At 43.5% G+C, this 71,589-nt stretch overlaps 2 protein-coding genes across 11 annotated transcripts; both read left to right on the plus strand.

Moving 5' to 3' along the window:
• Window positions 1–16,794: 16,794 nt before the first annotated feature.
• On the plus strand, window positions 16,795–19,425 carry LOC147865042 (peroxidase 21-like). The gene is made up of 4 exons (XM_087317756.1): window positions 16,795–17,093; window positions 17,727–17,918; window positions 18,586–18,751; window positions 18,900–19,425. The coding sequence occupies exons 1-4, from the start codon at window positions 16,857–16,859 to the stop codon at window positions 19,298–19,300; spliced, it is 996 nt and encodes a 331-aa protein (XP_087173882.1). The 5' UTR covers window positions 16,795–16,856; the 3' UTR covers window positions 19,301–19,425.
• A 1,245-nt stretch (window positions 19,426–20,670) lies between these two features.
• Window positions 20,671–29,868, plus strand: LOC147865043 (uncharacterized). 10 transcript variants are annotated; one of them, XM_087317757.1, is made up of 20 exons: window positions 20,671–21,873; window positions 22,433–22,641; window positions 22,712–22,757; window positions 23,089–23,151; window positions 23,232–23,346; window positions 23,423–23,487; window positions 23,576–23,644; window positions 24,711–24,776; window positions 25,510–25,658; window positions 25,745–25,805; window positions 25,894–26,033; window positions 26,115–26,231; window positions 27,610–27,676; window positions 27,762–27,961; window positions 28,030–28,168; window positions 28,273–28,442; window positions 28,702–28,747; window positions 28,838–28,908; window positions 29,183–29,327; window positions 29,438–29,868. In XM_087317757.1, exons 1-20 carry the CDS (start codon window positions 20,686–20,688, stop codon window positions 29,606–29,608), a joined length of 3,297 nt encoding a protein of 1,098 aa, XP_087173883.1. In that variant the 5' UTR covers window positions 20,671–20,685; the 3' UTR covers window positions 29,609–29,868. The 10 variants fall into 10 exon arrangements, with proteins under 10 accessions (XP_087173883.1, XP_087173884.1, XP_087173886.1 ...); XM_087317758.1 differs by having other exon boundaries at window positions 28,033–28,168; XM_087317760.1 differs by having other exon boundaries at window positions 25,519–25,658.
• Window positions 29,869–71,589: the final 41,721 nt, after the last annotated feature.

Genomic DNA, 71,589 nt, shown 5'->3' on the forward strand with positions numbered 1-71,589 from the left:
CAACATTTGTTCCAAAATAATGCAAATAATCCCTAAGAACAATAATACTAAAGCACTTTGAGTCTAGAATGTAAATCAACTCAAATGCGTTGAATCCGGTGGATCTCCAAGGAGTGTTGGGTCACCGAACCAGGTCGAGATGCGTGGTTGTAGTTGAGGCAAGTGTGGAATCGTGGTGGCACCAATCGATCGTATCCCTTTACGACAACGTTCCCACTCCGATTATGATCTACTGTGACAACATCAATAGCATGAAGTTGGCCAAGAACCTCGTATTCCATGCTCACATGAAGCACATAGAAGTGCATTACCACGTCCTGGGCGGTGAAGTCGAACTCCGGTATGTTCGAACCGATCAGTAGGTTTCCGAGATATTCACCAAGGCGCTTGGACTGGACAAGTTGCAACACCTTTCGGAGATGCTTGGGCTACATCATCTCGACGTGCCACACTTGAGGGGGAGAATAAGTGGGACAGCTAGAACATGTGGGACAACCGGACAGGAGAACAAAGGTAACGAGCCCGAGAAAGAGACAAACGAAGACAAGAGGAGAGTCGAAGAAGAAGCCGAATCGACTAAAGAAATTGAAACTTCTAGAAGTGCCCAAGGAGGCAGAAGAGGTGGCAGAGTAACGAAGGGCAGAGCCGACCAAAAGAAGAAGGCCAGGATCAAGACATGGGCAGTTGTGGTCAAAGGCCAGAAGGAAGGTGAATTGGAGACAGCCGATTCAGTCAAGAAGTTTGATTTGGAAGATCCGAGTCATATGAAGGCCAAGCGGAGGAGAGGGTAGCCAAAGCCGACATTGAAACTGAGCAGACGAGTGAAGGGGCACCAATGCCATAACAATGAGGGAGTTGATAAGGGCCTGACGAGAAAACAAACCAACCATAGGGGTCCAGATGCGCAGAATTGGACGAGTCAAGGAGCGTCGTATCGAAGGAGTTGTGGGATGCGGGACCAGATCGGATGTGGAGCACGAGCTAGGTGAGAAGACGCCAAGAGGAGTCGGTTGCAAGAACTGGCTGACAGGACGAACCGACCTCAAGTTGAGCCTGAGGGGGAGTGTTGAGGGAACAAGCTCAACATGGGCCGGACCGGCTGAATAAGTCGGTAGGTCAGACCGGAATCGATCCGGTTGGTTAGGCCCACTTTCTAGACCGGATGCCAGATGAATACCGGATCTGGATGACCAAGTCGGATGTCAGATCCGGATGACGGAACTTTGCACGTGCTGATGTGTCCTATTGTAAAGAATCAAGAGATGGATTTTGTGCAGCGGAATATGATTCTATGGCTCATACTAAATGCTAGAATACAAAGTGGTGACATAATGGTGACTCTTGACAGTTGGCGTGTCTATTCACTCTCAAGATGAGTTCACACACTAGACCAAGTTCAGCTTGATTCTCAACACGCCCCCTCAAGCTCAAGTCGGGTCGGTTTCAAACGGTATTCGAAATCTGCTTCAACTCACGTTGACTCGCATTTACGCAGAGTTGCAGAATCCGTGCTCCAGCTTGCGTTGTGCGTAGTTGCGAAGTCTATGTTTCGGCTTGTGTCTTTCTTTGCGGATTTGCGCGGTAGATTGGCTCTTCGCGGCTTCGTTGCGCAGTTGCAGAATCCACACGTTATTGCGTAACATCTTCAGTACTCCCCCTCAAGCTTGGCAGGTCAGGGATCATCAATCTGAGATCGGTCATGAATTGTCATAGCTTGTCGGCTCCTAAGGCTTTAGTGAGGATGTCGGTCGTTTGAAGATTGGTACTAATGTGTTGTAGGTCGACATCGCCAGCTAGAACGCGCTCTCGGATGAAGTGATAGTGCACTATGATGTGCTTTGTCCGCGCCCGGAACATTGGGTTCCAAGCCAGATATATACTGCTCATGTTGTCGCAATAAAGGGAAGTCGGATCCTGGATAGGTACGCCCAAATCCTTGAGGATCCTTTTGAGCCATACGGCTTCACATGCGGCCACTACCGCACCCCTGTATTCTGCCTCTATGCTCAAAAGAGCGACAGTTGGTTGCTTTTTGATGCTCTAGGATATTGCTCCACTGCTGAGGGAAAAAATTAAATACGGAGGTTGATCTTCTATCGGCTTTGTAGCCAGCCCAATCAGCGTTTGTGTACCCCTCGAGTCGTATTGGCATCGCGGTCTTGTAGAGGATGCCACAATCCATTTTGTCGCTCACGTATCGTAGAACTCGCTTAGTGCAATCCAAGTAAGTATCACGCAGTGTTTGCATGAATTGGCTAAGGAGACCGACCAGATAACTGAGATCGGGCCGTGTGATCGTGAGGTAGATGAGACTCTCGATGAGTTGCCGATACTGAGTCGGCTCACACGCTTTGGTTGCCGTTGAGAGATCATGATTCCGGCCGGAGTCCGAATTACCTCGATGTCGAGGAAGTAGTGGAGCTCCTTCATGTCTGTCATCTCGAACTTGTCAGAAAGGAGGGATTTGACCTTATTGATTTCGATGAGATGCTTACCTCCAATGACTAGGTCATCCACATATAAGATGATGATGATCAGACTTGCAGAATCGCTTCGTATGTAGAGGGAGTTGTCCGATTTTGACATACAGAAGCCGATTTGATGAAGATATTGCATTATCTTTGAATGCCAAGCACGCGGTGCTTGCTTGAGGCCGTAGAGTGGCTTCATGAGTCGGCATACAGCTTTTGGATGGGTGCTCAAGTTGAAGCCGGGTGGTTGTATCATGTGCACCTCCTCTTCTAATTCGCCTTGTAGAAAGGCGTTCTTGACGTCCATTTCATGGAGGTGCCACCCTTTCGCCGCGGCAAGAACAATTACGATCCGTACCGTCGTCATCTTTGCCACCGAGGCAAAGGTCTCTTCGTAGTCAACGCAGTGCATTTTTGCGTAGCCTTTCGCTACAAGTCGCGCTTTGTAGCGGTTGACAGAACCGCCAACGTTGTACTTCACCTTGTAAATCCATCTGCATCCATTGATCACGGATCGGAGATCAATTTGATGTCCAAGGATTTCTACCAGAAGGGGAAGTGGCCTATAAATACTAACCATGGATAGAAGATCTAAACAGCCACTAAAGCAACGGAAGATCTATTTGCAGCTTGTCCGGATGTGACGGTGAAGATCGGGGATGTCGAGATTGACCAAAATTTCTTCGTACAAGATGAGGTCCCACATTCCGTGATCCCGTCACGGATTTTGATAGCGGTGGAGACAAAGGTGCTCGATAGCGGTGCGGCTTTCGCACGAATTCGGAGCCAAAGCGGAGGGAAATCCGTCCAATTCCTAACTATGCCAGCAAATCATGAAAGGAACAAGAGAGAGCTCTTGTCCCAAACAAGGATGGATTTTTAGAGCGGACTGTTGCGGAGTGGGGAAGTGATAGTCCGAGAAGCCCTGATACCCCACACAAGAAGAAAACTCTCGGAGCAAAACAAGTACTAATCGGTCCGGATGGGGCATCTATGTACACGGCCGTAACCGGAGGAAAGAAGAAAGAATACCGAAAACTAGAGGACAAGTTGCGGTTGGCATCAATAATAAAAGACGACGAAGAAAGCGTGGGGGTAGTCAAAGAAGTGTTCTATGGGAGCACGCTACAACATCTTGAAGAGCTTGTGGAGGATAAAAGCCAAGGAGACCGGGTAGTCCCGGTGGAATCGGTCGAGATGTACGAGATCATTGCGAAAATGAGGCCGGATGCGCTCCGCAAAGAAGAAGCAATGGTAAGTACGAAATACAAGACCGTGGAGAAGAAAGTGAAACCGGTCGCGGGACCGTTACCCACCGATAACGAGCAAAAGAGGAAAGAAGTCTCGAGAGATCCGACACTTCGGAAGTCTGTGGATATTGGACATGCCTTCACATATGAGTCCCGGAAGAAACTTCGGATCGGTGGAGGTGGTTTCCTTTTACAAAATGAAGAAGAACGATTCCATGGGATGTTGGAACAACATGGGAAAGCATTTGCATTCACATCAAAGGAGATAGGGTGTGTTGATCCGAAGATAGTGGAGCCGATGGTAATCTTCACGATTGACCATGTGTTGTGGAACCTGAAACCGATTCCGGTGCCGCGGGCACATATTCCGAAAGTCATCGACTTGCTCGAGGAGAAGGTGGCGATGGGGATTCTAGAGCCATCAAACGCTCCGTACTCAAATCGATGGTTTACGGTTCCGAAGAAGAATGGGTCACTCCGATTTATCCAAGACTTGCAACCGGTGAACAAAGTCACGATCCGGAACTCTGGAGTTGGTCCGATAGTGGACGAATTTGCGGAAACATTTGCCGGTCGTGCGATATACTCCATCGGAGACCTATACTCGGGGTATGACCAATTCCAACTAGCCGTGGAGAGCCGAAACATCACTACCATGCAGACACCGATAGGATTAGTCCGAATGTGCACACTACCACAAGGAGCGACAAACTCGGTTGCACATATGATGAACACGATGAACAAGGTGCTTCGAGACTGCATTCCGGAGATAACGATGTCGTTCCTAGATTACATTCCGATGAAAGGATGCACAGTGGAAGAAAAAGATGAGATTATGGATGATCGGGGATGCCGACAGTTCGTAGTCGACCATATTCGCAATTGCAAGAAAGTGTTACGAAAGTTAGAAGATGTGCACCTAACACTTTCCGGTGAGAAATTGGCATTTGGACAAGAAGAAATATTGGTAGTCGGACATCTATGTGGGCTCTACGGCCGAATACCATCACCAACCAAGATCGATGCGATTCAAGCTATGAAAGAAGTATGTGAGTCACAATCCGAAGTCTGAAGGTTTCTTGGAGCTTGTGCATTTTATCACATATGGATTCCGCACTATGCACATATTGCGGACCCACTCTATCACTTGTTGCGGAAGGGTAAGAAGTTTGAATGGAGACCAGAACATACTAAAGCCATGAAGAAGCTTAAGAAAACACTATGGAGGGCGGAATCACTTAAGAACCCGAGCTATGACCGACCGATCATAGTAACGGTTGACACGAGTCAAACCGGAATCGGATGGGTCATCAATCAAGCCGACTCGGATGGTTCGCGATATCCGAGCCGATTCGGAGCAAAGGTTCTCAACGAAAGGCAACACGGGTATGCACAAGTCAAAAGAGAGTTATGGGGAGTCGTGTCGGCAATCAAATTGGATTGAGATTATTTGATCGGAGCCGAAGTAGTGATCGAAACGGATTGTCTTCCGATACTCGGGATGATGCGGTGTTGCACGATACCGGATGTGGCTATGCTAAGATGGATTGCATATGTTAAGTCGCTTAACCCGGACGTACGACACATCTCAGGAAAAGACAACGCGGTAGCGGATATGCTATCAAGGGCTCGGTTCGGAGACGACATAGCCGAATCCGATAATGAAGAAGTTTCTGAAGACTACTTTGCTTCGGAGCACATATGCCGAGTAAACATAATCCGAGAATTCCGAGAAGAAGAGTACGAGGGAGAAAACTTGATGATCGGGAAGGTGCTACAAGAGATTGAGGAATCACCGGACGATAAAGAGAAGAGAGCCAAGATCCGAAGGAAGAAGAGGCAAGTCCAAAAGTTCTTCTTGAAAAATGGATTAATATGGAGGGAGCCAAAAAGACCAGATGGCATACCACTTCGGGTAGTCGGGATGAAAGAGCAACGAAACCGGATAATGTCCGAGTTTCACGAATACGATTGGGCTGGACATCGAGGAACATGGGCAACTTTTGTGAAAATCAAACAAAAATATTGGTGGAAGAATATGTACAAAGATATAGCAGAGTTCACGGAAAGCTGCGAGAAGTGTCAAATCTACTCCGGAGTTCGACACCGAGATGAGTTACATCCGACATTCTCACCGACAATGAACTTCAAATGGATGATCGACATTGTAGCCATGCCAACCGGGATCGGACAAAAGAAGTACTTGGTGTTAGCTCGGGAAGATCTCACAAACCAAGTAGAAGGTCGAGCGCTACGGAGGAAAACATGTTCTGGGGTATGCCAATTCCTTTTGGAAGAAGTGTTTTGCAGGTACAGGTGCGTAGGACAAGTGATTGCGGATCAGGGAGAACTCAACTCTGATAAAGCTAGGGAATTCTTCACCAAACATGGAGTTCTGTTAACACTAACAACGGCATACAATCCAGAGGCCAACGGAAAAATCGAACGAGGACATAGTCCGATTGTCAAAGCACTTGCCAAAGCATGCGACGGAAGGGTGAAGGATTGGCCGCAGATGCTCCCGTGTGCACTATGGGCGGATCGGACGACGCATAGCTCCGTAACCAGTTATATGCCGACTGAACTTATGACCAGACAAGCACCGGTAATGCCGACGGAAACCGCGATCGCAACATGGACAATGCTACCGTGGAAGGAAGAGATGAGCCGGGAAGAACTACTAGCGGTCCAGATACGACAACTAGAGGGAAGACCGGAAGACATAGCGGAAGCAACACGCCGACAACAAGAAGCACGATTCAGGAACAAAAGCCGATTCGACACAAAACATCGACTACGACCATGGAAGATTGAAGAAGGAGATTGGGTGATTGTCTATGACAATAGTCTGGATCCTCAACATACAACGATACGGAAGTTCGCGAAAAGGATGTTTGGGCCATACGAGGTTTAGAAAGTTTTCGACAACGGAACTTACCGACTATGCGAGTTGGATGGGATGATACTATGAGTGCCTATAGCGGGGAAACGGGTAAAAATCTTCAAGAAGTGGACTGACGACGAACCCTATGTAACCCTAGACAAGACCGACAACGAGGAGCAACCAAACAAAGATCGTGGTGATGCGGAAAGCGAAGAAAGTAGTCTACAATTGATGGTTGATATAAGGGAGGAATTAGGTAGTGCTACGGATGAAGACGAACAATAGGCATCGGGAACTTCGGCACATACCGGAGGATGTGCGGGTTTGGAGGGGGCGAGTGTCGTAGTGTAATTCGCACACTACGTGAAAATTGCATTTTTGTCCCTCCGGATGGAATCGGTAAGGAGGAACCGGTGAGAACCGGATGAAGGATGGAATCGGTAAGGAGGAACCGGTGAGAACCGGATGAAGGATGGAATCGGCAAGGAGGAATCGGTAAGGAGACCCGGTAAGAACCGGATCAAGCAGAACCGGCAAGAGCCGGATAAAGAAGGCCGGTGAGAGTCTCTCACCGGATGAAGACACAAATTTGTAAATAAAAGAAAAGATTGTTACATGCATAGGGCAAGATTCGAACCTTGTACCTCCCTGTTAACGATTTTTAAGCCTTACCACTATACTAGCATATTATGAAGTTTAAAGTTATGCTAAATTTTATCCCATGTAAATATTCTAGATATGCATGCTACAAAAAGTTATTCATGCATACACACTCAAGTTAAAAGAAAAGATGGGATAGAAAGCTAATCATGCACATGCAGTGTGCATGAAAACTAAAGTTAGGAAAAACATGATCCTTGCATGTGATAAACTTAGACTCTTCCAACACTATATAAGGAAGAGAGAAAGATGTATAGGGGTTGTTGATTTTTATAAGGTTTGAATAATATAAAATAATCGTGGGATTCACGATTTTACCATCTATTTCTCTCTTACAATCTAAGTATCAATTAATACACTATACTCGTGGGATTCACGAGTTTCATGTCTTCTTCTTGCAATCTCTTCCTAACTAACATTATCTCATATTCTTCTTTCTCCTAGTCCAAAACCCCAGCGGTTCCCACCCGACTCACGCAAACGATCTGGCGCCGAAAGGCACGACATCGCGATGATTCGGCCCTCTTTTTCGATGAGGCGCCCATCTTGGTCGAATCGTACTTGCATCCCTTGCTCAACCATTTGGCCGACCGAGACCAAATTCTTCGTGATGGTGGGAACATGCAAGACATTTTTAATGTATGTTTGCTTACCTCTTTCGCCGAACGGAACATTGCTGATGTGCCGAATTGGGTGCGTAGTGTCATCTCCGGTTTCGACATAACCGGGTCGTTCCGGTTCTCGAAGTTCAAGAAACCATTCTTTATGAGATGTCATATGGTTTGAAGCTTCGGAGTCAACAAACCATACGTCCTCCCGATTGAGGGCACTAGTTGAGGTAGAGGCCGACATAGAGTTTGCTCTATGTTTCATCATGAACATTCCGCCACGGTCAAAGTTGTGTGCATACATTCCGCCACGATCTTCGTAGTCGGAGTTGTGCTCTTACATTCCTCTATACTCTTCGTAGTCAGAATTGTGCACGTAATTCGTCAGTTGTCAGCTTGTGGAAGCCGATTCACGCATCTTCTTTCGGCACTCTTCTTCGTGGTGGCCGAGCTTTCCGCAGTATCCACATTCGGTTGCGTTTTGACGGCTCAGGCCGGAGTGGAAGCTCCCCCTTCTTGGGAAGGTTCCTCATTGGCTTCCGTTTTGCGGCCGAAATTGGAAGTTGTTGTCGTAGGACGGACCTCGTCTGCCTTGTCCTTGGCCGAATTGGCCTCTCGCTCGTCCGCGTCCTCTTCCTTCGTTCGAGTGCGTGTAGAGCATGTGGACTTCCAACTCATTACTCCTTGTACACACGTGGTTTTCTTCGACCAATAGCATTGATTGGAGCTCGAAGAAGGAGGGAGATTTCTCCCTTGCTAGAACGGCGGTTCGCATCGTGCCGAACCGTGGTGCGAGGCTGTCAAGGCATATTTGCACCATCTCATCATCATCGATATTTACGCTTATCGAGCCGAGCGAGTCGCAAAGCTCCTTGATCTTCAAGGTGTATGTCGTGATGGACATGTCCCTTTATTGAGTGTTGTTCAACTCTTGGCGGAGTTGAAGCCTTCTTGCGGTTGTGTTCGCCGCGAAAATCTTTCGTAGATTTTCCCATGCCTCCTTCAGCGTCTTGGCTTCACGAATGTAGCCGAGCATGTGATCGTGAACACATGTAGCCAAGCAATACAACACGCAGCTTGCGGCTTGCTCCTATGTCGCGTATCCGGGAGTCATTTCGATGGGTCGGTCTTCGTGCGCTCCTTTGATGTAGCTCCAATAGCCTTGTCCGACAAGGTATTGGTGCATCTTGTACTCCCAAGATACGAAGTTGTTTCGATCCAACTTCTTGGTAGGGGGAGTGCTCCCCATTTGAGTATTCATTATGTCAATTATTCTTCTTCTTCTTCTTCTTCTTCTCTCTTCGAATGCGAGCTATGTAGCGAAGCTACGATAGCGATGAGTCGGTTCTTGGTCGTCGGCGTAGGACACAGCGCATGCGGATGGGCTAGATCAAGCTACCAAGTCGCTCTAATACCATGTAAAGAATCAAGAGATGGATTCTATGCAGCGGAATAGATATGAGTTGTGTGTGTGTATGAGAGAGTGAGTGAGTGAGTGAGTGAGTGAGAGAGACAAGGAGTAAGACACAGAGAATACGCAAGGTAAAGTATATTAACAAAGGAAAAAGACTCCACCACATACAAGGTGGGAGGAGGGTGCTTTATATAGTCACCCTCTCTCTTCATTAACTACAAGACTCATGGAGCATGGGGAATGTGAAAGCTCATAAGTTATGTGTCATAGAATATGATTCTATGGCTCATACTAAATGCTAGAATACAAAGTGGTGACATAAATTATGGTGACTCTTGACCGTTGGAGTGTTTATTCACTCTCAAGGTGAGTTCACACACTAGACCAAGTTGAGCTTGATTCTCAACACCTATTCTATTACATAGGCCAACGTAGGCAATTATTTTTCAGATGCTCTTTTAAGAGCATTGAAGTACATGTCAGTACTTCTTAACGGCCCTAACAGATCAGCTTGTATATATATAAAGTGCATATAAGCACTATGTATGAGATAGAGCATTTTTTTGTTCTCTCTCTCTCTCTCTCTCTCTCTCTCTCTCTCTCTCTCTCTCTCTCTCTCTCTCTCAAGGTTCAAAAAAGTCCCTCACATCGACTTCCTAGAATTGCGTGGGAAGCAAGGAAAAAGATCCAAAAGACGCATAAAAGCAAAATTTTGTGTTCCGGTTGGATGCAAGATATAGAAAACTGGTTTGGTAGATGGGATGCGAGACACTTGCTTTATGATGCATCATTAGATTCCTGTGTAAATGAGGCCTTTTTGCAACGCCAATGTATCATGACATGGGACAAATGTGGAGGCTCGCGCTTCACACATTATACTACACATGTTGCACCTAACTACAAAACCATATTCTTTGCGGAACAGGGAAATCGTACACATCGATACATGTTAGAGCCCATACCATTATCTGCCATTCGAACCATTGCTTCCATGCGACTTAGCTCACATGCATTGCGATGTGAAACAGGGCGTTGGGGCACAAGTGATGAGAGTGGTCGGCTATGCACACTTTGCCCTAAACAAGTTCGCGAATCTGAGTATCACACTTTGATACAATGCTCTACCTTTGATCATATTCAACCATGCTTTCCACATCTCTTCGACCAAGCCCAATCTTTGCATGAATTCCTCTCACAACCACAATGTGCAATCTCGATTGCAACATTCATTGGTAAAGTTCTTGAACATCGAGAGTCAGTACTCACTTTCACACATATCACAGGAAATATAATATTTTTGGTCTCATAGATCATATTTGACCTCTGAAGACGATAATATAATCTCTCTCTCTCTCTCTCTCTCTCTCTCTCTCTTTATCGTAATTACCTTACCCTAGTGGTAAGTTGTTAGCACTACAAGCACTGCGTTCTCCATTGGGCAACCTTACCAACTGAGCTACATCCATCTAGGCTCAGGCTCTCTCTCTCTCTCTCTCTCTCTGGTACTCTGTGTTTTGTGTTAACGAACTGTCCATCTTTCGGATAACCGACCAACTGTCTGTTCATAAGGTTCCGCATATTGTAAATCTTTATAATTCCCTTTTCTTTTTTGAAGAAAGGAAAGGAATAAATGCATTTAATGTTGAAATTAGGCACCTCTTTTTCTCTATAAAAAGAGGATAAGAGGGCTGAACTCGGATCGCCCATTTTTGCCCAAGGGTGTACCATTAGGGTTTTGTCTCTTCCCCTTCTGGATACTACAAGGTCCCCCATTTTGTGGTTTAAGGGGCACCATTAGGGTTTGAGGTTGTCATTTTGTGCTTGGGCGGTCCACTAGGGTTTTGGGATCTTCCTTCTTCTCCTCCTTCATTGTCTTAGTCGGGAGACTAGGGTTTCCTTTTCTTCTTTGTGAGCGTCTAGGGTTTCTTCTTCTTTCTAAATTGTGGGTCTAGGAAGGGTTTTGATCTATTCTTCTTCCCATGGGGTTTATTTTAGGTTTCTTCTTCGACTTTTGGGTTTACCTACTCACGATTACTTCAGAGGTTCGGTTGTCTTCTCCACGGTGGACAACATTACACGACAACGATTTCAAGAGAAGGGCGGGGCTACCTCTCATTCTGTATATCATGAATCCACGTCATTACGAATCATGAATAGCCCACAATATGAACTTTTTGATAGGTTAAAAACTATCAAATATCCTAGACAACATGTCTAGTTAGCTAATTTGGCATGGTATTTGAGAATGAGCACATTTTCTTTTATATAAATATGGATGTAGCTCCCTCTAGATTGGGTTCTATTGACCATATATCAAAGCATTCATTGATTTCTAGACTATGTATTGTGGTTCTCTTTTCTAGTATAGTCACATCACACTAAAAGCGAAAAAGTTAAGAAACTACATAAATAGAAAAACATGTCATGTTAATTCAAGAGAAGTGATAGAAGGTACAAAGGATGAGCGGTGGATCTAGAGAACAAAACATTATAAAGCTACATATTATTATTGAATTAACTCACATATATAAGTCACATTTTTCACATTCAATATAACTTGGTTAATAAACTCCCTTACTTTTTTGGAAATCAAGGATTGAACCTTGGAACAACAATTTAGGGATCATTAACTACTAAATGATGGTGTCTCGGTATATCTAAATATTCAAACTTTACCTTACCCACTATGTATATAATCCTTTGCTTTAAAGTTGTATGAGAAAAAGTTGTTTCAAAGTGAAATTGTTTATTTTTATGTATTTTATTTTTGTCCAAAAAAAGTGAACCTGTTTATGCCTTTAAATATATTTGGAGTGTGCACATCATCACTTATGATCTCCAACGACCATCAAACGCGTTCCACATTCTAGATGACTATGATAAACTATTGCATGGCGACAAATAGCCATCATGTTTATTGTATTTTTGTTATCTAGTCAACCTCATCAATAATCAAATCACCAACATAGCATCACATGGAAAAGGAAAATTATGTAAAAGCAATTTTGCCTTTATACATCAAATTGGTGAGTGGCAATCAATTTGATCTAAAAAAACCTTACATGTACATTCACTAAGAAAATAATTAGTAAACAAACATGACGTTCTAATCATAATGCTTGTGGTTTGCTATAGAGTTCAAAGTCTTCAAGTTGTCTTTCAATAGAGAAATTTGTATACGTAGTTTGTGGTCATGTACACTACTAGCAAACTTCTCCTAAAAATAAGCTTTGCAACTTCGCTTTCCACGACCTAAGGGCTGAAGGCATTATATTGCCTTTTAACGGTTCACCAAAGACTAGCATATAACACATTTTACATTTAATGATTATATTATCATATTGAGAGGTCATTAAACTTCATTATAGTTCTTTAACCTATCAAGTTGTCTCCAACATGTTCATTGCTTCATTATTAAGAAACTTACAATTTTGGAGAAACCAAAAAACACTTCTACATTAGATTCGTCAATAATTACATTAGCTTTAGTCGCAAAAGCGGTAATACGATGAAATCAAGGTTTTTCCTTAGAAGTATTCAAGAACATATCGCAAACACGTCACCAAAGACATGAGAAAGAAATGAAATATACTAAACTAATCATTGTGACCGTAACTTTACCTTCAAAGTGGAGTTACATATCATGAATACATAAGATAAACATTCATAAGTTCCCAAACATCCATCGAACAAATCTTTACATCATTATTATTATTCAAAAAGTTTGTCATGCCATCAATATTTTAGCCCTCAAGACTTCAGTGCTCAAACTTAATTGTACATAAAGATGAATGTTACATGTGTTATTTTACAATATAGTTATGATATAGAGGGGTTTGCATGAATAGTATGACATGTTTGTTGACACGTACGAGAGAATATTGGAAGTTTGTTTCATATCTTTATATGAAACAACAATTAACCCAAGAATCAATCAATTCGAGAATCCATCACTATAATGAGCACTTTGAAGTAAGTTGTGTTGGGTTGAGGTGAAAGATGAATATGTGTCGGTTCTTTTTTTGTTTAAGTTTCCCTCAAATTTATTATCAATTTGCCATTTTGATAATAACATCTATGAGAAATCATATATGAGAGTATTTATATCCCATGTTTAAGAGGTTGTTAATGCATCTCTAGCTATATATTTGACTGACATGTAATCATGTAAATACTAAAATAAACAATACATTATCCAGATATAGATAATATAACAATTGAATCAATACATTACGTTGCTAACTAGGTGTCAAAATCAAGTTGACCTTATCCATCGTACAATATGTTAGAACATGTAAAGACATTATTGAAATGGTCCCCTTATGTTATTAATGTCTTCCAGCTACCTTCTTGACAAACGATATGAATACATTTCATTGATTGCAAGAAACAACTAAAATGACTTAATGCTTATGCATGTCAAAAAATGACATAGTGTCTTAGGGTACTTAATTAAATAAAACTCTACTTCCTCAATAGCTTTTTACTATTCATAAGTTTAGTTGGTCTCATTGCAACTTGTCTAACAAAAAACACTTATTTTTATCTATAGAACTTTTTTGAATTATGTGATTAATGTTGGCCAGAGTATGGAGGGCAAGTGGGGGACGAGTCGGGAACGGATATTAGTATTAGTTATTAATTGGTTATAATTATAATAGGAGTGGACGGATCCAGAATAGTTGCACCGATCTGAATCCGGACCGATTCGTAGCCAGTTGCCGGTATGGCACCGTTTTGTAATTAGAACCAGATGCCTATAAAAGGATCCGGAAAGCAATGTAATGGACACGGAAGTAATGCAAGTTTGTTTTTGGAATTCAGTATTGTGTATCTTGTCTACGACCGTCTGTGCTTAATTTAATATCCTACACGTGTTAATCCGGAACCGATCCGAAAATAGTCGGATTAGAATCATCTTTGTGCCAATTAACATCCTACCCATAACCACCCCTTTGGTGAAGTGATCCAGAAGGACACCCTGTGTTTGTGGCTAGTCCGGCCTAGGATAAACAATTAACATTGATAACATCAATGTGTCACTTGATAACATCAACATGTAACTCTTTCAATTAATCACTGTTGTGAACTTCCTAGGAAGCAATTTACTTAGTCATTACTATTGCAATAATCTAGTAACCATGTGGATCTTAATCTTATAGTTCATTAATCCTATAAGTGATCTATGGTCGCAATCATTAATACTACTCTATTACAACCATCCAATGATTCTTCATTATCATATCTTTCACAAATTATAAAACCATAACTTAAATAGTTTTTTGAGCTAACATGAATGCAATACCATGCAAGAACCAATATATTTGGTGCAACACGTAAACATACCGTAGAAAGCAAATGATTCATAACATGGATAACCATGAGTAAGATTTGCATAGGTATGATGTTTAAACCCCAATTATGTAGCAATAAAGGTTATCTTGTGTGATCTTAAGGAACATAAGTTCAAGTCCCAAACATAACTTTATTTTTCGCCACAAAGAATAGTCCATGCTCACACCCATGTAATGTATGGAAACAAGTCCCCTCTTTACATTATTAATCACAAGTAGATTGCACAATAGTCTTGGATTGTTATCTATTTTGTGAACTCATCTTTATCATGACTTTCTCTTGTTCTCTTATCTTCTCTACATTCCTCTCTCCATGCCACTCATCAAACTCATGGTTTGCAACTTTTACCTTGCAACATAAGAGTTTATGAGCTCTCACTAAGTTTTGACCTTCGTGTGCATTAATGTGCCATATTTTTCTATATTGAGATGTAGATAGGTTTACAAAGGTCTTACAAGAAACCTAACTTGACAATTATATTTGCTCAAACAATGTCTTAATCATGTTCAATATCCTTTACTTTGAGTTGCATTATCCAACCCATTGATTGGCAATATGGGTCCAAGAACACGATGAAAATATTGTGTTACACTAAGGTTTATGGCTCTTCCCTGTTGAAACTACAACAATGTATGGGTGGCTCTCTAGATACAAAAAATTATTGTCTACATAGTCTTGATGTTGCAACTTGCAATTAGTTGGGAACATCGTGTACGCTTCCATGTTTGCATTCGTGGGTAACTACTATTGGAAAGGCCCACGTAGAGATCACTCCCATGTTCAATATATTAGACTTCACATGATCATTAACCTTCAATTCCTAGGACAAGACTTAACTAGAATGTGAAACTCCCCTAATAGTGTGGCTACAAATATGGCTAAGGAGTTCTGAAATCAAATGCTAGAGGAGTGCAAAAAGACAACTAGGCATTGAATTATGACACAATGGAGCATAGATCGTTACATTATTTGTGCCTATCATGATATGATGTCATTTGTCTCGCTATATCATTATTATCTTTTTGTTATGTTAACACAAAGAATAAAGAGAATGCCCTCGATTTTCTTCTAAAGACTAACTTATTGTGATACCACTATTACGTAGTCATTTACACCACAACAACATGATATTTACTCTCTTCCCAACAATTCAACATATAGTATTAACCCTAGGTTTGATATGTGGGAACTATATAACGAATGCCTTCGTAGACATAAATCATTGGAGCTACCATATTCTTCAATGAAGTTCTGGAGTTAATGCAATAAGTGGGAATAGATGTTAGGCTTTGTTAGCTTGTGTACAAATGGGCACTTGAATGAGCTGAGGTATTGTTCTTCAAGCCATAGTTGTATGTGTATCTATGAAGGGAGTATATCTCCATTGTGTAATTCAACTCTTATAATTGTGTTATGCCCTATGATAGAATTCAAAGTCTTTGATTTGTTCCATTTCTATCTATGTGTAAACTGATCTGAAATGTATTGGTTTAATATGGTATATATTCAAAGGAAACCTAAGGCATTGTAAATTTGAGAAGGGTGTAATTGTCGGTGCTTGGCCGACAATTCAATATTGTGAAATTTGTCAAATTGAAAGTTTAAAATTAGGTAGTACTTCAGTCACAAAGTCTTCACGAGCAAAAAGGGAGAAACACTTTGAATTGGATATAAAAATCATGAGTGTCCTACAACTAACAAGATAACAACCACCCTAAGTTCAATTGATTGGAAATAAAGCGAGCAGAACCTCTATGCTTGTGTCATTATGGTTCGAGCATAAAGTTACCAAAAGGAGAGGTCAAATGCGTGAGAGGACAAAGTGCCCTAGTCTCTTGTTTGTGTCTCTATCTCTCTTTCTCTCTTTTCATTCACACACGCACACACACATAGGAATAATACATGTCATGTTACATGTTGATTGGGCATTTGAGGATGGTGATATATCGTGATCAATCATTGGTTCACGTCATAAGTAATGGTCATGGTACAACGACGATGATAATATGTTGTATAAGTGGGGCCGAAAACTTATTCAAGCATGTCTCTCTCTCTCTCTCTCTCTCTCTCTCTCACACACACACACACACACAGGCACATAATGGGGACTAGGAACCTTTGGAGCGATTGGGTATAAAAGCGGAGTCTATGGGAGTAGGCATTCTCAAAGAAAAAGAAGAGAAGCTTTGGCTAGAGTAGCAGCAGTAAGTAGGAATGGCATCCATAGTGGTCTTAGGCACGTTGTTACTGATGATGGTGATGGTCATGTGTGTTTCCTCCTCCTCCTCCTCCTCCTCCTCCTTTAGCAGTGGCCTAAGCTATGGCTATTACAAGGAGAGCTGCCCCAATGTTGAGGAGATTGTGAAGGAGCAAGTGACAAAAGTGTACTATATCCATGGCAATGCTGCTGTCTCTTTCACTAGGAACATCTTCCATGACTGTGCAGTCCAAGTAAAGACACCATCATCCCTCTCCCTTAAACTTTTTTCTGGGTTTTATTTAATTAATCGATTTGATATGGGTGTGAATAAGAAATATGTGAACTCATCATTTGTCACTAATTTACTAGTCAGCCATTGGGTGTGGGTAATCATTTGATCTTTTCTATCGATTTAGGCGGGTGATTGTTGGTCGATGGATTCAATTGGATTTATGTGGTGATTTGTAGGTTGATTCAATTCAAAATAATTCTCTTTCTTTATATCTAGCTCCTACTAATTGGTCCCCGTGAAGCAATGATCTTTCACTTTGGCCATAGGCCTAAATGGTTGTTTACACCATAACTTGAGAGTGAGCAAGTTTGGCCCTCACCATGGACTCGCAATCCATCTTCCGTGGCCGTTAAAAAATATATCTATCTACAATACATTCAAACTCGAAATCCAACCGAGGCACAACACATTTCCATCACTTTCTCGCTTTGATGACATGCAATCAATCTCCTTACTTTAGTATAGGCATCATCTTTGCCAAAAGAGGAAATTGAGCGAGTGTAGATGAGATCGAGAGAGAATTAGGAAGGAACTAATCAAATTTGAAATGCCTAATTATTACGAGGTGGGTGTTGCTAATTAATGCATGTAGGGATGTGATGGGTCACTTTTGTTGGACTCGACACCAGGACATGCGGGAGAGCTAGAGTCGGACAAGAACTTTGGCTTACGAAACTTCAAGTATATTGTGGACGTGATAAAAGGGGAGGTGGAGAAAGCGTGCCCTGGTGTTGTGTCATGCGCCGATATCCTCATTCTCTCTGGACGGGATGGAATTGCCATGGTAACTATTGGGTTATGTATCACACTCTAATTGATTCTAATCTAAATACATTTCTATTATCAACACATTAATTTAAGTTGTTTACGTGTGTGTATATTTTCTACGGAGGTGATGTACACATAGATATAGATAAGACTTAATTGTGGCCACAAGTGTATCAAATTTATTCATCAAATACCCACAAACTACTACAATTACAAACTATTAGTTACCAATTTGGCACTAACTATATGTATAGGGTATAAATATTTTGCATGCATGCTAAGTTTAAACATTATATTTTATGTACTCAAGTGTCTTTGGAGTGTTCTCTTATACATATACTTGTTGAACGTTGCATCATTAGAGTTTTTTTCTTGCAAAATGCCCTAGGCCAACCTTGAAAGGAGCAAATATATGCATCGTTCGAGAAATGGTATGGAGAATTATTCTCAATTTTCTCTATTAAATTTGCTAGTTGACCAATTACCTAGTAAATCCATATCCTTTTTTGTCTCTCTGTCTTTGGAGAGTTGACAAAAGGTCATTTGAGCATTTGGGGGAAATAAAGAAACATGCATAGGGGTATTTGGTAAAGTTTTATGTACACATGCACACACATACATATAATATATTTACCTTTATGTATGTTTCATTTCTCTCTTGATAATTTTTTTTGTTATTTTAGCTTGGGGGACCACAATTTCAAGTGAAGACGGGACGAAGAGACTCGCGAGAATATAGCCTCGCTGCAGCCGATGCACAACTGTTGGGACATGATGTAGACATATCAACCTTCTTAAAGTCCATGTCAACCTTCAACCTTAACACTCCTCAATCTATTGCTCTCTTAGGTTTTTCTTTCTCTGCCTCATTTTTTACGCTTTCTCAATTATTTCATTGGCAACTATGTTATTGAATTGATTTTGATTTTCAATCAAATAGTTATCCATATTAGATATTCACATTCCTTTGTGGTTCACAAATGACAAATATATATAGGAGCTCACACAGTAGGACGGACCCACTGCAAGCATTTGGTCAAAAGGTTGTACCCAAGTGTTGACCCCACGCTCAATGCAACATATTCTTCCTATTTGAAGATGAGGTGCCCAACACCTAATCCGGATCCAAATGCTGTGTTATATTCGAGGAATGATCCCATCACTCCCATGAGATTTGATAACAATTACTTCAAGAATGTGATGCAATTGAAAGGATTGCTAAAAATCGACAATGCCCTCTACTTAGATCCAAGAACCAATGTCTATGTGGAGAAGTTTGCAAATGATAACAACTACTTCTTTGAACAATTCGTCGAGGCTATGAGTATATTAACCGAGCACAATGTACTCACTGGCTCCCAAGGAGAGATTCGAAAGCGTTGTGATGTAATTAATTGATTTAACCTGAGAAGGCTTCAAATGAATAATGTAAATACTTTGTGAAGTTGTATGTTGTAATGTTGCTATTTGAAAGAGGAAGGCAAGAAGGTTTCAAGAATAAATACTTTCTACGAACTTACTAAGTTGTATGCTTCTAGATAAAGTCTATCAAGATCGCAATTTGTCATAGAAATGTATTTTCAAATTTCTCATTTATAATCAAAATATCAACTTCGTTGATTGTTCTTTCCTCAATGAAGTAGGGGAAAATTTCTAAACAAAACATATTACAAGCAAAGTTGATGCAATGGTGCATTGGAACAACAAATTATGCCTTTAAACTAATTGAAGTAGTATATAAGAACCCATGTACATAATGCACCTCGTGTGATCAATGCATTCAACATGAGACATTGGCAACTTGAACAAGTTAAGCATATGCAATATATGCTATAAGGAATTCAGTGGTCATATGCAACATAAGCTAGAATAAATTAGCTTGGACATATGCAATGAGATGTCAGAAGATTGAATAGATTATCCAACATGTGATTTATATGGTTATTGTACGATACTTAACTAGAGGCATGCAAACTTCTATGAATGCCCATAGTTGCAACTTGCAAATATGGTCCCCATAACATTTGGCATGGATGCATCCATAGACAACCATCTCCAACTCTTAGTAGGAAGGTCGAATATTATGCACACATACGCAACAAAACAAACAACTAGTGGAAGACCTTGAAGTGGCATAAGTTAACATTCGATGGCACACGCTAAAACGTACGATCATAGATAAAATCTAGAGGAAAACAAAAGTAGGGTGTTTTACAAAAGTTCTGCTCTCAATTGAATCGAATTGTGCTAGTGGAGGAAATTTTCAAAACGATATTGTAAAGCAAAGCGCTAACTTCTGCTTCTTATTCGAGAGATAATGCTCGAAATGTAGACACCAAGTTGCTAAGTACTACTACTATCTACTAAAAATGCCATGCTTCTCATTGTGTAGTGTATGTAGTATGTATATGAACAAATCCCCCTCAACTTTTGGACATTCATTATATGAATATTGTGATCGTAATATTGTGACTAATTTGTGACTTGTCGACAGTTAGATGCAAATATGTACAAATTACAATTATAATTACAAGTACGAATACGAATACGAATACAAGTGGATGTACGAATACGAATACAAAACATTTGAAAAGAATAAAAATAAAACTTTGATTCCCTCCTCCCTCTTTCAGTTCAATAAATACTGAACTAAAAAGATCAAAACACACACTACTTAACGATGGCGATGGCGATGGCGATGGCGATGGGCCTCCAGCAAATGTGATCGTTCCTGCCACACTCTGCTCCTCCTCCTCCTCCTGCTTCTGCTGCTGTTTCTGAGAATGGAGTTTCCTGCGGACACTCCTGCCTCTGCCTCTGCCTCTGCCTCTGATTCCATCCCTTCCCAAACCATCACCATGAAAACTAGCCTTGGCTTGAAAAGAACTCGGAGCAGTACTTCCATGGATTTAAGAGTAACCTCTTCCACAAATGAGGTGAAACAGTTGCTTTCTAAATTCGTCAGACCTTCTTCTCCTTCTTCCATGGCCCCGAGAAGGGAAGATGTGTCAGATCATGTTCTTCTTGAGGCGTCCGAGGTTTCTGAGGTTATTGAACGCGAGCATCTAATACATCCTAATGGAACCTTCTCAGATCATGTTCTTCTTGACACTTCTGAGATTAATCGGAGAGAGCATATAATACATCCTAAACGAAGCTTCTCAGATCATGTTCTTCTTGAAGCTTCTGATATAAATACACAAGATCACGTTCTTCTTGAAATGTCCGAGGTTTCCGAGGTTATTGGACGCGATCATGTAATACATCCTAACGGAACCTTCTCAGATCATGTTCTTCTTGACGCTTCTGAGATTTATCGGAGAGAGCATATAATACATCCTAAACGAAGCTTCTCAGATCATGTTCTTCTTGAAGCTTCTGATATAAATAAACGAGACAATTTAATACATCCTAAAGGATCCTTCTCAGATCATGCTCTTCTTGGACCGTTTGAGGTTTCTGAGATTAACCAACAAGAGAATATAAATCCGTATAAACCAGACCTCGCAACACATATGATGTTCAATGTTTCTGGAATCAGTCCTGGGAATCAACAACGAGAGGACGTGTTATGTCCCAAACCATCAACGCTCGAACATAGTACAAGAATTCTCCCAAAATTCAGTGTTTCAAGGCATAAACCTCGAAGTCTAACTGCAAAGCCCGGAGGTTTTCATGCCACGTTTAGAGCTCCCGTTGCAGAGAGAAGAAGCCATGACAATGGAGGAAACTCCGAGAAATGTGGAACAGTGACAGACATAAATCCATCTCCATCTCCTTTTCTGTCTCCTCAGTTCTATAGTGTTATGTACCGTGCAAGAAAAAAGAATGCAAAGAACAAAGGTCCTTGGTTTGATGGTATTCTTATTGTTCGAGGAAGGAAATCTACATTGCTGGATGTAGAAGGCAAGGCTGTATGTAAAGGAGATGTATCTGGTGGCAAACCTTTGACAGTGGATTCTATCATCGAAGTAATTCTCTTCCAGTTTACAATGTTTCCTCAGTAGTTTTATGATTTTTCTTGAATTCATTTTGGTTCATTTGTCATTTATGATTCTCACCAATCACACCAGAGATTGAAAACTGTAGCTTTGCATATCTATAGAGTAAGGTAGATTTAGTAAAAATATAGTGAAGGGATGGACAAATGGTCGTTAACAATAATACGCATTTAGTTTTAGTATTCTCATTAACCCTGATATAATTGAAAACTGTAGTTCTGTGTATCTATGGGATATTATAGATTAGGTAAAATATAATTAAGAGATTAAGACTAATGATTTCAAGAATTCAATGCTTCTAGTCTTGACAATTTTGAAGTTTTCTATAGCTTTGGAGGATCACAGATTAGGTAAACCATAATAAAAGATCCAAGACTAATGTTTCTTCAACTATATGCATGTAATTTTATGATTTTTATTAATCCTGATGGGCATTGACAACTGTATTTTTTCATAGCCGTGGAGGGTCATAGGCTAGGTAAAACATTATGAAGGGATTAAGACTAATGTATCCAACAACAATATGCAGATAAGCAAGTATCAGATAGAAGTGATGCGCATCGCTTCATCAGAAGAATATGAAAGAGGCAGCATTTTTACAGGTTCATTTGATAACAGTTCTCAACTTGTAGAAGGAAAGACAGAGGAAGGCAGGAAAATAAATAGGATGCCTGGAATCCATGAGTCTAAGTTTGCTCATAAGAACGGAAAATTTAAAGGATCACATCATCTGAAAAGGTACCATAATAAAATTATTGATCAACAGAATGATCAGTGCAAATTCTTACTAGGGTTCTGTTTGATAAAGTTTCAGAGATCATTCACAGAATTTTCTGCAGCAATCGATCTCAGAGGTCGTCCTTCTAACTAAATTAATATCCCAGTCAAGGAAAAAAGAAACTCTTTTCTGCTATCTTTCTTTTTAGACGTTTTCTATCTTTAAAGCTCAGTATCATTCAGGTAAAATTGTTGCAATAATGAATCAGTATTATATGCATTTAAATTGGCAGAAGTTGCCTACACTTTCATCATTTTATCCATCCCCAACATATTTATGCACTCTATGCACTGCAAATAGAATTTAATGTTTTATTGGTTTCTGCTTATCTCGACCTAGCTATCTAAACAAGATTTTATCTGTCAAATTACTTGCCAGCTTACTTCCCAGAATGAAAAATTGTACAGGATGCATTAGTATTGAATCAATGTTATGTCACCGATGCCCTTGCACCAATTGTAGTAGATCCAGTATGTATGATTTATCTGGATCAAAACCAATTCTGATCATATATAGTGATTTTCTTCTGATGTTGTTCCTTGCTGTGTAGTACATTGCAACTAAACTTAGACCCCATCAAAGAGATGGAGTGAGATTCATGTATGAATGTGTAATGGGACTGAGGGCTCCGTTATTTACTGGTTGCCTTTTAGCAGACGAAATGGGTAGGCTACTTATACTCTTAGAATTCCAGTGTGATTGCAAAATATTGTGTTCTCTCTGATATCTTTTGTATATCAGGACTTGGCAAGACTCTCCAAGTCATAGCCCTTATTTGGACTCTAATACACCAGAAACCAGCTCAAGTATAATTTGTACATATAATTTTGTTATTTGAAATAGTCAATAATAGTAAATTGATCATAATTAACTAAGCTGCTTGAAAAATAACAGGGCAACAAACCCTTCAAGCACATCATTGTCGTATGTCCTTCTTCACTTGTACAAAATTGGGGAAATGAGGTTGAACAAAACTTTCTTTCTTTTATCAATTGTATAAACATATATTGATGTGCTCACCTGCCTCTTTTCTTTCTATGTGAATATATGTTTATATATTCTACTGAATTATGTGTTATGAATATGCCCGAAAATTATCATGATAGTTTTCTCAATTTGCATCCTTGAAGGCAATTCAACGTGGACTGTTTATTTATTGCACATAACATATTATATTCTAGTTCCTTTTTTTTCCTAAAAGGATTCTCTCATACTATGGTTTAGTATATGATATAAAGGCAATGTCTGTAATCTGAAAATTTCGGAGTTTCAACATTTATGAATTGGCATACATAGTTCTCTTAAATTTTATGCAGCCATGATTGGCAGCACATTAAAGACTGTAGAGAAGGTTGCTTTCGATAAAAACACCTCACAGAATATGTGCATCGATCGTTTGCATATAACTAGAGAAGTGCTCTGATTTATAATTAGAAAAACATCTCAGATCTTAAAGTCATAATTGCTTTCCCTAAATACCAACATTTCGAGATGTTGTGATGATGTGGCATCTAGATCTTTCAGGTTGGGTGTGCCACCTGTAGGGTATTACATTTCACACATTTCATGTTTCAGTGGGTCGATCTTATATCTTCCTTTCCCTCCCTCCCTCTCTCCCTGCCCCCTCCTGCCTCCCCCCTTTGAGACAAAGGTCTTATTTTAATTTTCCTAGTTTATGCTACACTCCCATCATATTTTAAGATTTGGATTGAGAACCATGATTCAAAATTTGTTCCTGGAACAGATGGGCTATTTTTGATTGTTCAAGAATCGCTACATTGAGCTATTGCATTTGATGGATGCACAGAAGAAGCTATATTGATTGAGGAGGTGGTGTAATTGTTTATAAAGCTCATTGGAGCGAACAAAAATGTTTCTAACCTCTTCATAAGCATCTGCAATTGATGCACTTTTTCTTTTAGGGTCGCACATTTGAATACTTTATGTGGATTTGTAACAAACTGATTTGTCTGATTTACAGTTGACAATGATGATAATTGAACCGCACTTACTATTATTTTATGTACAGGTGAAAAAATGGCTGGGTTCAGAAAGGTTAAAAGCGCTTGTTGTGCATGCAGGTTTACAAAAAGAGGTATTTCTCATCCCATTCATTTTAATTGATATTGTTATCAGTTGATGTATTACAAGATTGTAGTATTTTCTATAGGACTGATCATTTTCTTTTCTCTAAATACCCAATTCCATAAGCTTTGACTTGTTTATTCATGCACATGCTGGATTGTGGTTCATATATCCTACACCTTAAATTTTAGAAGGGTAGCTCCAAGGCAAATGCTTTGGCTTTATGCAAATACTAATTCTTTTTATTCAAACTTTTGTTGGTGCACACATAAATTTGATTTTTTCTCTTGAGAAAAATAGGAAACAATCAGACTTTGGAGGATTTCAATTTTGTGGATTGTACTTTATCAATGACAGATGTGTCAAATTTAAATTTATTATGCATTCAAATAGATGAACAGGATATGTGCCAATCAATGGTGCACTGAGCTTATACCTATGTCATAAAAACTTTGTGCATAAATTTGAATTGATCAGTGTCTGTTATGATGGGTTCTCATCCAAATTGCCAGTCTTAGTGAGATCCTACAAATCTTTTATTTTTATGTTATCAATACCACACACCAGTATAATGTATTGCAAAGTGAGTAATATTAATCATAGAACCTTTTCAAAATAGCAGCTATCTTACATTATGGATTATTCAAATAGCAGCTATCTTACATTATGGATTATTCATGTAGTGCTTTTCTTTGTGCTCTTCATGAAATATCAATTTGATTGTTTATATGGTCTTTCATTAGGTTGAACAGAAATTTGTGGATTTTAAAATTGGAAAAACACATCCTCTATTGATCACATCATATGAACTTATACGAAAGCATCAAGAGCTTATTGCCTCCTCAAAGCCAGAACTCCTTGTCTGTGATGAAGCGCATCGGCTAAAGAATAGGTATAGTAACAGTTGACCTCGCTAACCCAACTTTACTTCAAGCATAATTCTTGCGTCCTATTCTTCAATCCCATATTAATTTGCAGCTCTGGAAACAAAACAATTGCTTCTCTGTTGGCACTTACCTGCCCTAGGAGGGTGCTACTAGTAAGCTGCATGGATACTTATATTATGGACATCTGAGGCATATAGTGAGTGTCGAGACTGACAACTGACCACAAGATGGATATTACAGACTGGGACGCCTGTACAAAACGATTTGAATGAGTTCTATGCAATGATCGACTTTGCAAATCCGAATCTACTTGGTCCACTCTCAGCATTCAAACGTCTCTATGCAGAGCCAATTGAGCTGAGCAGAGATCGAGATGCAAGGTAAGAATCTGGGGTGATTTAGCCTCATCACGACATCTTGTGTCAAATGACAAAAACTTGTCTCCACTGTAAATTTGGCAGCACTGAACAAAAGCAAGTAGGGCAAGCCAGATTTTTGGAGCTACAAGCAAGAACTAAGTTCTGTATTTTACGAAGGACAGCTGCTGTGAACAAAAGTTATCTGCCTGCTAAAACAGAGTATGCATGTCATGTGGTGTCATTGGATCATGCTTTATTTGTATTAAAATCTTGGCATGCTTGCAACTCCATCATGAATAAAACATACATTTCTATTTTAAAAGTTCAAGTGATATCAAATATATAGCTCTGGATAGTATTCTGAACCACAAAAAGCTATTATACTTTGTAATTATATCTTATATATGTGTGCCTAAATAATTACTTTTCGTTGGCTAGTATGGGTGTATGTTTTTGTTTATTTGCTGGGATTTCTGTTATTGTGATTTGTTTTCAGTCTGCAGTCTTTTGCCATGTGTGAGTTCGTCATCAGATTCAGAAATATTTTGGCAAAATATTCTGTAAACTAGGATGTTGATATAGGAAAGATTGATTCATTGTGTATCTGCCAATCCTCCCCTCACCTAGACTTGGTCAGGCGTTGGAAAGATTTGAATATTAATGATAGGCTGATCCTAGAAAGTACATCTACTAATCAGATATATCATTTGATTATCAACAATCTGCCATGGTTGAAGTATAAGGGGAAATCCACAAAGATTGGTGAAAATCCATGATAATGTGGGCTGTTTCAAATCCAAAGTATTTTGGTTGGCATATGTTGATCTCAGTTGCAACTGCCATCTCAAGGCTCAATATTCCAAATGGCTCTTGCATCCTTTGTACTATAGCTGAGGAGATGTGTTGCCATATGTTTTTATCTTGCTTGATGGCACGAGACATGGTCCTCTATCCAGTGTGTGGTGTTCTGTTGCGGGGGGATTATGCATCCACATGATTGTGTTTTTAGCCAGTGGAAACCATGTGTTTTATTTCGCTTTCTCTTCTTTTGGGGCTTATAGCATATAATTGAACAATCTAGAATGTGTTCATCTTTTGTTCCCATTCTGGACTGTAGAGATATCAATAATTTGAGGGGTTTCCTTCACTGGTAGTTCAGCACCATAGCCAATGTGAATCTTCTTAAGAAAGATGGTTTGGCTCCTTGGCATACAATGATCTCTTTGGTTTCTTTGATAGACATGTGGCTGTTGTGTGACTTTTGTACAACCCTAGTAATTAATACAATTGCACTTTATGGAAAAAATAAGGTTAGTGTAGTTATGTCCAATCCTCTGAAAGTTGTGAAACAAGCACTGTTTCATTAGTTGTTTGGCAATATGGGGTTTCTAAATCGTTCATTTCCTTTTGATCTCCATGCCAGTGGCAATGAGGAGTCCAAGTGGTTTGAATGAATGATGTGTCTGTGAAAAAAGCTTAAGATGTTAGAAGTTTACTGTTTTGGCATTGTATTATTGTTAAATTTTATTTCAAACTTTGTCTTCTAATTGTACAAAACAAAAACGTGTGAAGTTCTGTCATTTTGTTTGTACTTCAGGTACCTCGTGTTCTGTCGACTGCAACCTCTACAAGTTACTCTATATGAGTCCTTTGTACGATCACAGGTGTGTAATATCCATTCTCTTCAATGTGAATGACTCTACCTAGCATCCTGACAACAAATAATTATTTCTTTAATCACTTCTGCAGTTTGTGACCAGATTATTTGTTTCAGAGAGCAGTTCAGTGAATGTGTTAACTGCAATTGGTGTTCTAAGAAAGCTTTGCAACCATCCGAAACTGGTGGCGGCTGACATGTCGAAGGAAATGATAGGTCTCTTACAAGATCATGATTTATTGAAGGTTTCAGCTATTAATGAATCTTCAAAGTGTGAGTCATCGTTTGGAAGGTAAGTGTATGGCAACTTGTTGCAAATAACTTGAATTGCACACCCTAATCTTATCTCATTCTATTCAGAAGACATGGTGAATCAATGTCCGGAAAACTAGACTGTGTGTCAGCACTACTTTCAGTTGTTTTTGATCCAGAATTGGGAGACAGAACAGAGCGAGTAGTAGTTGTCTCCAATTTTACTCAAACTCTCAACCTTGTTCAGGTTTAGCACTTGGGAGCTCACACTCTCAACCTTCTCCATATTTTGCTCATAGAAATTGTGAATAAGGGCATCTCATGTCTGCTTTTGGACTCATGGGCTCACAGAGTATATGTGAAGGAAAAGACTGGGCATGGTTGCGATTGGATGGGTCAACATTGGTTGCAGATAGGCAACGTCTGGTAGATCGCTTTAATTCGGGGTTTGGAGGGGAAAGGGTATTTTTGTTGTCATCAAAGGCTGGTGGGATGGGACTCAATTTGGTGGGGGCAAATCGGTAAAGTACTTACCCTTTTGTTCATCATGCTTGCTAGTACCTGGAACTTGAGCTTTATTTTTTCTTATATATGTGTTCATTTTACCCCAATGGTCAATTGATTCAAGATTTTGCAAGACAAACAACATTAGTAAAAATGGATGCATGTGTGATAAGATAAAGTCTAGACATCCATTTACATGGTTAGGGAGATTACACCCACATCCTCGCCCACAGAAGATATGACTAGTAATTGATTGGTTTTGGTGTGACATGACAGACTGATCCTCTTTGATCCGGATTGGAACCCTGCAACGGATGCACAGGTTGGATTAATGTATCTTAATTTGCATTCAGGGTACCATGGTGATGTTCATTTTCTGAGAGAGTGAACTTGATGTTCACATCTGAATTAGGCAATGGCACGCATCTGGAGGGAAGGGCAGCAAAAGCCTGTCATAATCTACAGATTATTTTCAACTGGCAGGTTGTTGGTTGAGTAATTGTACTAGAACTGCCCATTAGTTTTAGAGCCAAGTAGGGCAATGCGTATATTTAAATTTCCTGGGCTTTCTAATTCAAAATTACTCGATGAGTTTGTACAAGTAGTTGAGCTTTTTACACGAGAAGCAGCGAGTACTTCATATTGTGCCATGATAAGAATTTTTTGTACAAGTAGTTGAGCTTTTTACACGAGAAGCAGAGAGTACTTCATATTGTGCCATGAGAAGAATTTTTTTATTGATGACAAATTGTTGCAGCATCGAAGAAAAGATATATCAGCGTCAGATGATGAAAGGTGAGATTGCAGCAACTGTGGAAGATAATATGGAAAACGGAATGAAATGCAAAGGAGGCAGATATTTCAGCCGGGAAGAACTTCGTGAGCTTTTCACATTGAACATGGTAAGGTTGATGGGAAACAAAACCTTTCTTTTTTGTTGGTTTTTGGTTTTTGGTTTTGGCTTTTTGTTGATTTCAGGTATCAATTCTGATGTGGTGAGTGCATTGGGCAGGAAACTCTGTGTGAAACACATGATCTACTGTGTGGTCGTGGTTTGCCTGTTGAAGAGCAGTGGCGAGATTGCTCTGAGCAATTGGAAGACCCTGCACTCAGGAAGGCAATCCAGAGTGGCCTTGTTTCCTTTGTCCAGGAAAAGATTCATCTCCACCAACAAGATTCCTAATTAAAGTCATGTGACTATTGAATTATCTTGGGTTCCAATCCTCCACAGCTGCAATTTTTCAGAGCACATCCACAAGATTTGACAATCATTGGTCTGGCAGCTTTGTCTCAAAGAACAACTATATGATTGTGAACATAACCTTCATATATCTCAAATTTCACATATTTTTGCAAAAACTTTATCGATGTTTTGGACATCAGACGACATCCACTGTCTAAATATGCCGTTTTAACAATGAATGATGCCACAGATTCCCTTCATAGATGCCATCTACTTAGCCTAATGGAATTTTCCAACTACAGCAAAATTGAGTGGAGGTTTTCTGTATGCTCTTCTAAATAATTTTGTTGTCTACCGTGTGACATCTTGGACTATTGGACCCAAGACCATTATGAAAAACATCGACGATCCTCTTGTTACAATTGCAAAGTATGTTATTATTTCTCGGATGATCTCTGAGATAAGGCATTTGGGATGACTTTATTGATGATTGGCTCTAGAAAGACAATAATATAATGGTATTATTATCATGCTCTTCTCTTCTTGACTAACATAGTCAATATCAAGAATATGGGCTTGCACTGCTTTGAATGCATGAATGCATTGGCTTGCATACAAAGAGAAGTTTAGTTGTGCTTGGAACACACATTAGGCATGTGTCTTAGGCTAGGAAAGACGAGGATTTTGAGATCTTCTTGTTAGATTGAATGTACTTGTTTCATGAGTGATCACGACACCTCATGTGCAAGAGGTTGCTTATATTTCTCATCGATAGATGGGTTGGATTAAATTTGAAATTCATATTGTACTTTTCTACCTCTTATTGATTATGCAAGATCTTCTATGAGGCACCATTAACATTTGTGAGGGCCTTTGTATTTTTGGTGCTTGCGTAGATATGATACTGTTTGAAGACAATATTTGACAAATCGAACATGGAACGTAACATGGCCCCTTTATATATAAGAGCTTCAATATCCACTATTTGTATCATTGCTTCAATACGATTTAGTTTGTTGCATTCTCTTCAACATGAGACAAGGTGTTGGGGTGTAAGTGAGGAAACTCATTGACTATGCATATTCTCTTTGAATAAATGCAAATATTTAGAATGAATTATCACACTTTGATACAATGCACTATATTTGACCAAATTTGAGTTTTCTTTCCATACATTGTCAATCCAATCCCACCATCTATGTACATTCCTTTCATAATCACAATATGCAAGCTTATTTACAATGTTTATCAGTAAAATTCTTGAACAATCATAATGTGCAACCTTTTATGCAATGATTATTATCATGTGATTATTTTGAGATTTCTTTTGTAAATATTTTAACTTGAGTAACTTATTTATGGTTGCTAAATACATTTTTTAGTTACTCATGGCTTAAAATTTTGAAGAAAATGTGGGACTCTCACAAAGGGAGTTGATCCCACACACTACTTCGTCCACATCCTTGTTTGAAAATGACTTCCATCAATTACAAGACTCAATGAATATGATTGTACATGAGCTTTCAAAATTCTAAAATCTCATGTTCCTATTATGCAAACGGATGTCGAGACATAGGATGACCAACATGGTGAACCTTCCTTTATTGTAAACCTATTTCAAGGTGAAAAGAAAGAACTAAGGAAGTAATTTGCTCTAGCCTAGGTAATTGAGAATCTCATTTTGAGGTGATGGGATAGGCAGTTCAAATCCATATGTAGTTTAAGATAAAGACATGCTCATTGGCGTTGTTCCCATCACATAAATAATGATAGGGTTACAACATTTTGAGCTTTTAAAATCAAGGCACATGAGAAGATGGTGAGGTGGATGGTAAGTGTGAAGTTAAGTTTTGTTAAGAGAAAAGATAGTTGAATATATATTAAACCCTAGGACAACCAAGAGTTGAGGTCAATATCGAGGATTTAAGCATCACAACAATCATAGAAGGAAGAAACTCAAATGGATGAAGATAAATGTGTTTTTCAATAACAAACAAGTAGGAAAAATGCAAATCATGGACAATAAGATTCAAATAACGAAAAACACTCATAACATCTTCATCTGATACATCCAAATTTAGAAAGAAAAGATTGATTAAAAAAAGTGGACGATGAGAGATTTCCAACAATATCTTGTATGCCAATATTGGAGTTATCGAGAAGAAATAATGATGGAAAAGTTAGGTTGGTGTCAAATGAGGATAACTAGGTTCCTATTTAGGATAATTTACAAAGCTTTTGAACGTATGAGGATAAACCCTAAACCCTAAACCCTATCCACGTGGTGGCATAGGTTGGTAACATCTGGAAGACAAACCCGGATGTTGCTAAGGTGGAACCCCATTGGAAGTTATGGGTATATGGTTGTTGTCCCCTCGTCAAACTAGAATAGGACCCAGGGGATTTCAAGTGGAAACATGATGGCAAATTTCGCCATTTCTTCGAGTACAACACTAAACTGGGTTGGACTTTTCATTTGCAACTAGACGGCCCCTTACACAATGGCTGGCGTACATTGGGCATCCCTGATGAGGTGCTCATTACCTTTTGGAAGGGTCTCTGGCGTCTCCACTTGCCGGAAAAGATAGTTTTTTTGGTGGCAAATCCGTCATAATGTGGTTCCCGTTGGTGAATGGCTAGGTAAACGTGGCGGCCCGTTAGGCTGCCCACTTTGCCACTCACCTATTGAGACTCTGAGGCATTGTCTGTGGGATTGCCCTCACGCTCAAAAGGTATGGGATAGAGTGACTCGCCTCCTTGCGGCATGTGAAGTGGAAGGAACAACATCGTGGAGTGTTGCGGCATGGCTTGATCACTCTGTTGATAGGTGGACGAACGCCTTCAATGCGGATAGTTGGTGCTACGTATGCATGAGAGGAAAAATCGCCAAGATTCGATTTGAGAGAGGCTTGCAGTCCGCATCCCCTAGGTTCCCAGACATTTGGATGCTGATCGCAGGCTTCACCCTGTGGTATGTATGGAAAGCGCGTTGCCTAAAGGTCTTCTAAGATTTGGTGCGGCCCCCGAAGGAAGTGATCATGGACATATGGTTTGCGATTATTAGCTACCTACGAGGGCAATTGGACAAGGTTTGCAACCATTCCTCTGACGTGGGCACTACTCGTTTGCGCTTTTGGCAGAAATGGCGGAACACACCTATGGTGACACAAGGAGGAAGTGGCTTGAGGTGGAACTACCAGCCCCACGCTAGCTGTTTCCGGCTCACTTACCACCCTCCCTTCATTGTCGATCCCAAGAATTGTCTCGTACTAACCATCACTGCAGGGCACCGTTTTAGCTATAGGTACTTACATTAAGTAGTCAATCTGAAAGGCGATTTAACTAGTCTCATTTTCTTGAACTTGATCGGAGGGAGATTCTCCGATCTATGTTTAAGCTTCCTTGTACAGTCTCTTTGTAATAATCCTACCTAACTAATGGGAAAGTAGCTTCATTTTGGAAAAAAAAAGGTTTGTATTTAGGATATTTTACAAAAATCTTGAACGCCTCACATAGACCCAAGTATATCCATTAGAAAGCAAGAATAACGTTGTCGTGGCGTACGTCGTAGACATCATAAAAAACGTACAGAGAAGAAATAATGATAGAAAAGTTAGGTCGGTGTCAAATGAGGATAACTAGGTTCGTATTTAGGATATTTTACAAAACTTTTGAACATTTGAGGATAATTAGGTTTGTATTTAGGATATTTTACAAAAATCTTGACCGCCTCACATAGACCCAAGTATATCCATTAGAAAGCAAGAATAGTGTTGTTGTGGTGTACTTTGTACACATTGTGAAAAACGTACAAAGAACCTGAATGAATAAATAGAAGAAAATGCTAAAAAATATGTTACATGCACAAGGCAAGATTCAAACCTTGTACCACCATGTTAATAATTCTAAGCCTTACCATTGTACTACCTCATGATAAGTGATGTAATTATGAATTTAGTATATACAAGATCTTATCCTACAAATAAATTCTAGGTAACTTACTTGTGCACAACTAGTGTGCATGAATAGTTAGAAAAAAGCATGATGCTTGCCATGTGGCGAGCTATACTTAGCCTCACTTACTCATGCTCAACTAGTGTGGATGAAGACTATAGTTAGAAAAAGCATGATATTTACCATGTAGTAAGTTATACTTAGCCTCTCCCATCACTATATAAGGATGGGAGCAAAATCTAATAAGGGGGTTAAATTCTTGGGTATTATTAGGGTTCTAAATATTGATTAATTTAATACACAATACTCGTGGAATTCACGAGTTTTCTATCTCTCTCTTTCAATCTATTCATAAAGATTATCTGTCTTAAATTCCTCCTCCTCATCCAAAACCTCGGTGGTTCCACCCGACTACACAACAATCTGGCGCCGTAAGGCACGACACATTTGGTGAACACGACGTGAAGACGGGTGGCAAGGAGATAGAGAATCAACAAGAGGCGATCAATATGATGATGATGTTCGAGTGGATATTGTAGGAAAAACGCGCGATGTCAGAGATCGCGGCGACAATAGAGCGGCTCGTGCAATGGTACGGGCAATTCAATGGAAAGGATGTGTCACACTATCTACGAAACTACAAGGCAAAGATGTTGTGATGTGGGATCCTGGAAGGATTGCAAGTGATATCCTTCAATCAGGTGGCTACGAATGGGCTTCAAGGGAGCATCCACGTGGATATTGTAGGAAAAACGCGCGATGTCAGAGATCGCGGCGACAATAGAGCGGCTCGTGCAATGGTACGGGCAATTCAATGGAAAGGATGTGTCACACTATCTACGAAACTACAAGGCAAAGATGTTGTGATGTGGGATCCTGGAAGGATTGCAAGTGATATCCTTCAATCAGGTGGCTACGAATGGGCTTCAAGGGAGCATCCACGGGATACAACAACAAAATCCGACGTGGGCGGCCTTTGAAGAAGCAAGGCAACACAGAGGGGATTCTAGGATTGGGTGGAAACACCGAACAAAGGGTTGAAAGTTCTCGAAGTGTTCTTAGAATTTGAGAGTCGATTCGGGAAGGTATCTACGAGAGATCAAGCTATCCTCGCACCGGACAAAGTGATCATGTTCTTACGAGCTATGGATGACCGGGACTGAAACGATCTTAGGATGTTGTTGGAAGATGTAACTACAACTATTGGGCTCACAAATGTCTGCACGAACGTGAGGACTAGCGTCGCCCGGTTCAAAAAGAGGAGATAGTGGTTTGGAAATGAAGAGAAGAGGGTTTTGAAACTAACTCCCAGATCAAGAGCTGGATTAGGGGACCTCCAATCACGAATCCATGAGACCACGATCGAGAGAGGAATAGCCACATCCGTGGTTGAGCAAATTCTAAAAGGGATGGAGGACCTGAAAATTGCCATGGTGAAGAAAACGGAGGACCAGCCTGTGAGTTCTAAGTATATGGACCGTCAATGTATATGGTGTGATAGTACTGAACACGACCACAAGGATTGTGATGAACATAAGGAGGCATTATAGTGGGATCCCATCTACTGAGAAGGGAACCAGATCCATTCTATGGACTCCCGAAAGCCACTCCAACAGAACTTCCGAAAAGGTAGTATGAAGAAGATGCAAGAGGAGGAGATGGTGGTGCGAAGCAAATATGTGACAATTGCAGGAATATAGGTAGGCGGTTCATACGGAGCAAAAGCAACCTTCTAGTCGGAAGTGCCAGAAATTTCAGAGATGTCTAGCTCTGATGAAATCCGGAGCACCACAAATGACATCCAGGAAGTTATGGGATGGGAGTGCCCCGTAGATAAGAATAGTGTATATGCCTTATGTTAGCTACATGAGGTGTACGTAGATGAGAAGTGACGGTGCACGGATGAAGCGGCTGAACTGTCGAAGGCACCTGAGAGCTGGAACTCTGAAGAGAAGGGAAAAGGGAAGATGATTGTGGCATTCAAACTCGTCTTTGACATCGATCAACAGACGAACCTAAAAAAGGTGTTCGAAGAGAGAATCCACGATAGTCGGGTAGACTTTTCCCTTCGAGAATTGCTCGGACTCGCAAAGGAGTTCTACGATCTCCTCGTGGATCTCATAAAAAGAAAGAGGCAGGCTATAGAAGAGTTAAATGCTCCAAGGGTAAATGCGAGTACCATTTTAATGAACGACATAGAAGCATAGGATGAAATTCCAAACTCCCACTACACAAAGCCACACTAGGCACGGGGAACTACATAGACTCCGGTCCAGATTGGAAACATCAAAGAGGCCGTAGTTGTGTTGATTGATCACAGATCAGAGATCAATTTGATGTCCAAGGAGTTCTACAAGAAGGGGAAGTGACCTATAAAGACCAATCACATATGGAAGATCTGGGCAGCCACGGAATATCTATTTATGACTTGTTTGGATGTGACGATGAAGATTGGAGATGTGGAGATTGACCAAAATTTCTTCATGCAAAATGAGGTTTCACATTACGTGATCCTCAGGCAAACTTTCATTATAACTTCACAAATGGAAACAAAGGTGCTCGACAACATAACGACTTTTGCACGGATTCAGAGCAAAAACGAATTGGAAAATCTATACAATTCTTGACTGTGCTACCAAATCATGAAAGGAACAAGAGAGAGCTTTTGTCCCAGAAAAAAATGAAATTTTAAAGTGAACTATTGCAGAGTGGGGGAGTTATAGTCTGAGGAGCCTTGATACCCCACGTAGGAGGAAAAATCTCAGAACAATACAAGTGCGAATTAGTCTGAATGGGACGTCTACGTATATGGCCGTGACTAGAGTAATGAAGAAATAACTATGGAAGATGTAGGATGAACTACAGTTTGCATCGATCATAAAAGAAAATGAAGAAATCATGGGGTTAGTTGAGGAAGCTCGAAGAGATGGAGGGTACAAATGAGCAAGGAATCTGGATATTTCCAGTGGAATCCGTCGAAGTATACAAGATCATTGCGGAAATGGGGCCAGATGTGCTCTAAAAAGAAGATGTGATGGTCTGCATGAAGTATAGGACCGTGGAGAAAATGGTGAAACCAGTCACGGGACCATTATTACCCGCAAATAGGGAACAAAAGATGAAAGAAGTTTTAGATGATCTGATACATCGAAAGTTCGTAGATATCGGATATACTTGCACGAATGAGACCCGGAAGAAACTCCAGATCAGTGGAGGTGGGTTCCTCTTATAAGAACGATTATAGGAGATGTTGGAGTAGCATGGCAAAGCATTTGCATTTGCACCAAGGGAAATCGGGTGTGTGGATACGAAGAAAGTTGAGTCGGTGATCTTCGCGATCGATCACGTGTCGTAGAATCTGAAGCCAATTCTAGTTCCACGCACACATGTTCCAAAAATCATCGATTTGCTTAAAGGGAAGGTTCACACATTTGTCTCCTCGTTGGTGTTGTTGTATAGACTCATGTCTATAAAACACCTTATGTATGTGTGAAAGTTAATGTGCAGAAGCTTAGAAAAACTGGCTCAACCAAATAGCAATAGAAAATAGAACTAAGGTTTAATGGAAATCTTGTGTTACACACACAGAGTACGCAAGAGAGACAGAGAGAGCAGAACAACATAAAACTAAAATCACAAAATATCACTCTATACATACAATGTGCTCAAAGAGCACTTTTAACAAGTCCTTAAAAGGACTGACAGAAGTACTAATAAGTACTTCAATGCTCGTATTGAGCTACTGACACTAACTCCTAGGATACCTACCTAGTCTAGGAGTGTAGACCTCTAACGACCTATCGGTTTGCAAGTGGGTCTAGCTCTCCGATCTGGCCCCCTTCTCTAGACACCGATCTAGCTCTGGTTCCGGATACCGATCTAGCTCTGGCTTATTCAACCAATTCGGATCAGGTTGAGTTGGTCCACTCAACACTCCCCCTCAAGCTCAACTTGACGTTGGATCTCAGTGCCAGTCTTTGCCGATCCTTGCAATAAACTATTCCTGACATATTCTCGCCTTGCTCGTGCTCCTCGACCCGTACGGTTCCGCTTCCAACGACCCGCACGGTTTTGCACACCTTGACCTTCTCGGTCGGCTTGTCTCCTCAAGAGGCCCATCTTAGCTCCTTCCCTATTGTGACTTCGGCGCTTCTAGATCCAACAGTTCCTTTGTGTCGGTGTCGACTTCTGTTTCCTTTTTGTCCGCTTGGCCTTGAGTTGATTCGGCTCCTCCAAATTGAACACCTCTTTTGAATAAGCCCTTTACCACATCAGACCATGTTCGGGTCTTGGCCTTCTTCTTCTAGTCGACTATGTCCTTCTTGACTTTGCCGCCTTCGTCGCTTATTCCAACTTTTTTTGATGTGCTGACTTCTTCATTCGACTTAGCTCCCTTTTTCTTCTTGTCTCCCCCCTGTTTCGGTCATTTCCTCCTGCTCTCCGGCTGCTTCTCTGGTGCCTTTACCTATCTCTTCGGTTTCTATTCTTGTTCTCCCCCACAAGTGCGGCATGTCGAGATGTTGTAGCCCAAGCATCTCCGAAAAATGTTGCAACTTGTCTGACCCGAGTGGCTTGGTGAAGATGATGGCAACCTGCCAATCCGTTCAAACTTACCGGAGTTCGACTTCACCGCTGAGGACCCGTGCTCGCACGAAGTGATAATGCATTTCAATGTGCTTCGTCCGAGCATGGAACACGAGGTTCTTGGCCAGCTGCATGCTACTCATGTTGTCGTAGTAGATCGGGATCGGAGTCGGTACGTCAATTCGGAGGTCTTGTAGCAGTCGCCAAAGCCATATGTCTTCACAGGTAGCAATGGTAGCGCCTTGGTACTCAGCCTTAGTGCTCGATAGAGCCACTATCAGCTGCTTTTTGCTGCTCCACGCACTAGTCACGCTACCCAGAGAGAACATGAAACCGGAGGTGGAACGACGATCCGACGCATCACCGGCCCAGTTGGCATCTGTATAACCGACTAGTTTTTTAGTTATACCATGTCAGTATAACAGTCCCCGATCCTTCGTGCCGCTCACATATCGCAATAGTCGATGCAGGCACTAAAGGTGCTTGACGGTTGGCTTCTGCATAAACTGTTGGTTTGGTTGATCGTTAAGTAAATAAGGCTTCTAACAATTTGTCGGAATCGTCTCTCATTGTAGGCCGGTCCAGAGTCAGGATGAAGCTTCAGGTTTCGGTCCAGGGGTGTGGAGACCAATTGGCAATCCGTCATGCCGAACTTGTACAACATATTCAACACATAGTGTTGCTAAGGTAACAAAATGCCATCGGGGGTGTGGATCACTTCGATCCCAAGGAAGTAATGAAGGTCCCCCAGGTCATTCATTTTGAATGCGTCCGCCAGTTGGACTTCCCTCGGCCAATTTTAGCGAGTCCGGGTCCAGGTCCGGTGATGACTAGATCATCCACATATATCAATATGTACAACAAACCTCTCCGAATGAACAATGAAGAATCAGACTTCAAGGCCTCAAACCCCATCTTACGCAACTAGTGCGTGATTATCTAATTCCAAGCTTGGGGGGCTTGCTTCAAGCAGTAGAGCGACTTCTTGAGTCGGCACATAGCCCAGTTGTTCATCTCCAGCGGAAATCTGGGGGGTTGGATCATATAGACTTGTTCTTCAAGATCGCCTTGAAGAAATGCATTCTTCACGTCCATTGGTGAAGATGCCACCCCCCCCCCCCCCCCCCCCCCTTGCCACAACAACCGCCAACACCACATGGACAATCGTCATTTTCGCTACCGGAGTGAAGGTCTCGTTGTAGTCGATTCCGTGGGTATGTGTGTATCCCTTCGCCACTAGCCGGGTCTTGTACCGGTTGACGGAAGCGTCAACATTATACTTTACCTTGTATACCCACTTCTAGCCGATCAGTTTCCAATGTCGGGGAGGGTCAACCAGATCCCAGGTGTCATTGGCATCGAGTGCCCGCATTTCTTCCTCCATAGTGGCACGTTGGTTTGCATCTTTCGCCGCTTCTGCGTAGCTCTACGGCTCACGCACTTCTACCACTGTCGTCATGTACGCATAATGATGCACCATGTACTCATTATACCCATACTACTTCACGAGATTCTTCTGGCAGGTAGATCGACGTAACTTCTCGTTTGCCGATTTAAGGGCCCTCTTGGCTGACTCGGACTTCGTCTCCGAAGGTCTGTCTTTGTTTTGTTCAGAGTCGGATTTGTTGGGAATTCCGTCCCTCTGGATGGGATCTGAATGAGAATCGAACAAGGCAGTTTGGATGAGTTGAAGGAAAGAACTAGACCAGATGGATCTAGAAGATATCCGGAAACCCGATCGGATGGATTCGGTTGGTATCCGGTTAGACATTAGTTTATGTATATGTTCTGATGTGACGGTTTCAGGTCATCTTTGCAAATAGTCCTAAAGTTATATAAGTATAAATATAACTAGGGTAACAATGTTCATTAAGGTTGTTATCATTATTGTTGTACAGAATGAGAGAGAGAGTGAAATAGAAAGAAATTTCTATTGTAACCGCCGATTGGCGAAGACAGAGCTTGAGGTCATTGCCTCTGAGTGTCACACCATTGTACCCTTCTTCTCTCATAGTGATAGTTGGAGTCTGTGGGCTCCCGTGGTTTTTACCTATTAGGGTTTTCCACGTTAACATTTGATGTCGTCTTTGTTTTCTATGTAAGTGCATTGCCACTTTTTGTTTATTTCTTCCATCGTGCGTTTGAGACTTGGTTGTGGCCGAGCACTATTTTCTACAGGATTTGCTCCGATTTGACTTGTCTCTGCCAGTATCGTATTCCGACATTTTCTTCTTCCTCTTCTCTTTGCGCGTGAACCGTCTCCTCGGTTCCTTGCACGGAGAGAGCACAACTGAGTCTCCACTACCTGCTGACTCATCATCCTGTTGGTCTTTGCGACTCGGCTCTTCATTCGAACCGCTTAGCCGGAAGGAGATCGGACTCTCATCTTGAGTGTTGAACACTTCTTCATTATCGTTTGCCCGGCTAATTTCGGGCTCATTGGCCTCATCCTTTGTGATCGGGTAATCAGAGTTGTTGGGGGTCGGAGCCGGAGTTGGAGTCGGTATGGAGTACCATGTAGCCGACTCATCAAACTCGACATCGTGGCTTACTCGAACATGTTTGGTCTGGGGGTTATAACACTTATACCCCTTCTATTCATGTGAGTAGCCAACCAAAATGAATTTCTCCGACTTCAGGGCCAGCTTTCTCCGCCTCTCCTCCAGCACATGCACATAGGCAATACTGTCGAATATCCTTAGGTGTCGTAAATTTGGCGTCCGCCCGAAATACAGTTTGTGTGCCAACACCTTCTCCCCGATCTGATTTGGACGTAGACGGCCGTCAAGACCTCTTTGGTCCAGTAGAACTTAGGCATTCTCTTCTCCTCCAGCATTGCCCGTGCTGCCTCGACGATCGACCGATTCTTCCTCTCGGCTATGAAGTTCTGTTTCGGCCTGATTGGCAGCTGAACTCCCTTCGAATTCCTTTCTGCTGCAAATAACTACTGAATTGGTCGGAAAAGTATTCCTTTCCGCCATTCGACTGCATGGACTTGATCTTCCTGTCCGTTTCCCATTCGACAAGACTTTGCAAGTTCCGGAAACAGTTGAAGAACTCGCTTTTCTACTCAATGAGATAGATCCACGTGTGCCGGTTGTAGTCGTTGATGAAGGAGACGAAATATCGGCTCCCGCCAAGATTGACATTTTGTGCCGGTCCCCATACATCCGAATGTATCATGTCAAGCTTGTTATGGCTCCGGTTTCGCTCGTTGGCAAATGGAAGTCGGTGTTGTTTCCCAAGTTGGCAACTGTTGGGAGATAGGTCCCTTCGGATGGGAAGAGAGAAGAACAGTGCCGATGAACAAACTGGCCGAGGCCGAAACCGTATGACGAGTACTCGGCTACGGAGAGACAGATGGTGCAGACCCAGTGAGGACCGGATGAGGAGTACCCGGCTACGGAGAGCCGGATGGTGCAGACCCGGTGAGAACCGGATGAGGAGTACCCGGCTACGGAGAGCCGGATGATGCAGACCCGGTGAAGACCGGATGAGGAGTACCTGGCTACGGAGAGCCGGATGGTGCAGACCCGGTGAGGACCGGATGAGGAGTACCCGGCTACGGAGAGCCGGATGGTGCAGACCCGGTGAGGACCGGATGAGGAGTACCCGACTACGGAGAGCCGGATGGTGCAGACCCGGTGAGGACCGGATGAGGAGTACCCAGCTACGGAGAGCCGGATGGTGCAGACTCGGTGAGGACCGGATGAGGAGTACCCGGCTACGGAGAACCGGATGGTGCAGACCCGGTGAGAACCGGATGAGGAGTACTCGGCTATGGAGAGCTGGATGGTGCAGACCCGGTGAGGAATGCTCACCGGATGAAGAGACATATTCGTAAATATGTTTCTGAGAGTCCATCGTGGCTATATTTGTAAATAGCCGAAAAGTCATATTAGTATAAATATGACTTAGGGCAAACTTTATTTACTGTTGTTGTCATTCTTGTTGGTGCAAGGGAGAGAGACAACGCGTAACTGTGTATAGAGAGAGAGAGAGAGAGAAAGAGGTCGTTGCCTCTGTTGTAACCACCGCCTGTGGCGAAGATCGTGAGCACGAGGTCATTGCCTCCGTGAACTCACTGTTGTACATTCTAACATAGTGATAGTTTGCAGCCTGTGGGCTGCCGTGGTTTTTTCCCTAGTTTGGGTTTTCCACGTAAACATCCTATGTACTCTTCTCTTCTTCGTGTCATTCAGTCTTTCCCGTTTTCTATGTATGATTTTAAGCTCGGTTGTGGCCGAGCGTTGTGCATAAGGAGCGTTGAGTTCCCGTCAGCAACCTTCACAAAATTGGGCCTTCCTGTTATGGGCATGACCATAGAATATCCCGTGGTGAGAATTTACCGTAGTATTCTATACACATGGATAAAGTGTGAGGGTTAAATGAGAGTGTAAAGAAGAGGAGGATTAATTTTAATACTCAGGATTGAGACAACCCATTAGGCCAAGTGTGAACTTGCATGGGGGCCTTAGTTCTGGCTATAAATATGAGGCCTAGCTACCCTCATTTGACACATTATCTACTATGTTGAGACTCTGACATTGTGGTGGGTCAACACTTGTAGTGAGTGCGTCAGCACCAGGTAGGACTCGATGCCACGACGGTGGTATGGGACGTTGATCGAGGCTCGAGTCTGTCTCAATCCCTTCGCTCGGGGGTGGTCGGGTGGATCGACACCCTTCTTTCTCTCTCTCCGTTGTTATTTATCTATCTTTGATCCTTATTATATGCTTCCATTAGATCTTAGCTCTAACACTTCCGGCCACTAAATTTCGGTAGTCCGAACACCACCTGTTTCGATTGCAGATCTTGAAGCCTCTGGTAGTTGACGTGGTTGATCCACTTGTGCCATAAGTCGATGTCCGATTGGACTTTTTGTCGTTTTGCAAATAGAGTGGTATCAACTTCATTGGTGTCGAGGATAAACATCCTCCCGTCCCCGAACCCTTGCATGATGATCTGGCCGTCTTCCTCGATGAAGCACCCGAGGTGTGTAAACCGCACTTGCATCCCCTGGTCGACGATCTGTCCGACCGACACCAGGTTCTTTTGTGATTGTTGGAACATTTAAAACATTCATTAGCTTGCCCTTTTGTCCAACATGGCTTAAAGTGGGTGAGGGGTGTCGTCTCCAATTTCGACAACTCCCGGTTGCTCCGGTTTTTCTAGAAATGAGAACCACTCTTCGTGGCTCGTCATGTGGTTAGACACTTTGGAGTCAACGTACCACACTTCCTCCGATGTGGAAGTGGTATTCTTCATCAAGTTCGCCTTGTATTTCATCACAAAGGTTGGACCTTTTTCAGTCTTTTCGGTTTCGTATCCTTCCGGTCCTTCTGTGTAGTGCGAGCTTTGTCGGTTCCCTTGTCTGGCCTTACCGGATCTGGATTTATCCGAATCAGAGCGCTTCTTCCAGCACTCGCTCTCACGGTGACCTTTCTTGCCACAATACCAGCATTCCGTGTCAGTCTTCCCTTGGCGTTTTCCAATGCCGCTTTGACTCCCCCTACTTGTGGAGGGTCCAGAATTGTTGTCGGCACTATCTCTGTGCCTTCGGTTCTGCTCTTGACGGCCGCCGCTAATGTGTGCCGACCCACCTCGTCCTCCACGCCCACCGGGCCGATCCGCCTCCGTGCACAACATCTGGTTGTTCGATTAAATGGTCTTTGACCCACTCGCGTGGTTTTATTCAACCATTAGCATTGATTGCAGGTCAAAGAAGGATGGTGGCTTCTCCTAGGTGCAAATCACAGTTCAGTTTGGCACGTACCATTGTGCTAGAACATGGAGGTAGATCTAGACCTTCTCTTCTTCGTCCACCGTCACGTTGATGGAACCGAGCGCGTCATAGATATCCTTTATTTTAGGTGGTATAGTTGGGAGCTGACATATCTCGCTGTCGGATGTTGTTGAGCTGCTGTCGGAGCTGCAACTTCCGGGTCGTCGCGCTTGCTGTTGTCATGGTGTAGCTCGCCACAACTGTTTTCCTTCTGGCCCGGCGTTGCCCAAAGTGACAACTAGCGTCTCCCAACTATCTGGGAGGGAACTGAGCAGGAGCAATGCAAGTACCTCGTCAGCCAGAGGTACTTCAAACGAAGTTGTTTGATTTATGAGTCCTTGAAATGCATTCATGTGCTCTGCCATGTTGGATCCGTCATGATATCGGAGCCTCACTAGCTTCCAAAATACCGAAACACGATTTACGACGTTTTTACTCTCGAGCATAGTGGCAAATTTCTCCCAGATCACATTGTTGGGAAATCGGTCTCTCCGGATGGGATCCGGTGATGAATAAAGAGGACCCAGTGAGAACTGGAAAAGATCCGGAAACCGGAGGAGACCTGGTGAGAACCGAAAGAGAAGATAGATTTGTAAATATGTCTTGAATAAGCCCATTGAGGATATTTCTGTAAATAGCCCTATGTTGAGAAATCGATGCGGAATAGATCACAATAAACGAACTACGCGCTGAAATATGAATCACAGAAATGCTAGAAAAAACAAGACAGACAACCGTGCACAAAGATTTACGTGAAAACCCTAAAAGCGGGGGAAAACCACGGGTGAACAGATTCTTCACTATAAGTAGTGGATATACAATACAAAGATGATTACAACACTCTCTCACGAGTGCATCAGCCGCACAGGGCTCTTCACGTCTGCTGTTACACACACAGCTATGGCGTGGCTCACACTTCTCTCTCTCACGCTCTCTTGCATTTTACAACTTCTGTTCTTACGCAGTTCATCACTCTACTCCAATTACACTAAAGTTTGCCCTAGTTGCGTATATACTTACGCAACTTTCTGGCCATTTACATACCTAACCCTCGTGGGGCGCACACTTAGACTATTTACAATTATAGTCTCCCGAGTTGGCTATTTACACGATTTCGGTTTCGGCCTCGGCCGAGTCACTCATCAACTTGGCTCCTCTCTCTTTCCCATTTGGAGGGACTTGTTTCCACACATCATCATCATCATTATTACTATAATAATAACAGTCAACTCTTCGACTGTTGGCTTTCCGAACAGTCGGATCATCCCTATCATCGACTGTCGGCTTTCCGATCAGTCGGTTCTTCCTCCCACTAGAGGGACATATTCCCAACACTAAATTCATATAACTATAAATATGACTTAGGGCAATCACTTTAATATGATGAGTGTATTGTTGTTATATATCGCTGTAACTGTTGTACAGAGTGAGAGTGAGAGAGAGAGAGACATACAGAGTGATACTCTGTTGTAACCGCCATTGTGCGAAGAAAAAGAGCTCGAGGTTGTTGCCTCCGAGTTTCTGATTATACCCCTTCTCTTCATAGTGATAGTTCGGAGTCTGTGGGCTCCCGTAATTTTTCCCTACTAGGTTTTTCCACGTAGTTCGGAGTTTGTCGGCTCTCGTGGTTCAGAGTCTGTGATCGAAGAAGAAGAAGAAGAAGAAGAAGACACTAGAACCAGAGTAGATCCCGAATCAGATGAGGATGAGGATCAGACGGAGGAACTGACAGTCAAAAACCAAGGACAGAGATATCCTCTCTGGGAGAGAAGAGGCCCCCGAAAATTTCCGAATGCAGAGCATGTGTTGCTAACCGATGAGGCGGAGCCGGAAAGCTCTGAAGAAGCAAGGGGAGACACCCACAACCGCAAGTGGTTGAGTGCCATGCAGGATGAGATGGTTTCCCTACATGAGAACCACACATACGAATTGGTGGAGTTGCCGAAAGGAAAGAGGGCACTCCGGAACAAGTGGGTGTACAAGCTGAAACTGGGAAACGCTGGAAATCCACCAAGGTATAAGGCTCGAATCATGGTGAAGGGCTTCCAACAGAAGAAAGGAGTGGACTTCGCTGAGACCTTTGCCCTAGTAGTAAAGATGGCATCCATCCGGACGGTATTGGGCATGGATCTAGAGGTAGAGCAACTGGACGTCAAGACGGCATTCCTACACGGAGATCTCGAAGAAGAGATCTACATGCATCAACCGGAAGGATTTGAGAAGAAAGGGAAGGAGTACCTGGTGTGCCAGCTAAAGAAGAGCTTATACGGACTAAAGCAAGCTCCCCAGCAATGGTACCGGAAGTTTGACTCCTTCATGACCGATCAAGGGTACCACAAGACGCAGGCCGATCACTGCATGTTTGTGAAGAAATTTGATGGAAGAGATTTCCTGATATTGCTCCTATACGTGGACGACATGTTGATTGTCGGACGAGACCAAGTCAAGATACGGATGCTCAAGAAGGCGCTTAACTAGACCTTCTCAATGAAAGACTTGGGTCCGGCAAAATAGATACCGGGGATGCACATCATCCAGGACCGGTCGAAGAAGCAATTGTGGCTGTCACAGGAAAAGTATGTGACAAAGGTGCTTCAGAGGTTAAACATGTTAAAAGCAAAACCGGTCAGATCGACACTACCGGCAAACTGCAGATTATCCAATAAGAAAAGCCCGAAGACAAAGGCAGAGAAGGCGGATATGATGAAGATTCCATATGCCTCTACGATCAGGAGCTTGAGGTACGCAATGGTGTGTACTCGACCGGATATTGGATACGCAGTTGGAATGGTGAGTCGGTTCATGACCAACCTCGGAAAAGAGCACTAGAATGCAGTAAAATGGATACTCCGATACTTGAAGCGCACTTCGATTATGTGCCTCCAATTTGGCTCTGGTAAACCCCTCATGGAAGGCTTTACCGATTCGGATATGTCGACTGATGTGGACACCATCCGATCAACCTCCAGATATGTCATGACCTATGCAGGGGGAGCCGTTTCATGGCAGTCGAGGCTGTAGAAGACGGTTGCGTTGTCCACCATGGAGGTGGAGTACATGGCAGTCGTGGAAGCCGACAAGGAAATATTATGGATGAAGGACTTCATCAGAGAGCTAGGGATCCGGCAAGAGGAATATTGGCTCTACTGCGACAGTCAAAGTGCCATCCACCTTGCAAAGAACGTGGCATACCATTCTAGAACAAAGCACATCTAGCGCATGTACCACTGGATCCGAGAGCGAGTTGAAGATTGAGAGTTCATGCTAACGAAGATCCACACGTAGGAGAACGGGTCAGATATGTTGACCAAGGTGCTGACACCCGACAAGCTGAACGCATGACGAAAGCGGATCGGATTTACAAGACATTCCATACCGGAGTGAAGGAGGAGATTGTTGGGAAATCGGTCTCTCCGGATGGGATCTGGTGATGAATAAAGAGGACCTGGTGAGAACCGGAAGAGATCCAGAAACTGGAGGAGACTCGGTGAGAACCGGAAGAGAAGACAGATTTGTAAATATGTCTTGAATAAGCCCATTGAGGCTATTTCTATATGTTAAGTAATTAGGTAATTAACTAGGGTTAATTAGAGACTAATTATATGGTTACGTTAAGCAGCGGAAGATTAGTATGATATGCACGTGAGAGTGTGTGAGAGGAAGAGAGAGAGAGAGAGAGAGAGAGAGAGAGAGAGAGAGAGAGGAAGTTACACTTATGAACACGAAGATAAATGGGGGATGATTGACTATATTGAAAAGTGTCATCAACATACAAAAATACCCACAATGAGGTATATATACAACCCATGTGCAAAGGTGCACATGTGTCGGTAGAACATAGGTACTTATGTGTAAGTCCTACATTAAATGTACTAAGGAGTGGAGGATCTAGAGTATCCCACTTAAGTACAAGGTCCTATTTAAAGGCTTAAGGTCAACACATTAACTAGATTCGATCTAGGTAACTACTAAGTTACATGTGTTGACTAACTAGATTAAACTAGTTGAGCTTGATATCTCAACACTATAAATAGCCTGAAGTTCATATAACTATAAATATGACTTAGGGCAATCACTTTAGTATGATGAGTGTATTGTTGTTATATATCACTATAACTGTTGTACAAAGTGAGAGTGAGAGAGAGAGAGATATATAGAGTGATACTCTGTTGTAACCGCCACTGTGCGAAGAAACAGAGCTCGAGGTCATTGCCTCTGAGTCTCTAATTGTACCCCTTCTCTTCATAGTGATAGTTCGGAGTCTGTGGGCTCCCGTGGTTTTTCCCTACTAGGGTTTTCCACATAAACATCCTGTGTCATTTTTCTTGTGTACTCCCCACTTCCCATTTCTGTGTTTGATTCTTGAGAAGTGACTTACTACTCGATTGTAGTCGAGCGATATTCCGTGCGTTTCTCTACACACATGAGCTTTACTTTCTTCATTGAAGTTGTTATATAGGCTCATGTAGATGAAGCACCATATGTACGTCGTTGTCTTCGTGTGCATCACCTCCCATGTCGTGGTATCGATCTTGTCCGGTTTCTTGTCACCGAATTGTACCGGTAGCCAGAGATCTTTGACCACGAGCATGCCCCTCATCTTCGACTTCCACACTGGGTAGTTGGAGCCGGTAAGCTTGAACATGCCGCTGAATGATTCTTCCATTCCCTTGTTTGCTCTGATACCAGTTTGTGCGGAAAATAGCGCTCAGCCACAACCGAATCTTAAACAACAAATGGAAGAAAAACAAACTAACAGCTAGATGACACAAGATGTTTACGTGGAAACCCTAAATGGGAAAAACCACAGGAGCCCATAGACTCCAACGATCACTATAAGGGGAGGAATACAATGTGAGAGTCAGAGGCAATGACCTCGAGCTCCATGTCCTCGCCAATTGGCGGTTACAACAGAAAACTCGTTCTGTGTGTGTGTGTCTCTCTCTCACTCTCTGTGTACACTCTATCAACACTTCTAAAGTAATTACCCTAAGTCATATTTATACTTATATGAAATTTTGGCTATTTACAAATATAGCCTCAATGGGCTCACCATGAAACATATTTACACATATGTCCTTGGATCCGGTTTGCACCGAATCCATCCGGATTCACTCGATCCAGTTTCCGGGTCTCATCCAGAACCCTTCCGGATCCGGTTCCTCCATCCGGCTCGTCCAATCTAGCTCCTTTGGTTCTCATCTGGATCCCATTCGGAGGAACTAAATTCCCAACACCAAGGAGCGGAACGTGAGGAAAGGCGCACTCGACGTAATTCGTTCTGATGTATGGGGTCCAGCTCAAATGACTACATTCGGCGGATGCTGATACTACGTGGCCTTCATCGACGACTTCTCTAAGCACACATGGATCTACCCCATGAGGCAAAAGAGTGAAGTGTTCAGACACTTCCAAAAATTTAAGAATAAGTCGAGAAAGCCACGGGCCGACATGTACGATGTCTTCAGTCGGATGGAGGCAAGGAGTACTTCTCCAACAAATTTTCGGCTTTTCTATGGAAAGAAGGAATTCGTCAACAGTTTTCGTGTCGACATACGCCACAACAAAATGGAGTCGCCGAACGAAAGAATTGTCACATCCTTGAAGTAGCACGGGCCATGATGAACGAAAAGCACCCACCGAAGTCGTACTGGGTTGAAGCGGCTAACACGATCGCATACCTCATGAATCAGTGTACGACATCGGGTGTGCACGAACTTACTCCGCACGAGAAGTTTTTTGGAAAGAAGCCAGACCTATCACATGTTCGGATATTCGACTCCATTGCATACGTGCACATCCCCGATGAGAAGCGACAAAAGGTCGACCTGAAGTCGGTGAAATGTATCCTCGTACAATACTCACTGGAGCAAATGGGGTACAAGTGCTACAACCCCTCAACTTGAAAATCTCGAGTAAGTCGAGACATCGTTTTCGACGAGTCCGCATCCTGGTACGCACCAGAGACAACTTTGACTCTAATTCTGCTCGACCCGGAATCCACCGAAATAGAGATAGAAGTCGAAGATCGGCTAACTCGCATGCTTGAAGAAAGCCCGATTACGACAAGGCTTAGTGGGCCACAAGAGCCTCCAAGCGATCAAAGCAAATCTCGGCCAAGTCCGAAGCCGAACAAAGGGAAGGCGAAAATGTCAAAGTATGAAGACGATCACTTTGACGGTAATGAATCGACTCACTCCCTCGATAGTGAGTTTGAAGGCCTTAACATCCTGACAAATGGAACGAAGAAAGCCTTAGTATCCGCAAACGAGAAGCTTCGCCGATCCACACGTGAAAAGAACCCCATAAACCGATTCGGCTACAACGATTATATGGCGTACCATTACACCTTTATGATGAAGGTAGGAACAATATGGGAGCCGAAAACCTTTTCTGAAGCCGTGAAGGACCCGCGATGGGTCGAAGTAATGAACGAGGAGATGCGGGCACTTTGCAAGAACGAAACATGGGATCTCGTTCCCCACTCACCTGAATGTCATGTGCCAACACAATAAGCCTCTCTACGGCCTCAAACAAGCACCGCGTGCTTGGCATTCAAAGTTAAGCAATATCTTCATCAAATCGGCTTTCGAATGTCAAAATCCGACAACTCCCTCTACATATGAAATGACTCTAGAATCTCGATTGTCATCATCCTATACGTGGATGATTTGGTCATTGGAGGAGAAAGTTTAGTCGAAATCAACAAGATGAAATCCCTCCTCTCCAACAAATTCAAGATGACGGACATGAAGGAACTTCATTACTTCCTAGGCATCAAAGTAATTTAGATTTCGACTGCCATTATGATCTCTCAACGGCACTACATTCTCAACTTATTATACAAGTTTTGGATGACATAATACAAATCTATGACAACCCCTCTCGATCTAAACCTCAAACTAGATGTCGACTCCGGCACAAACGAGTGCGAGCCGACTCAATATCGACAACTGATTGGGAGCCTCATCTATCTCACGATCACTCGACCGGACCTCAACTATCCGGCCAGCCTCCTTAGCCAATTCATGCAAACACCGTGAGATATCCATTTTGATTGTGCTAAGAGAGTATTACGATACGTGAGCGGCACAATGGATTACAACATCCTCTACGCATCGGCCACAACATGGGTTTTGAAGGATCTAGGCGTTCCCATCAAGGATCTGACTCCCATTTACTGCAACAACATGAGCAGTATATATCTGGCCTGAAACCCGGTGTTCCACGCACAAAGCATATCGAAGTGCACTACCACTTCATTCGAGAGCGTGTTCAGGCTGGAGATGTCGATCTTCTACGCATCAACACGAATCTTTAGACAACCGACATCTTCACCAAGGCCCTTGGAGCCGACAAGCTTCGACAATTCATGTCAGACCTTGGATTGACAATCCCTGTCTTGTCAAGCTTGATGGGGAGTACAACGAGAACCAGATACCATCTGAACCGGGTACGAACCGAAGCGGACACCGGAGATCGTCCAAACCGGATACCAGCCAAAGCGGACATCAATCGAAAGGAACCAACCCGAGTTGAGCTTGAGGGGGCGTGTTGAGAATCAAGCTCAACATTGTGCAATGTGTGAACACACCTTTTGAGAATCTATGATTACTCAAAGGTCAAGAGTGACACCACTACTCTCTACACATTAACTATGTATCATAAAATCATATTCTATGACACATAACTAATGAGTTACATATTCCCCATGACTACGAGTCTTCACATTCCCCAAGAGAGAGTGGTTGTTGTAGTTAGTTAATGAAGAGAGAGGGTGACTATATATAAAGCACCCTCCCCATACTTCATACCAAGTTGGTTGTGACTCCTTGTAATGCTACATTTTGTATTTGTTATTCTACTTGTGAATACACACATTCTTCTTGAGTATTCCTTTTTCTATCTATCTTGTGCTCTCTCTTCTCTCCTCTAATTCCTCTCACACATACACATAACACACATCTCTTCTGCTACACAAGAATCATACCTGATTCTTTACACCAATCATCAAATGATCTAGCGAAGATTCTTACTCTTAGAGTATGACTCGACTATAAAACCTCCACATCGGGCATACTAGACACCAATTTACCATCATCAAAAACATAAAAAGTTTGCAACTCATTATTCCTTCCAGTCGTACTCACAACCAAAAATACTACTTGTACGAGAGAAATATAACCTATCCAAATAGACATCACAACAAATAAGTTTTGGGTATTCTAAAAATAATTCTTTGTAAACAATCATTACCCATTGATTGAGAGCCACCCGAAAAATCACATCGAGATGCATATGACGATGCAAGAACATCGTATATAATCCCACGAGCTAGTAGAGTCCTGAAACCAAGCATTTTCTTGAAATCCAATAAACAATTCCTATTCTAAATAAAAGGTCGTTGATGCACGCGCTCAATACACTTAGGAGATGAAGTAAACTAACCACTCATAATATCAATCCAAACTTTAAAAACATATGCAAAAAAATTGTACTCCCATTTTTTACCATCTCTAAATCAAGAAAAACTCCATTTAAACCATCAAAATTATCAGGCCCAAGGGCCACAATACATAGGATTACAAGAGTACCATATGTATTTCATAATTTATTTCCACAGTTCTTGCCCATGTAAGCATGCTTTGATCATAAATTTGCCCATCAAGGCCTTTGTGCAATAGGATCAATGATCCCAAGACCAAACTTATATGTAGGCAATATAATGGTTGACGACTCCATCTTAGCCCTAACTATTGCATTCTATTTCCCAAACCATAGGAAATTCCTAACCAACTAGTGTAATGTAGTTAAAGACAGTTTTGCAAAATCCACATCGAAGTAGCATCAACAAAAAATTGCAAAGAAAATTGACCTACTAGAAAAAGGTAATCCCCTATATTAACTTTATAACTCCTTAGAAAATATACCATATCATCAACAAAAATAAGGAACAAATAAGGTGTCACCAGGCATCCTTGACAAATTGATTGCGATGATGCAAATTTAGGACATTTCCCCCCAATGACCATCGCCGAACCAACCACATGAGTGTAAATTGTTGAAACTCCACAAATCCATCCTAAAAAAAACCATTTTCCTCAAAACATGTAAGAATTGCCAATCTACCTTGTCATAAGCCTTCACATAATTTAACAAATAAATCTAGTTCTAATGTGATTTAACAATGAATGCAATGGCTTCCCTAAAAGTAAAAATGTTAAAATATCCTATATTTAACAAAACTAGTTTGAGATTCCTGAATCCAACGCGTCAAAAATCCTTGTAAAATATTAACCAAGATTTTTGCATACATCTTATATATAGTGTTTAATAAAGTGGCCAATCACCAATTCGCAATATCATTTAACTGAACATCCTCTTTAGGAATCATAAAATCAAATAGTCGAACAAATTGGGTGGCATACAACCCCTACCAAAGATTCTATTAAATGCAACAACAACAATACCCAATCCAAGATCAAACACTTTTGAATGAACAACCATGTCAAACCATCACTACCAAGACATGCATCCTTATGCAACTATAACAAAGCAATAGGGTAGATGACAATTGCTTTTACCTACATTGCTAGAAATGGAGTAGATGACAACACTAAAATTTCCCAATCCACTTATGTTTTGTGATTATCTCGCACAACAAACATTAGGAATGTTGAGCAAGCAAGCTATATCGGATCCGGATCGGCTGAATAAGCATGAGCCCGATCGGTATCCGGATGGTATCCGGAAACAACCGGCTAGATCGGGGAGACAGATCGGAGAGTCGGATTTGAGCAAGAACCGAAAGCCTAGTAGTAGTGTTAAGTAATTAGGTAAATAACTAGGGTTAATTAGAGACTAATTATATGGTTATGTTAAATAGTGGAAGATTAGTATGATATGCGCGTGAGAGTGTGTGAGAGGAAGAGAGAGAGAGAGAGAGGAAGTTACACTTGAACACAAAGATAAATGGGGGATGATTGACTATATTGAAAAGTGTCATCAACATTCAAAAATACCCACAATGAGGTATATATACAACCCATGTGCAAAGGTGCACATGTGTGGGTAGAACATAGGTAATTATGTGTAAGTCCTACATAAAATGTATTGAGTGGAGGATCTAGAATATCCCACTTAAGTACAAGGTCCTATTTAAAGGCTTAAGGTCAACACATTAACTAGATTCGATCTAGGTAACTACTAAGTTACATGTGTTGACTAACTAGATTAAACTAGTTGAGCTTGATATCTCAACACGCCCCCTCAAGCTCAAGTGTGAGGCGTCCAACGTCTGGTTTAGCTTCCTTCGGCTTCGTCGGCATCGGTGCGGCTTGCGGCTTGCGGCTTTCTTCGCGGCGTTGCGCGGCTTTCTTCGCGTCTTCGCGCCTTCGTTGCGCGGTTCTCCGCGGCTTTGTTCTCCCCTTCAAGCTTGTGATGAAGTCTTGGATCCTCGGGCTCTTGTTCGGCCACTACCTCCATCGTGAGGGCATAGTGATGGGCCATATACTTGTTGTAGGCGTAACAAGTGACATGGGTCTTCGCTCGTGATGAGCGGCGGAGTTTCTCGTTTGTCGATGTGAGTTTCTTACTCCGGGTGTCCTCATGATGGGTACACCGAACTCACTATCTAGTGAGCGAGCCGAATCATCTGAATCACGGTCGTCGGGGTGGACCTTGACTTCGTATTCGGGCATCTTACCTTTGCCTTTGTCCGATGTCAGACTTGGCCGTGACGTGTTTTCATCGCGTGGAGGCTCTTGTGGGCCAATTAGCTCGGTAGAGCTTGGATTGTCCTTCGGTGGAGGACATGGCCGAGTTTTGTTGTTCGAGTTGGCGTTCAACTCTTCCTCGATCGGGTCGGATGGAGTCGCATCGTGACAGGAATGCACGCTCCCTTTGCACAACACTCGGCCACAACCGAATCTAAAATCAAACACAGCAAACGGGTAATGAACGCACAACATAGTGAAGAGAAGAGTACACAGGATGTTAACGTGGAAAGCCCAAACTAGGAAAAAAAACCACGGCAGCCCACAGACTGCAAACTATCACATATATCAAAATGTACAATAGTAAGGCACCGAGGCAACGACCTCAAGCTTGCTATCTTCGCCACAGGCGGCAGTTACAACAGAGGCAACGACCTCTTCCTCTCTCTCTCTCTCTCTCTCTCTCTGTGTACACTGTTACGCGCTCTCAAGTCTCGCACCAACAAGAATGACAACAACTCTATAGACTAAGTTTGCCCTAAGTCATATTTATACCAATATGACTTTTCGGCTATTTATAAATATAGCCCCGATGGCCTCTCCGAAAACATATTTACGAATATGTCCCTTCATCCGGTGAGCACTTCTCACCGGGCATTCACCATCCGGCTCTTGCCGGGTACTCCTCATCCGGTTCTCACCGGGTCTTCACCATCCGGTTTGCTCATCAGTACTGTTCTTCTCACTTCCCATCTGGAGGGACCTGTTTCCTAACAAACTCCCCCTTCACTCCGGCATGGGATGTCTTACTAGTCCGATCCGCTTCCGACATGCATCCAGCTTGTCGGGTACCAGTACTTTGGTTAGCATATCTGACCCGTTCTCGGCCGTGTGGATCTTCGTCAATGTGAATTGTCGATCTTCTACTCGCTCCCGAATCCAGTGATACCTACACTGGATGTGCTTCGTCCTGGAGTGGTACGCTGTGTTCTTAGTAAGGTGGATGGCACTTTGACTGTCGCAATAGAGCCGGTATTCATCTTGTTGTATACTGAGCTCTCTGATGAAGTCCTTCATCCATAGTATTTCCTTGCCGGCTTCCATAGCCGCCATGTACTCCGCTTCCGTGGTTGATAGCACAACCGTCTTTTGCAGCCTCGACTGCCACAAAACAGCTCCCCCTGCGTATGTCATTACATACCCAGATGTAGACCGGCTGGTATCCACATCAGCCGGCATGTCCGAATCGGCAAAACCATCAAGTTGAGGTTTACCGGAGCCGAATCGGAGACACGTGTTCGAAGTGCCCTTCAAGTACCGGAGTATCCATTTGACCGCGTTCCAGTGCTCCTTGCCGGGATTGCTCATAAACCGGCTCACCACTCCGACTGCGTATCCTATATCCGGTCGGGTACACACCATTGTGTACATTAAGCTCCCGACGGCAGAGGCATATGGAACCTTCATCATATCAGCCTTCTCTGCTTTCGTCTTCGGGCTTTGCTTACCGGATAATCTGCAGTTTGCCGGGAGTGTCGATCCAATCGGTTTCGCTTCTAACATGTTGAACCACTGAAGCACCTTTGTCACGTACTTCTCCTGTGACAGCCACAATTGCTTCGTTGGCCGGTTCCGGATGATATGCATCCCCAGGATCTGTCTTGCCAGACCCAAGTCTTTCATTGCGAAAGTTCGGTTGAGAGCCTTCTTCAACATCCGTATTCTAGCTTGGTCCCGTCCGACGATCAACATGCCATCCACGTACAGAAGGAGTATCAACAAGTCGCCTCCTTCGAACTTCTTCACAAACACGCAGTGATCGGCCTGCGTCTTGTGGTACCCTTGATCGGTCATGAAGGAGTCGAACTTCCGGTACCATTGTCGGGGAGCCTGCTTCAGTCCGTACAGGCTCTTCTTCAACCGGCATACCAGGCGCTCCTTCCCTTTCTCCACGAATCCTTCCGGTTGTTGCATGTAGATCTCCTCTTCGAGGTCACCGTGAAGGAATGCCGTCTTCACGTCTAACTGCTCTACCTCGAGGTCCATGCTTGCCACTATACTAGCACCGTCCGGATGGAGGTCATCTTTACTACCAGGGCAAATATCTCGTCGAATTCCACACCCTTCTTCTACTGGAACCCCTTCACCACAATCTTGGCTTTGTATCTCGGGGGGTTGTCGGTATCTCCCGGTTTCAACTTGTCACCCACTTGTTTCGGAGTGCCCACTTTCCTTTCGGCAACTCCACCAATTCGTACGTATGGTTCTCATGCAAGGAATCCATCTCATCCTGCATGGCACTTAACCATTTGCGGCTGTGCGTGTCATCCTTCGCTTCTTCGAAGCTTTCCGGCTCTCCCTCATCGGTCAGCAGCACATGCTCTGCATCCGGAAATCTCCGGGGGGGGCTTCTCTCTCTGAGAGGATATCTCCGTCCATGGGCTTCAGTAACCGGCTCCTCCTGTTGCTCTTCATCCGAATCTGATTCGGGGTCTTGGCCGGTTCCGGTTTCAGCTTCCTCTACTTCTTCTTCTGCCGGTTCGGTATCCTCACCGTAACCGGCTGGTTCCCCGAGTGCTAACTGTCAAGATTCGAACTCTTGACATGACCATGTTGTAATCGAGTGTTATGTGTTAACCACACATCTAACATATAATCATGTATATACTTCCTCATTGTAGGTTTTAGCTAGCATCATGTGCATAATTTCTCCCTTGTATTATTTACACTTGGCACATGCATGCGTACCTACTGCCTACGTGCTCTATTGTATCACATGCGTGCAACAAGTATGCATGCCACTTAGTATAAATAGTTGAGTTCACCTTGAAGGAATTCAAGGTGAACAACGCCAGTCATGGACATATCAATCTAGTATTCTCATTTCACCCTATCTTGTCTCCTTAATCTTCATCTCTATCTTTATGCTCTTGTGTCATTCCTTCATCGTTCCGTCGTAGTCTCATCATCCGTGCTCTATCTGTGACAGTTTGTTCACCTTCCAACTAGAAGCATCACTCGTCTTCATCATCGCGCTTGCTTCTAGAGTTACCATCATCACCATACCATCATCAATATCGCTTCATTGTCTCTATTTTTTAGTTTCTCCTCATCAACCTCGACAGTTCCCACCCGACTCACGCAATGATCCGGAACCGAAAGGCACGACAGCGTCGGGCTTCTCTCGACTTTCGTTCGGGATGCGTACATTCGCAATGATTCTGAACACCTTGAGGTGCGAGAGGGTGGGCTTTCTTCCAACGAAGATCTCGTATAGAGTAAACTCGTGCACGTTATTTGTGGTGCATCGATTCATGAGATAGACGGTCGTGGATGCCGCTTCCACCCAATAGAAGTTCGGCATGTGCTTCTCACACATCATGGCGCGTGCTACCTCGAGTATTTGCCGATTCTTTCTCTCAGCTACTCCGTTTTGTTGGGGAATGTGTCGGTATGAGAATTCTCTACGAATGCCTTCACCTCGTAGGTAGGAGGTGAACTCGTTGGAGAAGTACTCCTTTCCTCTGTCCGATCGTAGGCATCGAATGTGCCGACCGATTTCTTTCTCCACTTGGCTTTTGAGCCTTTGAAAGTGGGAGAGCACTTCGCTCTTCTTCTTCATCGAGTATATCCACGCGTAGCGCGAGTGGTCGTCGATGAAGGTGACGTAGTAGCGGCATCCACCGAGCGTCGGCGTTTGAGCCGGTCCCCATACGTCTGAGTGGATTATGTCAAGAAGGCCTTTGCTTGCGAAGTTCTCCTTCGGGAGTGGGAGTCAATGTTGTTTGCCGAGTTGGCATGCTTCGCACACTCGGTCGACTCGTTTCGATTTGAAGGCCGGGAGTTCGATTACGACTCCCTTTGATTTCATTCCGCGAAGCCGTTGGAGGTTTATGTGGCCGATTCTCTTGTGCCACAACTCGATGTTTGTCTCGGTCTTGAGACCTTTGGCGTACATGGCCGATTTTACCTTGTTCGAGTCGAGGATGAACAAGCGACCGTCTCTCCGTCCCTTGGCTATGAGTCGGCTGTCTTTCTCGATGAAGCAACCTTCATTGTTGAAGCGGACTTGCATGCCTTGCTCCACGATTTGGCCGACCGAGACCAAATTCTTTGTTATTGTGGGCACGTGCAAGACATTCTTGATGCAAGTTTGCTTGCCTCCTTTCCCGAATGGGACATCGCCGATGTGCCGAATGGGATGTGGAGTGTCGTCTCCGATCTCTATGTAGCCGGGTCGATCTGGCGTTCGCAAGTCGCGAAACCACTCTTGGTGCGACATCATGTGGTGCAAGGCGCCGGAGTCTACAAACCACGCGTGTTTGGAGTTGGAGGTGCTTGCGGAGTTTGCGGGATCAGAGGCCATCATAGAGTTTGCTCTATGCCTCATCACGAAGAGTCCGCCATACTCAGTGTATTCCTTGTTCGCGGCGTAATTTGTGAGTTGCCGACTTGTCGAGGCCGACTCGCTTCGTCTTTTTCAGCACTCCTCTTCGCGATGGCCGATTTTGCCGCAATAGTTGCACGTAGGTGGCGTCGTTCGCCAACCTTGTTCGGTGTGGAAGCTCCCCCTTCTTGTGAAGGTTCCTCGATGGCTTCCGTTTCCTTGCCAAAATTGTGAATTCCCTTCGTGGGATAGGTCGAATTGACCTCTTCCGCGTCGACCTCGTCTATGGGCACCATCCGGATCGGAGAAGAGCATTTGTCCTTCCGATGTGTTGGTCTTTGGTTGAACGTGGTTTTCTTCCACCAATAGCATTGATTGGAGGTTGAAGAACGAGGGAGGGGTATCTCTCGCCAAGATTGCCGTTCTCAACGGGTTGAATCGTTGTGCGAGGCCGCCCAAGCATACTTGCACCATCTTGTCCTCGTCGATGTTAACGTTGATGGAGCCAAGAGAGTCGCAAATGCTCTTGATCTTGGCGGTATAGTCCGTCACAGACATTTCTCTTTGTCGTATGTTGTTCAACTCTTGCCGGAGTTGAAGCTTGTGCACGGATGTGTCCGCGGTGAAAATCTTCTTGAGATTTTCCCACGCCTCTTTGGGCGTCTTGGCGTCACGAATGTGGCTAAGCATGTGGTCGTTTACACATGTTGCCAAGCAATACATTACCTGACTCGCACCTTACTCCCACGTTGGGTAGTTGGCGTGTGTGATTTCGGGTTTGTTTTCTTGTGCGCCGTCGATGTAGCTCCAATACCCTTGGCCGATGAGGTATTGATTCATCTTGTACTCCCAAGATGAATAGTTGCTTCGGTCTAGCTTTTCACTAGGGAGTGAGCTTCCCATTTGTTTGTTCATGTTGATTGTTGTGTCTTCCGTTTTGTTTTTCTTCTCTTGGTTGCGTACACGTCCTTCGTAGCAGCACTACGGTAGCGGATAGCGAATAGCCGGGATTTGTCGTCGGCGTCTCGAACACACAATCACGAATAAGCGGTGGGCCTAGTTGATTTCCTAAACCACGCGCTCTGATACCATGTTAAGTAATTAGGTAATTAACTAGGGTTAATTAGAGACTAATTATATGGTTACGTTAAGCAGCGGAAGATTAGTATGATATGCACGTGAGAGTGTGTGAGAGGAAGAGAGAGAGAGAGAGAGAGGAAGTTACACTTGAACACAAAGATAAATGGGGGATGATTGACTATATTGAAAAGTGTCATCAACATACAAAAATACCCACAATGAGGTATATATACAACCCATGTGCAAAGGTGCACATGTGTGGGTAGAACATAGGTACTTATGTGTAAGTCCTACATTAAATGTACTAAGGAGTGGAGGATCTAGAATATCTCACTTAAGTACAAGGTCCTATTTAAAGGCTTAATGTCAACACATTAACTAAATTCGATCTAGGTAACTACTAAGTTACATGTGTTGACTAACTAGATTAAACTAATTGAGCTTGATATCTCAACAAGTAGCCTAGACTACTAGGAAATCATTGTCTCGTAGATAGTGTCAGTCACACATAGGAATATTGAAGTACCTATCAATACTTCTGTTAGTCCTTTATGGACTTTGTATAAATAGTGTTGTTATAGCACATTGTATGCACATAGTTTTAGAGTCATTTTTAATCTATGTTTACGTTCTGCTCTCTCTGTCTCTCCCACAAATACTCTCTATGTATTAAGCTTCTCCATTAAACCTTCATCTTATTCTATGTTGCTATCCGGTTGAGCTGATTCTTTCTAATGCGTCCGCACGTTAACATTTACATGGTATCAGAGTGCAAGGGTTGAGAACCTCTACAGCCGACACTTGCTTTCGTAGACGAACCCTAGAACCCGGTAACAATAGACAGAGAAAAGATATGGATAGAGGAACGACGAGTTCACTTCCAACCGAGATGCTCGACCAGAGCAGCTACGCGTGTTGGTCATACAAGATGCACCAGTACTTGTTGGGGCATGGATATTGGAGCTTCGTGGAAGGAACAAACGAGGTAGTGTTGGAGCCGGCACACCAGGACATCTCGGTATGCAAGCAAGGAGTGAGCCGAGTATTGTACTGCCTCACGTCCTCTGTGCACGACCAGATGCTCGGCTACATAAAGGATGCAAAAACGTTGAAGGAGGCTTGGGGAAATCTGAGGAAGATTTTCACCGCAAGTACCACAACCCGTAAGTTGCAGCTCCGGCAAGAGCTGAACAACATCCGGCAAAGAGACATGTCGGTTACGGATTACACCACCAAGCTAAAGGAGATTTGTGATGCACTCGAGTCCATCAACATGACGGTGGACGAAGATGAGATGGTACAAATCTGCCTCGATGGTCTAGCACAACGGTATGGGTCAATCTGGACAACAATTTGCACCCGGGAGAAGCCATCGTCCTTCTTCGACTTACAATCAATGTTGATGGTCGAAGAAAACCACGTGAGCGGGTTGACGACCACTCAATCGGACAGCCGAATGTTGTACACGGAGTCGGATTGGCCCCCTGGACGTGGAGGACGAGGTGGGTCGGCGCGCAATGGAGGTGGCTGGCAAGAGCAGGACCGAAGCCACAAAGGTAGTGCCGACAGCAGTTCCGAACCCTCCACAAGCAAGGGAAGTCAAAGCAGTGCCAGAAGACGGCAAGGCAAAGTCGACGCGGAATGCTGGTATTGTGGCAAAAAGGACCATAGGGAAAGTGACTGTTACAAGAAGCGCGCCGATTCGGACAAATCCGGATCTGGCAAGGGCGGTCGAGAAAACCGGCAAAACTCGCACTACGCACAAGGATCAGAAGGATTCAAAACCGGGAAGACCGGTAAAGGGCCAACCTTCGTGATGAAGCACAAGGCTAACTCGATGAAGCAGACTACTTCCAAATTGGAGGAAGTATGTTACGTTGATTCCGGAGCGTCCAACCACATGACGAGCCATGAAAAGTGGTTCTCCTTTATGGAAAAACCGGAACAATCATAGATTGTCAAAACCGGAGATGACACCCCTCACCCGATTGTGCATGTCGAAGAAGTTCCTTTAAGCCATGTTGGACAAAAGGGGAAGCTGACGAACATATTACACGTTCCAACTATCACAAAGAACCTGGTATCGGTCGGACAAATCATTGACCAGGGAATGCAGGTGCGGTTTACGCACCTCGGGTGCTTCATCGAGGAAGAAGGACGGATAATTGCGCAAGGCCACAGAGAAGGGAGGATGTTCATCCTCAACACTAATGACGTCAGCACCACCATGTTTGCCACAGGACAGAAGATTGAATCAGACATCAGACATCGATCTCTGGCACAAGCGAATCAACCACGTCAATTACCGGAGGCTTCAGGACCTGCAATCGAAACAAGTTCTATTCGGTTTGCCTAAATTCAGTGGCCGAAAGGCCCAAGTTTGTGAAGCCTGCCAACTCGGGAAGCAACACCAGCTTCCATTCCCCACCGAACGAAACTGGAGTCGTAACAAGCTCGATCTAATACATTCGGATATATGGGGACCGGCACAGAACGTTAGTCTTGGTGGGAGTCGGTATTTTGTCTCCTTCATCGACGACTACAGCTGGCACACATGGATCTACCTCATCGAACAGAAGAGCAAAGTCTTCAAATGTTTTCGGAACTTGCAAAGCTTAGTTGAACGGGAAACAGAGAGAAAGATCAAGTATCTGCGGTCAAATGGCAGAAAAGAATACTTTTTCGGCCAATTCAACAGTTATATGCAGCAGAACGAAATTCAGAGAGAATTCAGCTGCAGATACACACTGGAGCAAAACGTGTGGCCGAAAGGAAGAACCGGTTGATTGTCGACGCGGCAAGGGCAATGCTAAAGGAGAAAAGCATGCCCCAATTCTACTGGGCTGAGGCGGTTCGGATGACCGCCTACATCCAAAACCGGATCGGAGACAACGTGTCAGCACATGAGCTGTATTTTGGGCAGAAGCCAAATTTAAGGCACCTTCGGATATTCTGTAGCATTGCATATGTGCATGTACCGGATGAGAACCGGAGGAAGCTGGATCCGAAGTCGGAGAAGTGCATCCTAGTCGGTTACTCGCATGAGTAAAAGGGATATAAGTGCTATAACCCTCGAACTAAGAAGGTCTGAGTAAGCCGAGATGTCGAGTTCGATGAGACGGCAAATGGGATCTCGTTGACCCTCCCTGACATTGTAAACCGATCGATTGCAAATGGGTGTACAAGGTAAAGTACAATGCCAACGGTTCAGTTAACCGGTACAACGCCCGGTTAGTGGCGAAGGGATATGCACAAACCCATGGAATCGACTACTACGAGACCTTCGCTCCGGTAGCAAAGATGATGACGGTTCGTGTGGTACTGGCGGTTGTTGCGGCAAGGGGGTGGCATCTTCACCAGATGGACGTGAAGAATGTGTTTCTTCAAGGTGACCTTGAAGAATGGGTCTATATGATCCAATCTCCCAGCTTTCAGTCGGAGATGAACAAGTCGGCGGTGTGCCGACGTAAGAAGTCGCTTTACGGTCTGAAGCAAGCCCGTCGAGCTTGGAATGCGAAGATCACGCACTGGTTGCGTAAGATGGGGTTTGTGACCTCTAAATCCGACTCATCCGGCAAGATCTGGACAGTTCGGTTTGCATCTTACTTTATGTAGATGATTTCGTCATCACCGGACCCGGACTCAATGAAATCGGTCGTGTCAAGGCCCAACTGTCGGACGCATTTGAAATGAAGGACCTAGGCGACCTTCATCATTTTCTTGGGATCGAGGTGATTTGAACCCCTGATGGCATATTGCTCTCACAACACCATTATGTGTTGAATATGTTGTACAAGTTTGGCATGATGGAATGCGGACCGATCTCTACACCCTTGGATCGGAACCAGAAGCTTCATCCCGACTCCGGACCGGTTTGCGATGAGAAACGGTTCCGACAAATAGTTGGAAGCCTGATATACTTGACAATCACCCAACCCGACATCAGTTATCCGGTCGGAGTGATCAGCCATTTCATGCAGAAGCCAATCGTCGAGCACCTTCAGTGCGCACACAAGATACTCTGGTACATTAACGGCATGAAGGATTAGGGACTATTATACCGACACAGTATAGTTGGGAAGCTAGTCGGATATAGCGATGCCAACTAGGCTAGTAATGTATCGGATCACCGATCCACATCCAGGTACATATTTTCCCTTGGTAGCGCAGCTGTTGCATGGAGCAGCAAAAAATAGCCAACAGTGGCTCTGTCGAGCACTGAGGCTAAATACTGGGGCGCTACCAATGCCACCTATGAAGCCATCTAGCTTCGGCGACTACTGCGAGATCTCCAGATCGAGGTACCGACCCCGATCCTGATCTACTGTGACAACATGAGCAACATTTATTTCACCAAGAACCCTGTATTCCATGCTTGAACAAAGCACATAGAAGTGCATTATCACTTCGTGCGTGAGTGGGTCCTGAGCAGTGAAGTCGAACTTCGGTATATTCAAACGGATCTGCACGTTACCGACATCTTCACCAAACCGCTCGGATCGAACAAGTTGCAGCACTTCACCAAAATGCTTGGTGTTTAGAATCTCGACGTGCCGCACTTGCGAGGGAGAATGGGCAAAGGCATAGAAATCGGTGCCATAACGGTCAAAGGCAAAGAAACTGTTGACGGCCCCGGACAAGGAACCGAAAAGGGAAGAACCAACGAAGGGGGAGAGAAGAGGAAAAAGGAAGCCAAGTCGACGAAGGAAGTCAGCACATCTGAACAAGTCGAAACAAATGACAACGGCGGCAAAGTCAAGAATAAGGACAGAGTCGACCGGAAGAAGGCCGACACCCGGACGTGGTTCGATGTGGTGAAGGGCCTAAAAACGGAAGATGAGTTGGAGAACACTGACTCAGACAAGAGCCGGAACGAATTGGGAGCGACCGATTCGGACAAGAGCTGGAATGAATCGGAGGAAACCGATTTGGTTCAAGATTCAGAGAAGTCGAATCAACCTGTAAATAATCAATGGTGATTCTTGTGTAGTGGAAGAGATGCGTGTTATGTGTATGTGTCAGAGGAAAGAGGAGAGGAGAGAAACACAAGATGGATAAGAGGCAAAATGAAGTACTCAAGAAGAAGGAGATGTATCTTAACAAGGAGAATATGATAAATGAAAATGTAGCATTACAAGGAGTCACAACCAACTTAGTATGAAGTATGAGGAGGGTGCTTTATATAGAGTCACCCTCTCTCTTCATTAACTTACAACAACCACTCTCTCTCTTGGGGAATATGTAACTCATTAGTTATGTGTCATAGAATATGATTCTATGACACATAGTTAATGTGTAGAGAGTAGTGGTGTCACTCTTGACCTTTGAGTAATCATAGATTCTCAAAAGGTGTGTTCACACGTTGTGCTATGTTGAGCTTGATTCTCAACACGCCCCTCAAGCTCAACTCAGGTTGGTTCCTTTCAATTGATGTCCGCTTCAGTTGGCATCCGGTTCGGACGATCTCCGGTGTCCGCTTCGGCTCGTACCCGGTTCAGACGATATCCAATTCTCACTTGTACTCCCCTTCAAGCTTGGCAAGTCAAGGATCGTCAATCCAAGGTCTGACATGAATTGCCGAAGCTTGTCAGCTCCTAAGGCTTTGGTGAAGATGTTGGTCGTCTGAAGATTCGTGTTGATGTGTTGAAGGTCGACATCTTCGGCTTGTACGCGCTCTCGAATGAAGTGATAGTAAACTTCGATGTGCTTTGTGCGCGTGTGGAACACCAGGTTCCGAGCCAAATATATACTGCTCATATTGTCGCAATAAATGGGAGTCAGATCATTGATGGGAACACCCAGATCCTTCAAAATCCTCTTGAGCCATACGGCTTCACATGCAACTACGGTTGCGCCCTTGTATTTGGCCTCCGTACTCAAAAGTGCGACAATAGGTTGCTTCTTACTACTCCAAGAGATTGCTCCGCTACCGAGCGAGAAGACAAATCCAGAGGTCGATCGTCGATCAACTTTGTAGCTTGCCCAGTCCGCGTCTGTGTACCCTTCGAGTCGTATTGGTGTGGCTGATGCGTAGAGAACGTCGTAATCCATTGTGCCACTCACGTATCGTAATACTCGCTTAGCGCAATCCAAGTGAACGTCGCATGGTTTTTGCATGAATTGGCTGAGGAGTCCGATTGGATAGCTAAGGTCGGGTCGAGTGATCGTGAGATAGATGAGGCTCCTGATCAGTTGGCGATATTGGGTCGGCTCGCACTCGTTAGTGTTGGAGTCAGCATCTAGTTTGAGGTTTCGATCGAGAGGCATAGAGACCGATTTGCACTTAGTCATCCTGAACTTGTATAGCAAGTTGAGAATGTAGTGTCGTTGGGAGATCACAATGTCGGCCGGATTCCAAATCACCTCGATGCCAAGGAAGTAGTGGAGCTCCTTCATGTCCATCATCTTGAATTTTCTAGAGAGGATGGACTTGACCTTGTTAATGTCAACTAGACTTTCACCTCCAATGACCAGATCATCCACGTTGTCGAGGTATTCCTCGCGGATGCGTGGAATGAGGCGGGACCTCGGGGGTCCTGTACCGAAGAGCAAGAGAGAAAGGAGAAGAGACCCACTACGTGTGAGAATAGATTCACAGGGACACGGCCCTTCGACACAAAGACACGAGTGGGACAGCGACACAGAGAGACACGAATGTATGTATGTATTAACAAAGACAAACAACAAAACACGAAGTCGGTTACAACCGAACATGCCGGCGAACAGATGCCGATACCTGTTCGTAAACGCACAGAAAGGAAGGAGTAGGTTGGAGGTGCTGCCGGAAGCACTCGGGCATTCCTCAGAGCAGCGCGAGCCTCCCGAAACCTGCACAGAAGGAAGCTATGGAGTTTGCGAACCAGAGAGAGAGAGAGAAGCCTTCGCCCACGAACCGACAGCACTTTGTCCTCGACTCTCCGCGATCCCTTCGCCCCTCCTCGTCTCCCTCCTTTTATAGGCAAGGAAGGAGTCGTTTCCCCTTTACTTCCTACCTACCGAATCTGCCTGCCTAGGATCTCCTATGTACAACATAAGGCGCACGTGCATGAAGAGCCGGTTCCTACGCTCCGGTGCACCGATTCCGCTTGTGGACGGTTTTCTTCACGACAACGTATAGGATGATGACAATTAGGCTTCTAGAGTTGTGTCGTACGTAGAGGGAGTTGTCAGATTTAAACATCGAAAGCCGATTTGATGAAGATAGTGCGTAATCTTCGAATGCCAAGCACGTGGTGCTTGCTTAAGGCCGTAGAGTGGGTTCTTGAGTCGGCACATGGCTTTCGGATGAATGCGCGATTCGAAGCCGGGTGGTTGTACCATGTACACCTCCTCGTCTAATTCGCCTTTAAGAGAGGCGTTCTTGACATCCATTTGCTGGAGATGCCACCCTTTTGCCGCTGCAAGTGCGATCACGGTCCGCACCGTCATCATCTTTGCCACCGAGGCAAAGGTCTCTTCATAGTCGACTCTATGTGTTTGTGCGTATCCTTTTGCTACGAGGCGAGCTTTGTAGCGGTTGATGGAGCCTCGGCATTATACTTCACCTTGTAGATCCATCTGCAGCCAATTGCCTTCTTGTGCGGTGAGTGGGGTACGAGATCCCATGTCTTGTTCTTGTGTAATGCACGCATCTCCTCGTTCATTGCTTCGATCTATCGCGGGTCCTTCGCGGCTTCGGAAAAGGTTTCCGGCTCCCGTATTGTTGCCACCTTCATCATAAATGCGTAATGATACACCATGTACTCATCGTAGCCGAATTGGCTTACAGGGTTCTTTTCACGGGTGGATCGGCAAAGCTTCTCGTTTGTGGATTCTAGGGTTTCTTCACTCCATTTGTTCGAATGTCAAGGCCTTCAAACTCACTATCGAGGGAGTGAGTCGATTCTTTGCCATAGAAATGAGCATCTTCATACTCTGGCATTTTGGCCTTCCCTTTGTCCAACTTCGGACTTGGTCGAAATGTGCTTTGATCGCTCAAAGTCTCTTGTGGTCCGCTCAGTCGGGTCGTGATCGGACTTTCTTCGAACATGCGCGTAAGGCGATCTTCATCCTCTATCTCTTGTTCGGCGGATTCCGGGTCGAGCGGAATCGGAGTCGAAGTTGTCTCTGGTGTGTACCAGGATGTGGACTCGTCAAAAACGATGTCTCGACTTACTCAAGATTTTCGAGTTGAGGGGTTGTAGCACTTGTACCCCTTTTGCTCCAGTGAGTATCCTACGAGGATACATTTCTCCGACTTCAGGTTAAGCTTTTGACGCTTCTCGTCGGGGATGTGCACGTACACAATGGAGCCGAATATCCAAACATGTGATAGGTTCGGCTTCTTTCCGAAAAACTTCTCGTGAGGCGTGAGGTCATGCACGCCGGATGTCATACACCAATTCATGAGGTATACGGTCGTGTTAGCTGCTTCTGCCTAGTACGACTTCGGCATGTGCTTTTTGTTAAGCATAGCCCGTGCCACTTCGAGGATGTGCCATTTCTTGCGTTCGGCCACTCCGTTTTGTTGTGGCGTATGTCGACATGAAAACTCTCGCCGTATTCCTTCTTTGTGTAGAAACGTTGAAAATTCATCAGAGAAGTACTCCTTGCCTCCATCCGACCGAAGACATCGTACATATCAGCCCGTGGCTTTCTCGACTTCATTCTTAAATTTTTGGAAGTGTCCGAACACTTCGCTCTTTTGCCGCATCGGGTAGATCCAAGTGTGCCTAGAGAAGTCGCCGATGAAGGTCATGTAGTATCGGCATCCGCCGAATGTCGCCGTTTGAGCCGCACCCCATACATCGGAATGAATTACGTCGAGTACGCCTTTGCTCACGTTCCGCTCCTTTGGAAATGGGTGCCGATGTTGCTTGCCGAATTGGCAAGCGGCACACACGCCTTCAATCTCTTTCTCCGTGAATGTCGGGAGCCTAATGATGACTCCTTTCGATTGCATTGCCTTGAGCTTTTGGAGGTTGATATGGCCAATCTACTTGTGCCATAACTCTATGTCAGAATCAGCTTTCATGCCCTTTGCGAACATGGCCAATTTCATCTCGTGTGAGTCGAGAATGAACATTCGGCCCTCTCTTCATCCGCGCAGGATGAGTCGGCCCTCTTTTTCGATGAAGCAACCGCCTTGATTAAATCGTACTTGCATTCCTTGCTCTACAATTTGGCCAACAAAGACCAAAATCTTCGTGATAGTTGGTACATGCAAGACATTTTTAATATAAGTTTGCTTACCTTCTTCTCCGAACAGAACATTGTCGATGTGCCGAATCAGGTGCATAGTATCATCTCCAGTTTCGACATAACCGGGTCGGTCCGGCTCTCGAAGTTCTCAGAACCATTCTTGATGCGATGTCATATGGTTCGAGGCACCAAAATCGACGAACCATATGTCTTCTGGACCGGAGGCATTAGTAGAGGTAGAGGCCGACATAGAATTCGCTCTTGTCTCATCACGAACATTGCGCCACGATCGTCATAGTCGGAGTTGATGGCGTAGTTGGTGAGTTGTCGGCTAGTGGAAGCCGACTCGCGTATCTTCTTACGGCATTCTTCTTCGTGGTGGCCGTTTCCCGCAATATCTGCATTCGATTGAGGTTTGTCGACTCAGATCGGAATGGTGGCTCCCCCTTCTTCCGAAGGTTCCCCGATGGCCTCCATCTTGTTGCCGTAATTGAGAGTTGTTTTTGTAAATCGGGCCTCGTCCGCCTCGTCCGACATGTCCTTGGCTGAATCGGCCTCTTCTTGCATGGCCGCGTCCTCTTCCTCCGTCCGAATGCGTGTAGAGCATTTGGCCTTTCAAGGCATTGTTCCTTGTTCGAACACTATTCTCTTCGACCAACAACATGGATTGAAGATTGAAGAAGGAGGGCGGATTCTCCCGTGCTAGTACGACGGTCCTCATCGCGCCGAATCGTGGTGCAAGGCCGCCGAGGCATATTTGCACCATCTCATTATCGTCCACATTGACGCTTATCGAGCCAAGCGAGTCGCAAAGCTCCTTGATCTTCAAGGTGTAGCTTGTGATGGACATATCTCTTTGTTGGATGTTGTTCAACTCTTGGCGGAGTTGAAGCTTTCTCGTAGTTGTGTTGGCAGTGAAAATCTTTCGTAGATTCTCCCACGCTTCCTTCGGCGTCTTGGCTTCTTGAATGTACCCAAGCATGTGGTTGTGAACACATGTCGCCAAGCAATACATTGCTCGGCTTGCCGCCTGCTCCCACGTTGCATAGTCGACATCTTCCGGGTTGGGCCGATTTTCTTGTGCTCCTTTGATGTAGCTCCAATAGCCTTGGCCGACAAGGTATTGGTGCATCTTGTACTCCCAAGATGCAAAGTTGTTGCGATCCAACTTCTCACTAGGGAGAGCGCTCCCCATTTGAGTATTCATTGTCGATGTAGATTTCTTCCTTCTTTTTCTCTCAAACACAAGCGATGTAGTCGCACTACAATAGCGATGAGCCGGTTCTTCTTGAACGTCAACGTAGAGCACAACACACAATCACGATGAGGCGAGTGGGCTAGATCGAGCAACCAAATCGCTCTGATACCATGTAAATAATCAATGGTGATTCTTGTGTAGCGGAAGAGATGTGTGTTATGTGTATGTGTGAGAGGAAAGAGGAGAGGAGAGAAACACAAGATGGATAAGAGACCAAATGAAGTACTCAAGAAGAAGGAGATGTATCTTAACAAGGAGAATATGATAAATGAAAATGTAGCATTACAAGGAGTCACAACCAACTTAGTATGAAATATGAGGAGGGTGCTTTATATAGAGTCACCCTCTCTCTTCATTAACTTACAACCACTCTCTCTCTTAGGGAATATGTAACTCATTAGTTATGTGTCATAGAATATGATTCTATGACACATAGTTAATGTGTAGAGAGTAGTGGTGGGACTCTTGACCTTTGAGTAATCATAGATTCTCAAAAGGTGTGTTCACACATTGTGCTATGTTGAGCTTGATTCTCAACACAACTAAAGGCCAACCAGACGAGAAGGCAACGGAAGTCGACACCGACACGGAGGAATCAATGGATCGACAAGCGTCAGAGTCATAGCAGCGAAGGAGCTGAAATTGGCCTATTGAGCAGACAAACTGACCGAAGACATCGAGGTGCGCAGAACCAGAAGGGTCGCAGCAAACATGACCGGATTGGACGAGGAGTGCGAGCAAGGCGGAGCAACGCCAAAAGGAGCCGAGTAGAACAACCAATAGCCACGAACACTAACACCACGATCCGACCTAAAGTTGAGCTTGAGGGGGAATGTTGAACGACCAAGCTCAACCAGATCCGGATCGGCTGAATAAGCCTGAGCCGGATCGGTATCCGGAAACAATCGGCTGGATCGGAGAGCCGGATTCAAGCGGGAACCAAAAGCCTAGTAGTAGCCTAGACTACTAGGTAATCATTGTCTCGTAGTTAGTGTCAGTCGCACGTAGGAATATTGAAGTACCTGTCAATACTTTTGT

This window comes from Azolla caroliniana, unplaced genomic scaffold (genome assembly GCF_043228905.1).
Source record: "Azolla caroliniana isolate FFs.n. ecotype wild unplaced genomic scaffold, voAzoCaro1.0.p SCAF_4, whole genome shotgun sequence".
NCBI classification, from domain to species: Eukaryota; Viridiplantae; Streptophyta; class Polypodiopsida; order Salviniales; family Salviniaceae; genus Azolla; species Azolla caroliniana.

Bases quoted from the DNA above. Each gene is read 5' to 3' on its own strand.
- LOC147865043 (XM_087317757.1), top strand. From the start codon at position 20,686: ATGGAGTTTCCTGCGGACACTCCTGCCTCTGCCTCTGCCTCTGCCTCT. The intron at 21,874-22,432 runs GTAATTCTCTTC...AACAATATGCAG, and splicing joins CAGTGGATTCTATCATCGAA to ATAAGCAAGTATCAGATAGA. The intron at 28,909-29,182 runs GTTGTTGGTTGA...AAATTGTTGCAG, and splicing joins AGATTATTTTCAACTGGCAG to CATCGAAGAAAAGATATATC.
- LOC147865042 (XM_087317756.1), top strand. From the start codon at position 16,857: ATGGCATCCATAGTGGTCTTAGGCACGTTGTTACTGATGATGGTGATG. The intron at 17,094-17,726 runs GTAAAGACACCA...TAATGCATGTAG, and splicing joins TCCATGACTGTGCAGTCCAA to GGATGTGATGGGTCACTTTT. The intron at 17,919-18,585 runs GTAACTATTGGG...TTGTTATTTTAG, and splicing joins GACGGGATGGAATTGCCATG to CTTGGGGGACCACAATTTCA.